This window comes from Pieris rapae, chromosome 7 (assembly GCF_905147795.1).
Source record: "Pieris rapae chromosome 7, ilPieRapa1.1, whole genome shotgun sequence".
In the NCBI taxonomy this organism is placed as follows: domain Eukaryota; kingdom Metazoa; phylum Arthropoda; class Insecta; order Lepidoptera; family Pieridae; genus Pieris; species Pieris rapae.
In genome coordinates this window covers 6,979,000-7,051,088 of record NC_059515.1, presented here as the reverse complement: position 1 = coordinate 7,051,088, position 72,089 = coordinate 6,979,000, and the positions used below count along the sequence as shown (strand labels likewise).

The window sequence follows — 72,089 nt, the reverse complement described above, 5'->3', positions numbered from 1 at the left end:
CACTTAAAATCAGGTGAGCCTCCTACCCGTTTTTATTCTAAAAAAACATTATTATGTTATATTACGCAAAATTAAAAAAAAATGCCAATCGTTTATTATAAATGTGAAGATAATTAAGGTTCAATTTTTTTTAGATTACGATTTAAGAATTCGATTCAATTACTCGTACTATATTGCTCCCACTATTTCACAATAGTAATTTAAATAACATTTAAAGTAACACGTTAACTCACTTACAATTACGTCTTTTCCGTACAAATCTTTCTACGGGTTTCAGGTTAAAGCTTGCTCAATGAGACAACTTAATGCTAACAGAACCAGAATAAATAAACATAGTTTTGTAACAATAATATTCGGTTAAATTGTCTATGGTATTAGGATTTAGTTAAATGTATTGTGTCAGATCGTGATATATTTCACAAAACAGTTCCTGTTTATTTAAATTAACTTAAACAATAACTTTGGTGCTGTTTGAATTTCGTTATAGTTTCAGATTCAGAAATGGGACTTAGCGCGATCTAATACTACCGTATGTCAAATTTGAATACGATTTGGAATTCGGAAATTGGCTTCGGAACAACCCATATTTTCAGAATATCTACCGTAATTAAATTAATATAATGTTTTGCTTGCAAGATATATTTTTTTAAAACTTAGGTTCTGCTATATATTTTAGAATATATAGATTGTAATTAAACAAATATAATAAAGAATAGAAAATGCATCTTTTTTATGTATTAGAAGGAAACGGGGAGGCGGCTCACATCGATACCATCGTCCATAGACACTCACGATGCAAGAAAGCTCAAAAGTGCGTTGCCGGCTTTTTAAGAATTAGTAAATTCTTTTCTCGACGGACCTTATGTCGTAAAATTCATCCGTGGGCTGGTTCTACATAGTGGTGATGCACAACAAAAACTTTTGTTAAAATGTCTCAGTTGTGGAAAAACGGGCATCGAGATATTCTACTCTTTATTTGATTTTATAGCATACATTAAATCTTTCCATTGCTTACGTTGCCGTATCCTATGGAAAGTGACTCAATAAGTTTATTATTAGCCCATAAGAAGTAATGAATTTCCAGTCTTAGAAGACATTACAAACTGAACGTACGATACTGAATGGGCTACAGAGACGTTCAATGACAATAATAATACTAAAGCTTATACAGTAGCAATAGAGACATAAAATTTTATAACGCGTCCGCCCCGGGCCGATGTATGATAGCCCGCTGAGCTTTGGCACAGTAGATAATAAGGCAGTAAGTTTTCTCCATTCCCTTATAAAGGACTTCATAGTAATATTTTAATTGGTCATCTGTGCTCAACACATCCCCTGTGGCATAATTTACGTGCATAGTATGTCTTACATACAAATAATACTAGTAAATAATAATTCTGCTTCCAAAATACATACGGGGCAATAGAACAATATAAACTAGATACATTTGAAATAAATAGCCAAGTGTCTTGTAGCGCGACTCTTAAACGCACGACGAGATTAAACCCCAGCTGTACCAATGTATTCGTCTATTTGTATGAATAATTAGTTTTGACATCTCGTGGAAACCCACAGCTCTAAAAGTAAGCTTCGAAGTCGAGACTTCGCGCTAAGAATGACTAGCATAAATCAAACGTATTAGATTCCGACTGGAGCAACAAACAAAAGTTGCCTTCATTCGAGCGCAATTATTTAAAGTTACATTAAGTTTAAGATGTTATTATAATACAAGTACAGGCCTCAAATTATTGTACTTGTCATTCATCGTTAAACTTGTCTAATCTTTACACGTTATCCATTTTACTTCATCTTGTCAGATACGGGGCAACAAGTAAGGATCTTTTTGACCATACTGAGCGCTAATTTTTTTTACAAACAATAAAAAATCAACAACGATGCCCGTAAACGAAAGTCATTAAGGAAACAAAAACAAATGACTGTAGCCAAGACCACAAGGTTGTAAAAACTTAACAAATAAACAGTTACAACTCTTTGTTGTGGAAAAAGCTCTATTTAACATTTGTTCAATTGCCTGGATTTATTGCTCGTTAAATTTAATATGACATTAATCGCTGTGCTTACCTGAAAACCTCTGTTGTATATCAAGTAGTTGCGTGTGGTCTATAGAGATTTAGAAGTAATATGATCACTTTACAATGTAATCGTCTAAACGACCCAGATATTATTGGCGCGAGAAACAAACAATCTAGATACAGTTTTAATCCGATTAAAACTGTTTATAATATTGATTTACACGTTGCAAGACATACAGTACAACAAAAATAATTAAATCAAAACTGGGGCGACTTATCGCTTTCAAGCGATCTTTTCCTGGCAACTGTTGAAGGAGAAAAAAATTAAATACTGGAAGCTTAAGAAGAACAAATATATGTAATATGTACAAATATTTAGGCATAAATAATGGAAAAGGAAAGCATTAAAAACATGTAGACAATAAAAATAAGGACACAAAAGTTTAGTTTTATTAGTTGTAATTTTATACATTGTTGGGATAAACGAACACGATTTGATTTAGTTAATATGACAATTTATTATTTATTTATTTTATTTTATAGAACAGGGGCAAACGGGCAGGAGGCTCACCTGATGTTAAGTGATTAAAGATAATAATTAAGACTTAGATTAAAGATGAAATAAACACACTTCTGATAAGAAAAGTTATGTACTTATAAAAAAATATTTGTTATTAATTAATTACATCGCGATAACTATCACACCAATGTAATAAATACTTTAAATTATAATTAATTATAAATAAGTAGTATAAATTCGATATGTATAAAATAACAGAAAAAAATATTGTGTATATCCGAATAGAGTATATTCATAATAATATCGTCATAATACTAACAATGTATTATGTAGGTAATAACAATAATTGAATATGAATAAATATGAATAATTCTCTATGGATGAAGTTTATCTAAAATTAATAAGAGCGTGCTTTTGGCGAAAGTTCTGAGAAGCTCATGTGCAATTGATTCGAATGTCGGAATGTGCCGGAACCCACTCACATTGGTCATTCCTGCACGCAATGCATTTCGGCCCTCAGACAGGCTGACATCGTTTTGTATTTGTGTTAAAGCAATATACAATCAATGAAATTCAGAACAATCGTCTTTATAATTTCTACATTAATTTATGAGGTGTCTGATGATCGGCATATTCGTAAAATTTTAGAATAAATTAGTATTGCTAACACTGACAAAGTAACTCTAAAGAAAACATGAACTTTGTTCATTGTCAACATTGGCTGTCAACCTTTGTTGTGACTGAGAAGCATTGTTGGACACTATTCAATTTGTTTCACTTTTCTTAAGTAATTAAAATATAATTAGGATATCGTAGACAGTTTAATATAGGTTTAAGCGATGGATAGGCGATGATATGGCGTGCCTATAATTGTCAACAAAAAAAGATTGCTATTCCGAAATCAATGGTTCAGTTTATATTATAGCACGATTCCACGACGTAAGATTTATCGATATTGAGAGTACTATATCGAAATAACAAAAACATAAAGTGTCGCAAAGATTGGAGGATATATGAATGTTTATGACGTAAATCTATTATAATCTATTGGAATACGCAAATTTAGTCGAGGTGTTTAGGAGGAATTTAATAAAGATTAGTATTAATTCTTAAATTACATACATATTTGGTTTCAAAAACTAACACAGACACAGTGCATCCTTACAACAAATCTCAGCACGGACACACACATTCGCAAAACTCATACATTCACGCATACATAAGGTTTTATACGAATTTTGTTTGATTAGATGGATTTAGAGACTATATATATTAATAATCATGCACTATGTACCCCAGAATAATTTTAATACGGTCCTTGGTGTGGGGACTAGCGTCAGCTTGATTCGTCACAACCATATTTCTCTCAGGAATTAAGTTTTATTATCATTATAATGAAGAAAAGTTTTTGTAATTATAATACAACAATAAATACAATAAATACAGATACAGACGATCAATGCTCCACTTTAAAATTGGCTGTAACACAAGTATGCGATCATTTCACTGTTATCACATATATGAACATCTGTTAGGCGTGACCTTGCTCATGGATTAGTGGTGAAGAGTAATTTGTCTTTCTCATAATAACCAATAGACGGTGTATTTATTGCAACATAATATTTCGACATCGGCAAGAGTTTTAAATAGGCCACGGCCAATATTGAGTTGGGTTAAGAGAAAATTTATTGTATGTATAAATTGTATTAGTCTTGCTTTTGGGGTTGCCAGAAAGTGATTGCTGATACATGATGTATTTGCATCTAGGCACTCTTTGAAAGCTAAAGGAAGATAGAGTTAATATAAATATGATACTAGTATACGATGACTGTCTCTAATCGGCTGTATTATTTATCTTAACTTCTATGTTACAATTCTCTTTAAGCTAAAGAGTAACAGAGTAAAGATGCTGCACCGTTTTTATATTCCTACTCCTTAAATTAGTTTTCGACAATTGTAATACTAATACTAATACTAATACTAATCCAGAGGTGGGGGCAGCGCAACAAACTCAAATTTGCGCCAAACAAAACCAAGGCAATGGTAATAACAAATCGGAAAAAGTACGACATTCCGAGACTTACCATGGCCGGCGTAGACATCGAGACTTCAAAAAGCATAAAAATTTTGGGACTCACCATGGACAACAAGCTGACCTTCAACGAGCATACAGCAGCGGTGGCAAAGAAAGCAATAAACCTGTATAAGCAGATCGCAAAAGCCGCGAGGGTCAGCTGGGGTCTAAACCCGAATATCATACGCACGATATACACAGCCGTAGTAGAACCTACAATTCTCTACGCAGCCAGCGCCTGGTCCTCCTCTGCAAGTAAACTGTATATAAGAAAAAGGCTGGATACCATCCAGCGAGGCTTTGCAGCGAAAATTTGTAAAGCACATAAAACCGCCTCGCTGAACTCAGTGAGAGTGCTCTCCGGGCTGCTGCCTCTCGACCTGAGAGTGGAAGAGGAGGCAGTACTTTTTAAGATCAAAAGAGGGCATTATAATCTGGAAGCGCTGAAAGACGCGGAGATAGAGGGCAAAACACCCTACCAAAACACCCCTCACCCTTCAAAAGTCCCAAAAATTTGCTACCGAATCTTAGCAGAAGAAGAAGACGTAACAAACGGAAACGAAATCAAAATTTACACGGACGGTAGCAAAACCAACGAAGGTGTGGGTGCAGCGGTGACATTCTGGAGGAACAACCGCGAAATTTTAAAATGTAAACTAACCCTGGCCGGCTTCTGCAGTGTTTACCAAGCTGAATTGCTAGCCTTAAATAAAGCAGTGCACTTGGCGGTGCGGCGAAAGGAGGTTGGCTTCAACATATATAGCGACTCGAGATCAGCGCTTGACGCCGTATCAAGCAGTCGCTCTCTCAATCCCCTCGTCACTGAAATCCGCGAAGTGCTCGGAGACCACCCCGGAAAGGAAATCAAACTTTTCTGGGTTAAAGCCCACGCGGGCAGGGAGGGAAATGAGAGAGCCGACGAGCTGGCGAAGGAAGCGACAAAAAGCCACAAAAACAAGCCGACCTACGATCGCTGCCCGCTGTCGCACGTAAAACGCCTCATAAGGGCGGAAACACTGCAAAAGTGGGCAACAAGATATAAAAATGAACCCACGGGTAAAATAACAAAGATGTTCCTCCCGGATGCCATCGCTGCATACAAGATCATCCGAAACTTACAATTCAGCAGCCCGTTGACACAAGTGCTCACGGGACACGGAGGCTTTTCCGCTTACTTGGCACAGATTCAAGCTGAAGGAGAGCGCAGAGTGTGTTTGTGGACATGCGGTGGAAGACGTCCCGCATGTCCTTTTCGACTGCCCTGTCCACCAGTATAAAAGAATTAAATTGGAAAAAGAGATTGATGTGGGAAAACTCGAAAGGTCGAATATAGCTTTGGAATTAGCAAAAAGAGATAAAAGAAATAATTTAGTTAAATATTTCATAGAAATAGGGAGCATAGTTATCAAAAGGAACCAGTAAAATTTAGTTGTAAATAATAAATTAAAAATAGAAATAATAATTTTTATATTGATATTCCACGGCCCGGAGATGACCTCGTCCGGGGGGTAGGCCAAGTAGGAAAAAAAAAAAAAAAAAAAAAAAAAAAAAAAAAAAAATACTAATACTAATATTGTAATAATTTGTTATAGAAAGGTTGAAAACTTGTAAAATACGAAACAACTCTTATAACCAAAACTTATTTTAACAAATTTTATCAGAATAATGTTATTTCACATTTTAAGCTTTTAACCATAGTGTTAACAATACAACTTAGTGTTAACAACCTGTTATTGTTGTTACTGTTAGATTTCACCGATACACATTGCAATACGTCGTAAATATGTAAAAAATATTCGTCTAATTGTAATTCTAAGCTATTATAATCAACTGGAACACGCAAATTTATTGCAGCTGTTTAAGAGGAATTGAATACAGATTTGTATTAACTTGTATATAGACTGGTAGGCACCAATTGCTGTCATACTTTCAAAAAATAATATTGAAAACGTTTAGTTTTAGATTTTAGATTAAGTCAGAAGTAGGAAACCAAGCAATAATCTAAAAATCAGGCCAGTAGTGTTGGTAGAGTTGTGTTTATTAGTGTATAGATTTAGGGCCAATGTCGTACCTTTGACCGCAGTTCAGAGATCGTGTATCAAGTGATTGACAGCTACGAGTATGCAATTACAGATGAATTTTTCTTTAAATAGTGCGAGTGAATGCTTAAGTCAAATACCTCTTTTAAATTTAACTATATCTGTACAAATCAAAATACATGGTTATTTTCTAATTATTACCAATAAAATATATACATATTTATATAAGTACATATACATATAATATAGAGGCTCGCACAACAAAAATTCACCCACTTTCTTCGTTTTTTTTCGAAGCCAGTTATAAATAGAGCAGTGTTGACTGTCAGTAGCTTCAGCATGCGACTCATATCCCTTATATCGTAGGTTCGAACCCCGGCTGTGCACTTATTGATTTTCTTTCCGTGTATTCACCTACTTACCTATAGATAGAGACATGCATAACTTTTACTATAAAGCAGTTTTTGGCACACAGCATCGACCTTTGAAGACTCCTTAGATAAAAAGTATGCACGCTTGCGTGAAAGAATGAAGAAAATAATTGTCCTCATTATAATAATCTCAAGGTAATATGACATTCTATAGAAAATATGAAAACGAGTCCATCAAATGACAGACGGTTGCAATACCTGTCATTACTGAGTAAGTCAATTGGCGCCTGCGCGGCGTCTACTTGTAACTCATTTACTGTGGCGAATACTAAATTAGCCTATTTAGCTAACTTAGATCTACGATCGATTTGAAAGGAATACATTATACATTTACCTTACGATAATTTAGTGACAGCTGTAATATTGTAGATATGAAACTTGGTTTAAATGGTTGGCTAACAAAAAATTGTATCACCTTATGAACCAAATACTCTATAGATAATTTTTTTGACTGCTGTTTTAGTTCAATTACTCTAATGAAATAGGGTATCATATATTTCTCAAAGTTAAAACATGTTAATAAACATAGTAAAGCTCGATACTTTGAATTGATAATATTATACCGCAATTATTAATTTATATATACTTAATACTTGTTGTTAGAATTTAATTAGGGCTAAATGAAAGCCTTATAAATGTCTCTATCGTTACCAATAGATTGCCAATCTTTTCCTCTCCACTTGTACTCTGTATATATAAATCATTTTACAGAAATAAATATGCTTCTAGCAGCTGATGTCTGGTCTGTGGTTTCATTTAAAAACAGTTGCAAGCAAGTTGTTACTATTTTGAATATTTTTTCTCCTACATGTTTCTCTGACTGTTTCTGTCGATTGTTTCATAAACGCCGGAATGGTGTGAGATGTTTTCAATCTCGTCTAAGCATGAAAAATTACGCACATATAAATTTCATTGGTACACAGCCGTGCACCGAACTGAGAACCTGGTGTTAATAGTGATTAAGCGATTTTTTAAATCTAAACAAGTGAATACATTATGCAGCCCACAATACAAACTCACTATTAAGAAATAAACAATTGTAATGTGCAAACACGTTGCAAAATAACCAGTCTACTCCTAGCTAACATATATGGAAGTATACTTATCATTAGAATAGTGCTAGTCTAGAGATTAAGATAACAATTTTTAACCTTCAGGTTCTGCGTTCGTACTTTGTCAGTGTATCAATGAATGCTTTCGTGCGAAAATAAACCTCACCAAAAATATCAGGAATCTGGCATCCGAAGCCACAAATCTACGATATGTATTTGTACAGACATAATTTAAATCAGTTCTTGATGCCATTACGGCACTTCATACTGACTATAGATTAGTTAAATCAAGACTTACGTAAGGATGAGTAAAGGTTTATCGAAGCTATTTTTAATTAACCTCTGCCTCAACCCTAAGTTATTACCTCAACCGTCTGGCTTCAGATCTGACTTATTAGATTAACTCTATCCGTTCTGCCATCTCGTCTTATTCGCAATATTTATTAGTTGCATAAGTGGCGAGGTGTTATCTACCCCAGATATGGCAGAATTTTGACCGATTGTTTTGTATCACACCCGAGTCGTTTCATCAATCTTTCATATTCGTATTGCCCAATAATGAGAGATTAAGAAATCATCAATTTTATATAACTGTTATACAAACGAAAGTAAGAGTAATCGTAATTTGTCCCTCATTTCCATACGAGTCCCACAGTGGCATTTACCGACGACTTTTAGCGGTTTGTTTTCGCTAATTACCATCTTATTTGCAATTTAGTATCCTATGTGTATCCTACGAGGTCTAGGACTGTTAAATGGTTACTTTATGGATGCTAAGTATACAACGCCTCCGCGCAATCTTAAATGTTTAATTATTCACAGTATCTATTTATGTATCCCATAGGTAACTAAATTATTTTTTTTTACCAATAACCCTTCTTTTTTCTGTACCGATTTAATATTTATCACGAATACTATATATGTAAGAGAAGTGTTTACATATCGTGTAAAGCGCATATAAACATGTTGTATACTAAATAACCAACACGTAAAAAAGCAATTTTATTAGAATATTAAAGATTATCTTAATAAAAAATGTTACTTGAAGACTCGACATCTAGTACATTTTCTGTATCCATACTTGTATTTATGAGTACTACCTAACATACAATGTACATAAATGTACTGGTGTTATCAATTTCAAATATAATGTGGTGACAGACGCGAGTGCTGGCACTTGCTCACATGTTATAATTTACATTTTATATTACCTATTTGCTATTAAGAGAAAACTGTTAATACAAGTACAGTCGGTGTGTTAACTTACTAAATTTGTAGTAGATTTAATTAAAATATTATTATTTAAATAAAAATATTCTGGTATTGATTCCCAAAGTAATATAAATTATAAAACTGACACAAAATGTCTCTGCACCATAGACTTATAGAGACTTATTCGCTATTTTTTGTAAATTAGTAGATAAAAAAACAAAAAAGAAATCTACGTATGCATCCAATATTAATATTACCGAAGTAAATATTAAATAATTTAAAATGTGCCGTATAAAAATAAGGAAAACATTACTTTGTATAACAAAGGCTCCGCAATAAGTAACGCCCTAGGAATACATTAGAATAGAACACAATATACAATAAAGCAAAATGAATATGCGAAATAATTGGTGTGCTTGAACTTGTGGTTAATGTATGAAGCATTAGTCATGCTCATCTCTTTGAGGTCAGATGGCACGGACTCGCTTTATCACTGCCAGGATCGGATGAAGTTTGATGACAATGTCAGTTGTGTTTGTCCTGTGGGCTTTGTAAACCAGCGTCTATTATAAAACCGGGTCAGTAGTACATGACTATTAAATTAATTCAAATAGTTTGGGCGTCATATGTGATATTTCTGTTCATGAAAGTATATTTAAATGTGATAATTCAGTTAAAACGACGGTTTTATTTTGTTTATTATACTGTAATTTACTTTCGTTGCCCAGTTAATTAAATTATAATCTTTTAAACTGGAGAAAATAAACCCTTTACATTTTCACACATTTACATGAAGAATTTTAACATACAAAACTGTTGTGCGACAAAGTAATAGTCTAATTTATTCAGTCAATTAGTTTAGTTGATCATCAATCATTCAACAAAATATTCTGGCGAATTTATGCTATCCCTAATAAGAAGTTTTCATGCACAGGTTCAAATATAAGTGACAGCTACCAGAAATATTCCAAATTCAAATGTGATAGTCGGTCGCACGTATATGAAAGCATCGTGTCCTGATCCACTATTTATTCCCATTTCTCGCGCTGACATGTATTGAAATCGATGAATGGCCTATTAATATCGCAAGTCAGAACATCACCTCGTAAATTTATAAACGAACTGAGTTTGTATAGTTCAAATACAATTTTTAATCGATTTTATTTATTTATCGATAATTCAATGCTTTATATAAGGTTAATAATTAAATTAATAACAATATAAAAATACTAACGTTTACTAAAACGATCGTAATATGTTACATGGGATGGATTGTATCAAATTTTATACCTATACTGAATACGTAGTCAATATTAAAATGGTACTTAGTTTTCAAGCACAAATTAATATCTGAAGTACCTACTACCAGTTCTTGTTAGTTCACCAACGCAACCACATTACAATATTTTTTTTGTTATATCTTGTTATGAACGATTAAATACAGTTTCATTTATTTATACATTCCTGCAACAGTCCCTGTCAAACTTAACTATTAACCAGTACTTATATTAACGTATTATTACCCTATATTAATATTTATTATATTAAAGATTTTGTATAATAATATGTATTAAGTAAGCTGTTAGATTACTTATAATTAAATAAATAAATAAATAAGATGATGTTTTGTGATTCGTCACATTTATACTGCATTTCAAGCCGACTAAAAAAACATTCTAACAAAAACCTATCCGTCTACATTGAAAGCGTTCTAAAAATAAGTTGTTAACCACAATAACTCCAGTAATACGTCCAGATAATGCTTACATTATTCATGATTGAATAACCGTCAACATTATATTTATAACGGCTAGGAACCGCAGCACTGCCCTTGGTATGAGGTGTACATTTCTCGAAGCGATAATTATTATATGATTTAAGATCCACGCTTGTGTGGACAAGAGGGAGGTTTCAGCTATTAATAATTGCAGGTTTTCGCATTATAATACTAACCTGCCAGTTGATATATCCTGCATATTGAATTCAAGGTTGTGAATATGAGATTGTTTTACGGTAGTAAATTAATGAAAAGATTTATGTCCGTGATTTTATTTGTTTAGTGTCGGATTTAAGAATAATTTTATAGTACCTACTTGATTCGTAAAACCGAGGACCTTTTGTATCTTATATGTTTTAATACGTATTCGATTACTCAAATAAAGTAAGATTATCCTAATTAAATAAAGTTTATTACATTATTTATGTGTTAACACGGAACCCCTGATTCATACGAAATAAATCAAATTATCATTATAATATTATGATTTTTTTGAAAAGGGAAGAGTGAAATTGAATACGGAATTACATAATAGAAACTGCATTTCCATACATAATTGTAAGGTTATTTATTTAATTATAAGGTTAAACTCTAAAACTAAATAATATATCATTAAACCCAACGTTCGATATCTTATCTCATGCTCGTCCTTATTTTAGATTCTCGGTACGATACATTCAATGTGAAACGGTACTCGCAACGATACAAAATTTATTTGTCCCACATTACATGTCCTGGATGTGTCGCTAATTTATTACGTCACGATTAAAAGCCGACACGAACACTTAAAGGTCAGTATAAAAACGAGTACGTAATTGTCTGTGATTTTCTTTACGTCAAATATTGTAGGACAATGTCTCGGAAAGTGCATTGGTGACCTTATGGAAATTATTTATTTCGTAATCTGTAGTAAAGGTTTTTTATCTGAAGTCAACTAAAGCTAGGGAGCGTTCAAGTATTACGTAACGCAATTTTGGAGATTTTTGACCCCCGCGTATTGTACCGTTCTGTACCTCTCCCCCTACAGTCAGTCGGTCACATAAGGCCCTAGTAGTTAAATATTAGGTAGTCACTAACTGATAATGTTTACCTAAATATCATATTATGTGGCGTCAAGTACCGCGTTTAAATCGCGTTAATATTATTAATAACAATGTTTCGTATGCGTAGTTGAAAACCCACGTTCCCGTTGCCTGTAAGTTGTAACGCCTCGATTGTCACTGTTATAAAGAGATAATTCATAGCACTAAATCTGCAATTTATGTATAAAGAAATTTAAAAACTTACAAATGTACCCTCAAGTTTAGTGAATTATAGTTGTAAGCGTATTTGGGTTTATATTGACTTCGGCTTATTGAGTAATAATAAATACATACATTATTTATTCTCTCACCGCTAGTTACAAACAAAATAATAAATAATTTGTAAGAAATACAATTGTTAAATATTTCTTTCTAGTTTGCTTTTTTCGTTTTGCGAGAACTAAATAAAGCTATCAATTGCTAGAGAGTCAAAATCTTACGCAAATAAAAAAAAAAAATAGAAACATATAATTAAAAATATCCATGTGGTCCCACAATAATAAATAACGAAGATTCTGTAGGTGAGATTCTATACACACATTAAATTTGAAATAAACATGTTAACGGTTAGCGCTTCTGCGCGCACGCCGGTCTCATTTCGTAGTTCACGATCACGAACTCTTTGTAAAGCGACTTGATCCTTCTTGGTTCTCACCTCTAACGGAACTGAATTGTACAATTCCTAAGAAATTGTTATCTGATCGCTTATCAAAATAAATTAAAATAGAAATCGTATTTAAGTCTTTACGGATAAATCCGATGTGATTTCATTGTATTAATAATATTATAATAGTAGACAACATGTTGAAAACTTTTTACTATTCAACATGCTTAGACCAGCATCTTCATATCTCGATATACAAATATAATATTATGTTTATATTATATATTTGCAGAGTATTAATAATTGTTATTAGTCCCTCGCAATTATCATACGCCTCGATTAAAATTTATTAGTAATTAAAATTATGAACATACAAAATGTAAAAGAGTAATTTCAATTATATTTTATTTGTTAGGTAACATTATTAGCTCAAGTTAAAAATAATCAATTGTTGAAGAAAGTGTATTTAAGAAATACTGTCTACGATGACTGACCAATAAAATTAAATCCTTCGTCATAATATTGCTTATTCATATTGGGACTATCCTATCTATATCCTATCCCCACGTAAATTGTCATTATCGTCTTATGTCAAAAGGTGGTGTGTTGTCGAAAAACTGTAACTGTCGTAACTGGGAAAAGCCAGTTCAGAAAACTTATTTAATCACGATGTATTTGTCGGAAATAATGAAGAAATGAACTATATTTCTTAACATGATGAACCTTGTTTTCAACATGACAATTTGTATGTGTATGACCATACTTAGTGTTGGTATAATCATAGTTAGTTTAGCGCCCACAGTGCAAGTTTTTCTTTATTGGTCGGTCTGTATATTGTTAAAAAATATATCACTAATACGTCAAACGTATTTTAATGTTCTTGATATTTTGTGCATGGATATTTGCATGCATAAAGGTAGGTCCACCTAAAACTTTTCACCGACATACAGCGAACACACGTGAACATTTCAAATAGTTTTCCGACTAAAACAGTTCTCATGTTCTTTATCTTTTATTTGCAACGCCTAACATTATGCATCCATCAAGTTGCCTTGTCAGAGCGCGATTAGGAACTAGAAAGGCCAGCTTCAAGTAAAAACCACGCAGGAATATAATCACCTTTGAAATCAGTATTCTGCCATTCAACCTTCTTTTTATATGTCTGCAAAGTGATTGATCTGTGCGCATTCAAGATTTACCTCTATATTATGTCTAAATGGTCCTATCTCACTGATAAACAAGATGCATTTAAATGGATCATTCCCCAAGCTAATGCAAGCCTATTGTGAGTGAAACCAATGAGACATAATCTTCTGCCAAGTCCGGATAATGCAATTTTAAATGACATTGCAAAACCAGACTAGATCCATTATTAAAGCCTGCGTTTCTGATAAATAGCCGATGACTCGCCACTATTCGACCGTATTCATTTGACAACATTATTCGATTTAACATTATGCAGCCAGCGATTATATGAATCGATAAACTAAAATCCTACTTAAGCTAACTGACCGTTACATTATGGAGAGATTTTAATTATATCGCGATATTCTGTAATTGTCTATTTCAGTATGACCATTAAGATATACCGATACAGCTTGTAAGAATGGTAATAATATTCAGCTATTATTCGTATCGTAATGGATTATAATACGCGCTTAGAGCGTGAAGATCGAAGTAAAAGATTTGCCTAAGCAATTTTCATATTTTAGAGAAAGGTACGGAAAGGATCAGATAGTTCCTTAATTCTCTGAAACTATAAGCTTAGGCTTTAGATAGCAACAGGTTTAAATGATGAAAGGATTACATTACTTTTATATCTTACAATATTCATGGAATTGCTTTTATGATCTAAATATAGATATGGTATCTTAAAAAACGTATTATTTGAACTTTGACCTTTGTCATCGGAAAACAAACGTCATATTACATCACGAATATCAACATAATGTTAAAATGCTTTTTAGCACAGATGCTACGGCCGAATGATGAAACCCGGAAGAAATGAAACTATACCATTCTGATATTGGTCGTAACAGCACTAAAGCATTAAGATATTGTATTAGAATGAGGAATTCAATAAATAAGAAAGATAAGAAATCATTTATATTCACAGAATATATTTTGTGTGAAACAAATAGACCAAAAGTATGCACGATTGTTGCTTACATGAAAAAGCTGTTTGCCGTCGATTTTAATGACATGTCTACAAAAATAGGTCGTGCAATGAAAATTACAGCGGCGCCGCAATTACTTGGCAAATCGTTGCACTGAATAACAACAATCAATGAAATATTTGCCCGCTAGCTACGCTATAAGAGATCATTAGTGCAGTAACTAGTATAAATGACAAGTTTTTAGAACTTAAAAACTAGATCAATCGATTTAAACCTATCCAGTTTTAAGAATTGCCATTTACAACCAGTTATACAGATTCTGGACCGTTATATTCAGGTAAATCTACAATAATTGTGGTTAATAATTTCTTTTGAACTTGATACGATTAATAAATGCTTCACCCAGCTTCAACCACTCGAATTGCATTCCAAGAAGCGAAGTGAAAGATAGGTTGGATTACCGCCATGATATGTATATGTTATTTTTAAAGTGAAAGGACCAAAATGTAGGAATAATAAAATTGAACCAGTACATAGAACTGGCAGTGTAATGGTATGTAAATTAAGATCCATTCAATGTTTGAAACGTTTATTGTGTTATATGGGTATTGTTAACGAATAAATGATATTTTTGATTTGAAAGTAATGTCTCTGTTTATTATTGTTCTTAGAAAGAAAAACTAACGATCTTACATATTATTTTTAATTAAAGTTGAAAGTGATTTTTACAGAGAGACATACTGCAAAAATTGGAACGGTGGAGGCTTCACGACTGTGTGAAACGGAAAAGCGGTTGATCCAAATGCTGTCGGGGCACCCATTTTGCCTACGTTTGTATGGTTGTTCCGCTACTATGATTGATAATGCCAGCAACAGAAAGAAGGATAAAGAGAGAGAGCGCAGATTAAGCACCCTATTGAGTGATGGAGAGTCCACTAGTTTATGCGGTGGTGGGCATGTGTTATCGTATACATTGGTGTATAAAAATAATAATAATCTATATATGTGTATATTAGCGTATATATTGTAAACACAATTAGTGATATGTAATTGATAAGTTAAATTAAGGTCTAATTTCTCATAAATAAATATATAAGGTTCATTGTTGATTGGACTGTCTTCATCTCATAACTGTTATCTTTGACAGTTCTGATTGCAGTTGAAATAGAGATATGCCCCTGGGCAAACCAAGCCGAAATAGAATCGCTTGATTAAAACACTCTAGACATTTTCATTTATTACCTGTCTTGATTCTACCTGTATTGCTTAAACCGCAATTTTAATTATTTTTCATTATTTGTATATATATTGTAGATTTTTGTTAATTAAGAAATAAAGGTTACTAAAGCAGTTAAACGCAGAGAGAGAGAGAGTTTGCCATAGATCTAAGAAACCTTTAACTATTGCTGTGTTACATTTTGTAGTTTAGTTGCATCGTTTAACATAAAGACATGATATTATACTATTAGAGATACAATTCGATTCCGACACTTGTATCAGTTCAAATATACTTTTGTTCTCAAAGAATTACATTCACTTAGCGATAAAATTTAGAGTAGGTTAGTTATGTACACCATACAATTTTATATGAATTAAAATTTTCGTAAAATATTTATTTTAGATAACAGACAGACGCGCTTGGTATATCAAGTACCAAAATCATGTTTTCTCACGATTCAAGAAATACAAGCATTTTCAAACAAACAAAAATAATTTATTCAAATAGGTAACATAATGTACACTTATGAACGTCAAAAAAAAAAAAGAAATATACATTAAATGATTCTAATTTTACATTTACTGCCAGTTCTCAAAACAATTTAACTGATATATCAATTATTACAATTCCAAAACTTCTTAGCATTTCAGTAACAGTAGCGGGAAATGATAAGTGATAAAAAACATTAATTTTCACTTCCGCTTAACAGTATAGAGTGAGCCAATTTCTTAGCATTGTTTGATAACAAAAGGATACCGACTTTATTCCCCAATTGTTTTTATTTAAATAATTTATTGCGGTATCTCATATTTGTGTTTATTCATTATTATTTCGGGGTTTATTCGATGCTGCAGTAATTTACCTACTTTCCTGAAATTTTCATTAAACATTTAAAACATTTTTATTACCGTGATTTGTATAAGCTTTCTGACTAAAGTTCTCGTTATTGTTTAGTTTGAGCGCTCTCTCTGAATACTCGTAGAGCGTTCTTTGCTGACAGTAGCAGAGCATAATTGTATTCCGCACTTTTAACTATTACGGACGGACGACGTGAGCCCAAATATTTATTTTACCTATTCATTATACATATGTATTTATGTGTCATTGAGTATAAACGTAAAAGTTTTTTCTTTCGTTCTAAAAATTATTAAACATTACATTTGATACGTGCATAGCATTGTTTTAGCCTTTTATTTACATATGATCTTAGCATGTTATTTTAAACTAGTGTTCTAGGAAGTTTTTTGCAAAAAAGTTAAAAGTTATAATAAAAAATTGATATGTACATATGTGCTTCAAGTGATGTTTTCGCTTCCTCATGTCATCGTTGATTCTAAATAAGATGTCCACGTTATTTACGCATTGTCCACGTAAGAGATTTACGTAGTGATGAAACGGCAAGGCGTGTCTGATAGCGTTGGATCGTGTGCGCCGGCGCCTTCGTATTTATGGCGATGCGCGCGCGCATAGCGTAATGTTTCTTGATAAACATCTATGGAAAAAGCAAATACATCCTCTACAGAAATAATTTTGCGATACCATCTGGCATCGTACTAGGATTATGAATGCACTGATGCTGGAGATATAGACGGAATATTGATAAATACTACAAATATGACGCGTATTAATATCAATAAATTCACTCAAACACTGACTGTAATTGCGTAGAAGATAGATGTCTTATTATTGCTGTACTTTTCTTCCTTTAAAAAACATCTGTGCCCTGTGGCCCATGGGGGCCGACTTGATTTTAACGCGTTGCAAAAGAGACTGCCAAAATCACAACTTAAAAAATATATGTTTATTAAAACGATAATGATTAGATTTTATTAAATGCTATTTTTGTACATATGTAGTATTTTTATTTAACAAAAATTTCATGAAAATGTCGCTGGTTATATACCTATTTTTATATCATAACCACTAATGCACGATTTGTAAACTTTAGTACGAAACGGTTGTTACATCAAATTTTGTTAAGCTTTCAACATCCATCGAAATTTAGTAAAGAATTGTACATTTTTGGCAATTTTATTTCTTGTACTGGTTGAAGAACTATATAGAATAAGTGAATTTCAAATTGGCTGATATATCTTATTGACATCTTTAGTTAATGTTGTGTTATGGCTCTATAAAACTGCGCCACTAAATAACGCTTCCCATGTGTAGAGAGCTTTTAATTCTGTAAGCTAATTTGGTTGATATGCGCAAAGTTAAATCTCGTGCGTGATATAAGCGCATTACTTTGCGATCATAATTAAGCATGCCTGTTAACTGTCAACGTGTGAAGTTTCTTTAAATAGATGCAGATTTTTATTTTATAGATTTCTTGAAGTACAAGTACTTAGCGTTATCTTAATATCAATCTATCAGTGTTAAAGATACTGATATATTTTTAAGATATATTTTAAATAATGCATCCTGAATCCCTGATCCATATAGGTATAGCAGTTCTATTTTGACATCTTACTTGATCATAATGGTTAGGAAAAATAAATTTTACTCAAAACACATCGGTCCTATTATTTTTTCGGATATTACTAAGGAACCATATCTCTGTTATTAAATTTCAGTTGTTGCCTTGCGTTAATATTGTAAGACATACCAGCTGTAAGTAGAACTGATTCGACTAAACAGCAGACCGTACCAACTCTAAAAGGTCGGCAACGGATCTTCTTACAGTTCTTCATATACGGCGGTATCACTTCGCATCTTACCCGTTTGGCCCTCCCTCTGTTCTATAGAAGCACTTAAATTAGATTTTACTTAGACTTTAACAAGAAAAACCTCTATTGTTATTACTTATAAGGTATGCCATGATTGAGCTATGACGTTGATAATAGATATTATAATAAATATTATGTCATCAATGTTTACACACGTGTAGACTGACGCATTTAAATCATGTTTTATCTTCTATAACGCATTTATTCTCAGAATGTATTTCATATTTCTACTCATCTTTGTGTTGAATTTATCTATGAATCAGGAGAGTAAAAACTATTGTTAAGAAAAAAAAATGTTTAAAAAGTATATAATGTAATAGAATGAGCCAAATCTTCAGGACAACCGGTACACAGACATATGAATGTCGCGAAACTACGAAAATATAGTTAAACAAAAGACGAAACAAAGGCACCATTCGTTTGTTTGCAATTGGTTTAACGCAGAAATGGATTGTATCCCGTGTCTTTGTGTCTTTGATTTGACAAGAGATGCTATCGAAAATACGAATCGCGTCGTAATTTCGTCTCTCATTTTAGAATTTCACCTCTCGGGTCAAGGTTTTTGAAGTAAGCATAAAATAATTTAGTACTTAAATGTTCAACTGTACATTTCAGTACAAAATTATTCTTAAAAAACATTTTAACTGTCGACGTCACGTCAGTTATAAATCCGTAAAGTGATAATCAGTGGTTGTCATGTCGAAGTTTGGTCAAAGTTTTGGTGTAATTTTCCTTAATACATAAGGCATCATATCTGCACTAAATACGTAAAGACAAAAAGCATGTAAGTTTGTTTGCTGGAATTCATCTCTGGAACTACCAGAATGTAACTATTGTAATTAATAGCTTTCCTGGACGTAATCCTTATAAAGTTGCAACATATATTCATTAACATCTCTTTCTTAACTTATCTATACAAATATCAAGTGTGTCACCATAGCAAATAAATGCAGTACATATTAATTTAATACAGCACTGGATAACGCGACGTTTGCCCACAATCCCACCTAATGTTAAGTGAGATGATTGGAGAACCTGTCTAGGAGATATCTATTTACTAAACTGTCTAAAGGACTCCTTTGCTGTTTTCCAACAACAAAGTTTCTAAAATATGAGCATTTTTACAGGGGGCGGAATCTATATATAGAAGACTGAAAGATAGGTAACTGAACGGTGATGGTCTTAAGACTTTAGATTCAAAGAGTGAATCCTAGTTAATTGATAATTCAATACCATACCATATATAATATTTGGTTGCTACATCGTTTTCACCTTTCTTAGGTATATTATTACTTGGCAGATAGATCATACTTGTTATAGCGTATCTGATGAAGATAAATGCAATCTCGGTGACCTGTTCTCGATTACAAAAAATTAGGCCACGCCAACAAACACTACTTTTAAAATACACCTTTTTTGGCCTTAATCACAATCGTTAAGTAATTAAGGAAACATGTGAAAGTTTAACACTTCTTTGAGATGCAAATTGACCACTAACCATACGTTGCACTTGTTGGGAAAGCTTTTAAATCATCGAAACTTTTGTGCTTTATTGATTGGTAAGTGGCAGGTACTTTAAAGGGTAAACTAAATACATATATTTAAACGTATGTTTTTTAAGAAATTTGCTGAAGTGATAGCCTAGGTCATTGTAGAATATGGGCTATAATAATTTATTTATTTAAGCAGACAATAATAGGTCCATATGATTGTGTTGCGTTAGTTAAAGTATTTCCCTAAATATTATATTAGTAAGTTTTAAGGTAATAAATTAAAAATAAAATATTAAATTATACCCACACACATAACAAGTGTTTGATGGACTATTATGAATTATATTTTCGCATTTTCAGGCACATTAGGCTAAATTCTCTAATCTACAGAAGTTGGTTACCATACTAGGGACTATGTATATTTAAATATTTCTAATTATTATATTTTTTTTTTCAAATCCACACATGCGTGTATCATTATTTAATAGAGATTAGAGACCATTAAAAGTGTTTATTTGAAATTTGAATCTGACTCGGATGTACTCCGTAAAATAATTAAGTGATACATGAAAAAAGTTGTTTTTGTGGTGAGGCTACCGAATTTGTAACTCGATGCCTTGTCAAATGTCACATTCACTTAGGTCCATAACTTGTTAATATAAGGCCGACTTAAAAATTACGTACATAATGCGTACAAATATAAATTCAAAGTAACATGTCGACAAAAAATGCTCTTTTTTATAGAACTATATCGGTCAGGATGCTTATCTGATGTTAAATGATACTGCCGCCCATAGACACTCTCAATGCCAGAGGGCTCGAGAGTGCGTTGCCAGCCTTTAAATTACTACGGCTCTATACGGTCAAGTTCATATTTATAATACACACATTATCTTTATATAGAGATTGTACAACTACACTACATATAATTAATGTGATCTGAATTAACGATGCTAAAAATATTGTGCCAATATATTATCTATGGAAATCTTAAACATTGAGGACCCTCATTTCTTATTTATGTGACTTATAAGACTTATAGGAAAATCTGAAATTCTATTGAAATAATTTACCCACTTTTTAAATCGATTTGAGGTTCTCATGTATCGCAAGGGCGGATGCAGTCAAATACTGGAATGAAACCGCAAAGAAGACTTACAATATCACAGGTGTCGTCTGCCCTTTTTATGACATCGTTTACGCAGGAAGTTCTACGGATTTGTGATGACAACAGTTACCTCTACTTCTATGTATTATATAAATCTGATACAGTTAAAAGTCTAACGTATAATCTGATTAATCCTCGCCATACAATGTATGTCTTACACTTAATTTGTAAGGAGTAAGTATTAATTTCTCGTAAATTCGAAAGTGAATCTCTTAGCCGCTGAATTGATTTTGACGAATTTCGGTAAATCTAATCTATCTTCCTGAAGTATTTTGAATTCACTCCAAATTATTTTTTATACATCAGTTATGTTTATACATGTTTTTATGAAATAAATGGAGCAAGTCTTAAAGTAGTTAATTTATAAGCTGTCTTTCTAAATGGTAAGTAACAGTTAGTGGTAAAGTCGTGAGTCAAAGCTAGTAAATTATAATCCGTAACTGCATTGTCGTAAAACGGAATGCGGGCACTTCACAAGAACAAATGAACGAGCATAGATAATGGTAATGCAAGTTAAATCATCCAGGTCAATGTATAATCTACATTAGTTATATACAAGGAAGTCTGCTCGGTTGAATTATATTTCTCTATTTAAAAATGGAGGTTCTTAAACTCGCTGTTTAAACTTACGAAGTCGTCTGCCATTTTTTTTTGTATCGACAAGCGAGCTAAATAGTGGCACTAACCTGCTAAAACCTCCAAGACTAACTTATGCATAACATAAATTATGACACTATATACCTGCTATATTCAATCAACAAGTCAAATGCAAAACAAAATTTTTCTTACATTTATAACGTGTTTCCTTCATTTTTACGTAGAGTTTCTTATCTTTAGAAGAAATAGGCGCCATAGTCTATCGTTTGTTTCGACAAATAATATAGACTATATGAAATTGTTTATTTTTTATGGAATTCTGACGACGAAATGGAATGTTAACAAAGAGCTTGTTAAAATTCTTATATTATCTTGAATTCTTTACATTAATGTTTTTCCACGTTTCGGAGAAAATTAATCTTGTTTAATCATTTACTTAAGATAATTTTACATACATTTTTTACATTGACTTAATGTGAATAATTTTTGTCGATAACACAATTGAGTTACACAGTAATTTTTTTTATGAAACTTAATTCAGTCTCGAATCGAATTGCGCTCTTTTAAGTAAATTCTCGTCTCTTTCTGTCCAATTAAGTGATCGATTTGGTACAGAGGGACAGATGAGTACTTAACTTACGATACACTTAATTATTTTTGTTGAAACGAGTTTTGAGACTTTGTACTTATACAAATATGGTATATAACGTATTTTGAATTAATTTGTAGGTCACTTAGCCTTTAGAAACAATAATTATTAAGAAAATAATTTTGTATGAAAATTGTTCTCACATGTAATATTTAAAATCCCTTTCATTAAAAGATACATTTTTAATTAAGTGTCAGATTGGAAGGTTTAATCCAGAAATTCTGACACCCGGAGCAAACATGAAATTAGAGCATTTTTTGCGAGTTCAAATTAAGCTCGGTTTACTTACATGGAGCGGTTCCCATGTTGAATCTGCTGCGAAAATATATTTTTTTACTTGACATAATCCCTCATCACTTGTCATGTGAATGACCTCAATGTGCCTGATATTTAGCGAATAGCAACTGTTCTATTTAACAACATTCGAATATTGGCAACTGTCAGATTAAGCACGCATTAACTGTGCTGACAAAATGTCACAAATATTTATTTGTATAACTAATTTGTATTAATTGACTTTTTGTTGGGATCAAATATGTCAAACTTATAACTGTAAATAAACATGGTCCAAGTAGATAAATTTAAATAAGGAACACAAAACTTTTAAATATAAACTGTATTCGATATTCAAAATGCCTGCGCTTGTTGATGACGCGTGATCGATGTCGATGACAGATCTAGATGCAGTAATAAACATTTCACTTCATTAGGTGATAGTGCGAGCGTGGTTTGCGCCAATTTCGTTTGACACTGCAGTCGCTCACTAGCAGGTGCGTTGTGCGCGCGTGCGACCGCAATCTTTCAATAACAGCTGATTTGACGCGAACAAGATCGCAAATCAGCGATAAAAATATTTAAATTAATATTATTACATGATATATTGACTGTTCGATAGTGTTGTGTTTGACAGATGAAAATGACTGTAAATCGAATAAGGGTCGTGGTGCTTGGGAGCGCTAGAAGTGGGAAATCTGGTAAGCTTTCAAATTTAAATATCGAATGCTTTATTTTGAATTACCCTTGTCCGGTTTTTTGTGATCCCTCGATCCAGATTAATATAACGACGCTTTGATTCTGATTAGTTTTATTTGTTTGGACCTTTCGAATACCCGAATCAATTTTTAATGGCTGGAGAGGTACGGCGTCAATCACGGGGTAATTAAATCATTTTGATATTATTCCCATTATTTTAATTACTGCGTTTGAATGTAAATTAGTACGTGATTGATTTAAATTGTTTTATTTTCATGATTTATATTAATCTTTATTAAAATTTGACGTGATATAAACATCTGAAGTTATTATTTTAATTAAAATTATGAATACAATATTTGTTTATATTAAGTATTTAGTTCTATATTTACTATAATACTTCAATTTAATTTTAGCAAGTATGAGTCAAGCAAGAACTGTAAAACCATTTTATAACGCGTTCAAAATTCTAAATTTGCAACACATTTATCTGGAGTCAGAATTCTAAACAATGAGAAAAGAATGGTGCGTAGTTTTAGACTTATATTATAATAACGGTAACATATGGAAGTTTGGATGGCACGAGTTCCTGTCATTTAGCGATCAATAAATGGTTGTTCCGTATAATTTATGTTGAAAATATAGTTATCATGGACATGACGGATTATTGAAAACCTAAACAATAATACGATTGGAATTTGCTTTATAAAAGTTTTATTTGAGGGTAGTCTCTAAATATGATTCAGGATATACCATTGTTGGAATGGGATGAACCATGTCAGCGTCGTGTTCTTATTTAAAAAAATTTTGATGTGAAACATCTATAGCCGCACGTAAAACCGATTTCCGCGCTATTTGATGGTATTATTATTACAAAATAATATAATAATATATCACAATATGTTACATTATAAAACCGCTGTGGTTTGTATTAATTGTAACCATAGGAGTCTTGTTTAGGAGCGCGACAAATGCATACAAAAGTAGTTACGTATTATATACCTATATACAGTCTATATGCAGTAGTAAATTTCACATTAAAAATATATAATGAAAATAAATTTTTATTCAATAAATAGTCATCGTTATCTGGAAAAAATTGTAATATTTTATTTTATCATTATTACGTTCCTATCACAATCTGTTCTTTTCTGCTTATTACTTTTCCAAAATAATGTCGATGTTTCACAATTGCCAGGCGTCCCGTGACGTCTCACATTTTTTTTTGTCTTATAAATAAACATTTAAGGTAAAAATCCTTAATAAAACGCATTAGGTGCGCTTTGTTTGTACTCTTATCAGTTGCATTGATAACAACTATGTCAATAGGTTGGTGGCCGATTCTGCAAATCGCATCAGCAAATAAGATAGTGTCATGTCGGGACTTTGTTTAAAACATATTTCTATCATTTGCGTCGTAAAATTGTTTATGAATTCGCACTCTCGGAAAATTTTGTTGTTTGGATAAATGATATTGCTGTATCTGGTAATTATCAGTACTGTCTGGCTAATATCGTCGACGGCAAATTAATATTATTTATTCATGTAGCCGTGTTTTGGTTAAAGGTTTAAGTCCCAGGAAAAACATTTAAATGGAAATTAGTGAAAACTGAATGTTTTGATTTTAAATTAATATGAGAACTTAATTACTTAATCTAGATCAGTTTGACCTGAAACAAAAGGATAACAATCCTTCCCTTTTAAACATTAAAGCAAAGTTTTATAAAATGTAGATACCTTAAGCCCTTATAGGTATGTATTACTACCTGACTCGACGAACTTTGTACCGTCAATGAATCTCGAGTTTTATAGCTAAACTTAATTTATGATTATATGAAAGTAATACAATGAGTACAAAATAAATAAGTTCACTTTTATTAAAAAATTGCAGTACTTAAAGCTAGATATATTTGGCTTAGTTTACATAATATATGTCTGAATATCAATTATATATAATTGTCAAATGCGTGCGGCATTTGACAATTGATATATAATTAAGTCAATCCTTTTCTATATCTAAAATACACGATCAGCCGAATGTTGTTGATTTGTAACCTTCATTTAAATCAATTCTTAAAGGGGAGATTTTACCGTTTTGATGGAATGAACAGTTACAAACATGAACATGTTGTATAGGAATTTTCGTTTCGTCTATTTTCAAAATACATCAAATCAAAAACCATGAACATCGAGACATTTTGATGAGTTTGCAAATAAACTCGACTCTGTTTTAAATATTCAGATGAAAAAAACGTAATAAACCTAATCATGCGTATCATTTTCAATGTTATTCAATTACGCAATTATATAATAACATGTCATGGAAATAAATAATCGCATATAAAGAAAAGTACATAGCTACCAGAGTATATTACGTCGAACATGGGTATGTACTTTTACATGTAGGCTTTCTTATTGCACAAAGCCTTTTACTGTACAATAGGACGATTTATTTAAATAATGCGCAAATCGACTAACAAGTGTGTTACAATTGTCTTATTTTTATATACGTACTGTCAGAGCATGCGGGCTTGAAACCAGTGTTTCTTCCAGAATAAAAGTGGCTGTAACTGAGCTTAAGTAGCAATTAAATGTATACTAGTTGCTACGAAACAATATAATAAAACGATTCAATTAAGCAGTTAAATCCTTCCTTAGCTTTTAAGTAAACCTAAATGTTAACTAAATGGATTACGCTGACGACAGCCACCCAAATTAAGCCAAGGCGCATGTGGAGGGCATTATTTAACAAATTATTATCATAAAAAAATCTTTAAGTATGTCTTCTGAACTCGTAACAGTTCTGCCACAGCTAACAAAGAATTAATAATATTAAAACACAGATCAGATTTTGAGCTAAGATATCTAGGCACGTCTGCTTTCTGATAAAAGGAGCTACGATGGCAAAGACACAGATAAACGTTACGAGCCGTAAAAACACATAAATAAGTAAAGTATTGTGTGTATATAACGAACTAATACAAGGAAACCAAACAAATTAAGTCATGTCGGCGGGCTTCATTAGCGTTGCATACGAAAGCCGGGTTCAAAGGATTATCCACGGCAATAATATTAGTTCTGTTAAGGATATCAAATACTCAAATATAAAAATAAATAGATAGACATATAAAAATAAACAAGTGCAACGCACTCGCAAGCTATTGCCAGTGTCCATGGGCAGCTAAAATTCAGGTGAGACTTGCCTGTTCGTTCTACATCTAATAGAGTCTAATTTCATCTCCCTGCAAACATTGTTAGCATATTAGAGCTAATACTATGCACCCATGTTTTTGACCTATGGCAAGAATGATATATTATATAAATGCATATTCATTGGAAAAGCACCCAAATTTTTTATGGCAATAATACGTCTAAACTACACGCGGGAAAACAGCACCATCTTTCCTTACTTCTAAATTCAAATTTATGAAATGTACATGCGTGACAATTTACTGTTGCTTGACGATAAAATGATTTTTATCTGTTATTTGTTATCAATTTGCAGGCTTCCAATATTGCAATTTTAAAACTGCGTACGTGAGTTATGACATAATTACGTACATCATTATAATTATCTCTGCGATTGTACGTAAAATTTTACTCACATTATTAATAAAATAATTGTACTCTAATGATGTAAGCTTCCACGTCACATAGACTAGGGTAACCTAATTTGTTCTCTTTTATGGAATACAAATGCTAATTAAGTAACTGACAATTCAGTTGTTGAAATATGTTATGATCCTAGAGTAGCGACGACGGCAGGATATATTTATTTAATATACTAAATAAGGTTGAAGTTGAACTCTTTTTAAATCTTTATCCTAAAATACTTATATATCTGGCTTTGATATTTATCAATGAGATCATGGTCGAAGCAGAATATGAGAGAAACAGATATGTGGTTTTAATGTAATATATACAAACAGAAATATTGTATTAGTGGTTTATGACTATTATTTGTATAATAACTTTATACAAAATAACTATATAGTCATAAATGATTGTTTTTTTTAATCAACTTCATAAAGACGTGTTTTCTAACTCTGTTCGTTCAGTAGTGGCCAAACTTTTGTTAATTGTTAAGCAACTTGTTAACGTAACAAACACGGCAGAATCTCCTATTACTTAACATGTTTTGCATTATCACATACATAAAAATCGTGATAGCTTAGTAGCTAGGCCGTGCTTTCAAACAAATAATATAGTATAGGTGTTCGTATGGCGTGGTGGCGGTATTACCTCTTTAGGTCTTGGCCTCAGATTTCTGAACCTGTTTCATGATCATTTTTAAATCTAATAGGCAAATAGGTGGTCAGCCTTTAGTGCCTGACAGACGTCATCGACTTTTTGGGTCTAAGACATGTCGGTTTCCTCACGATGTTTTCCTTCACTGTTAGAGCAAATGTTAAATGCGCACATAGAAAAAAACTCCATTGTGCATCAAGCCGGGGATCGAACCTACGATCTTAGGTATGAGAGTCGCACGCTGAAGCCACTGGGCCAACACTGCTCTATCTCTATCTATATGCGTGATGCAAAATATAATATAGGACATCAATGCTAATGTCAGCTTCAAAGTAATAATAAAAAAAATGCTTATTGTATGAGCTCTGACTACTCTTATACGTAGACAGAACTGCGGACACAAAAAATTTTTGTACAATGACGATTTTCAGATGTTCAAATTTCAGATGTATTTTAATACCCTTACAAATTGTAGGAATTTAGAAAAATCATAATCTATATTTATAAAGTACAGAGGCGTTGTTTATTTTCTCTCGACACAGATTGTTGACTCAGGGTTCAGAGTAAGCTATCGCTACACTGGGCGTATTATGCACGAGATATTTTTATCATTACGTGTGGTAGCAATTCCAGTGTTTGACGGCTATCTGTTACCATAAAAAAGTTATCGATATCGACAGAATTAATTGTTCATTGTAACAAAATATATAAAAAATTGTAAAAATCAATATGACCCATTATGTAAAGTATGCAGTATTATTGCATATTTACGTTGAATAATATTATTATATATTATATATATAATAATTATATATAAATAATTTATATTATACCATACTGCATGAAAAAAACAGAACATGAAAATGTATTAAAAGATATGATAATAAGATATAATTTTTAATATATTTATATTTCTCAAGTTAAATCATATATATTTATATATATAAAAATATATGATTTAACTTGAGAAATTATCGCTGTTGATATAAACGTAATGCATTTTAAAGTACCTCACCAAAAAGCACATACAACCTCATTTTCATCACATAAAAACGAGATTCATCAGTCTGCTCGTTAGTCTTCAATAAAAACCCGAGTAAATTATAATACTCAAAATCTGTATCGGGCATCGCATGAGTAACCGTTCGGTTAAATTTAACTAACCTTTGATTATGTATCCGATACGTCAGTATGTAATTTAAGATTTTTAATAACTTCAATCTATGGAAAGGTTTGATTACAGTTATTTAGAATTTTCTTAATCTACAAAAGTTAAAAAAAAAAACAAAGCATATTTAAAAAGTTTTTTCTCTGTCGCAGTGTACCTTTAAAGCTGGCAGCATTTCTTTATTTGTTATTTAGTCAATACACGATTATTATATATATATATATACACGATTACCGCTAAAAAAAATGAATACTTTGCCTCAGTTTTATCACCATTTTAGGTTTATAGTACAAACAACAAACGAAAATGTGTGTCTGTCGATACATAAATCACTCGATTCTCAAAATCTTTATTTGTTTATCAAAATGTAATCAATTCGTAAATATTTGTTATAAAAGATTAAAATTGTCGCAACGTTTCGTAGTGCCTACAAGGTTGAATTCATAACCTCAAATCATTAAGTCGTGATTCATACTACATAATCGTTATTTAATAAACAGCTACCATTGAAAATAAATCGTCCAGCAATAGAAAGTATAAACAATATGTTGGCGAAAGTTAACATAGGAGAAATTGATTTATCGTGACGGCAGTCGGATGTCGTTATACACTCAAACATTAACATAACAATTAAGATATATTAGGTAAGATGATGCGACGTTGTCTATATTGGGTAATATCAATCAGTTTTATTGGTGTACGGGTGTTTGATGGGTATGTTAATTAATATAGATTCTTGTTCGGTTAAAAATTGGTAGAGCCGTTTGGAAGAGTACATGTATATGTGTTTTGTGAATTGCCAAAGGAATATGGGGCAGATCTTACCGCTAGTTATTATTATTTGATTAAAGCGTTAACCACTAAGCCAAGGAGATGTTTTATGTTTTAATGATTGATAATGTATTTTATCTCGGAATCGGCTTCAACGATTTTGATGAAATTTAGTATACAGGGGATCTTATGATTTCGGGGGCGATAAATCGTTATCGCCCCCGAATATATATTTAGAAGATAGAATAGAAATAGATCGATATCTAGCTAGGAATCGTTTCTAGAAAATGTAGTTTTTTTCGTGTTTTATCAACTTAAACATAAACTTACTTTTTTTTATTGGGAGAAAAATAACATTATTTTTTTATTATTCTGTCACTTAGGTCGAAAAATATTATTCATATTTCAACAATTTATTAGTATTTAAATATAATTTCCAAAAAACACAATTTATAATGAAAAAAAACCGTGCAAAGCTCGGTCATCCAGGTACTAATATGTTTAAATAAGTGAGTCAATGATTGTTTTCTGTCTAGATACTATTTTTTTTTTTTTTTTTTTATAGAACAGGGGGCAAACGGGCAGGAGGCTCACCTGATGTTAAGTGATACCGCCGCCCATGGACACCCTCAATGCCAGAGGGCTCGCGAGTGCGTTGCCGGCCTTTTAAGAATTGGTACGCTCTTTTCTTGAAGGACCCTAAGTCGAATTGGTTCGGAAATACTTCAGTTGGCAGCTGGTTCCACAGAGTGGTGGTGCGCGGCAAAAACTGCCTGGAAAAACGCGCAGTTGTGGAACGGCGGACGTCGAGGTGATACGGGTGGAATTTCGTATTCTGCCTCGACGTTCGATGATGAAACTCAGCTGCAGGTATTAATCCGAACAACTCCTCTGAACACTCTCAATGGTAAATGCGGTAGAAGATGCAGAGAGACCCCACATCTCTACGCAACGCCAAAGGATCAAGCCGCTTGGAGAGATTTTGGTCGTCAACGATTCGAACCGCTCTTCGTTGAATACGGTCAAGTGGAAGAAGCTGGTACTGGGGAGCACCCGCCCAAAGGTGGGAACAGTACTCCACGTGGGGCCGAATTTGCGCTTTATATAGTTGCAAGCGGTGGCCCGGAGTGAAGTACCGTCTCGCCCTGCTGAGCACACCGAGCTTTTTGGAGGCTAATTTTGCCTTTCCTTCCAAGTGACCGCGAAACTGAACGTCGTTCGATATGTCAACGCCAAGTATTCCAATGCTGGCTGTGGCTTTAAGGAGAGTGTTTTCGAAAAGAGGAGTAGCGACAAAGGGTGTTTTTTTAGCGGAAAACGCGCAAACTTGTGTCTTTTTGGGGTTAAATTGGACTAGGTTTAGTCTGCCCCAGTCAGAGACTCCACGTAGTAGGGTTTCTACTTCAGACACAAGTTTGTTCCGGTACTCATCGACATCTGCCCGAGAAATACTTGCCCGGCCAGTGTAAAGAGTGCCCCCAGTGCTGTCATCCGCATAGCAGTGAATGTTGCTAAGTTGCAACATATCATTGATATGCAGAAGAAACAGGGTCGGGGATAAAACACAGCCTTGTGGGACCCCAGCGTTCACGGGTTTAAGGTCGGAACATGCTCCGTCGATGACGACCTTGATGCTCCGATCGGCCAGAAATCTGGAGATCCAATCGCATAATTTCTCGGGAAGCCCCTAGGCTGGAAGCTTCGAGAGCAGTGCTCTGTGCCACACCCGATCGAAGGCTTTCGCTATGTCCAAACTAACCGCTAGAGCCTCCCCCTTGGACTCAATTGCCTCCGCCCATCTATGCGTAAGGTATACAAGAAGGTCACCAGCCGAACGACCACGACGAAAGCCGTACTGAGAGTCACTTATCAGCTGGTGGCCCTCCAGATACTCGAGGAGCTGGCAATTAATAATAATCTTTGAATTGCTATTTCGTTAAAAATCAAGAACGTAACAACTCTCTAGGCTTGGTTTATTCAATGCGATTAGCTTAAACGGATACGATGTCCAAGTAATCATTTTAACAAATTCTCATGTACTCGATGCATCGTTTGGTTACGAGATTTCTACAAAAATCGCTGGCCATTTGATCACTACAAAGTCCAAAAACTGCATGCAATCAATCACGCCCGAAGCCAGATTATGTGATTAGTATTTAACTGGAGAACGGTTCGTGTTAGAGCCCACGGGTTTGTTTAGATAATAATGATGGATAATACCCCAACTTTAGAAGAAACAAATCACACAAAAGGCCTATAATTATTTTAATGTGATTTTGTTATCGCAAAAAATGAATGCGAGTGCATGAGAGAAAACCTTACATGAAAAGTAACTTCAACTAAACAATATAAAAAAGGAATTCATTTTAAATATATATTTCAATACATTATAAATAGCGATGCAATTCCCTTATACGGCGTTTGACATTTTAATAACGTAATCAGTGTCGGGTTTACATATATTTTTTTTAATTTTCTTATATACTTATACTGTAAATGTAGGAATTGTGTAATAGCTTTGATATAGAAAGTAAAAAGGACTAGTTCTTAAAATTACAATTAAGAATTAAAGGAAATAGGAATTAGAAATTACTTTTAAAGAAATAGCTAAGCTGCCAGCTCTGGCAGCTACCTCGGACAAATAATTAGTCTAGCTATTCAAAGGGGGAACGCTGCCAGTATCTTCGGAACCTTGACTTAAGGGACTCCTCTTAAAAAAAATTATAATATATTTTAGCATTGTCTTTTATTAACATAACCTTTACACATTTAAAGAAAACACTTTTTTAACGGACATTTAACACTTTTGTCTTCTTCACCGTAGTCACCGTGACCACGCACGCTAAAGCACGCGAAACGTCGGGAAAAGAAATAAAAATATATTAAATAATTATAAGTTTATAATAATACATAGCATTAATCCGTTAAAAAAGTGTTTTCTTATATTTTAGTTTGTATATTTCCAGGTTGCATATTAATTATATAAGTAAGTAAAACCTTCAATCTGATAAATATTGTAATACAATGTAATTTCACTTTAATAAGCGAACAATGAAAGCATTAAAACAATTGCCCTTTAACATGACAAACGTAAGATTGATTAAATGATGGCGTAAGATTTCAGTGTGAATTACCATTTGGATACTTTTATCCTTGATTGATATCAGAACCCAATTCGAATTGAGAATAAATCCACTCCTATCGCACGTTGGAAATAAGTCATGTTTTAATTGCTGCTATTCAAAATTGATACTATGATTTACATGATTGGAAACAAATTAACGGCTATTGTTCGCGGGCTAAACTTAGTTTTGACTCGAACAAATTAGTATTATAATCACGACATGAAACTTGCAGAATGTGTGTTGGTATCATAGATCGAGAACATTTAAATGCCAGCTGTAATCGTATTTATAGCACGCGTTTAGCCGCATGCCACTGAGCTGAACGAATGAGTCACTCGAGCAAACGTCTGCTGGGACACCCGTCTCACTGTTTATTCATGTTATCTGTGACTACAGCAATATTTGAGACATTCCGAAATAGCCACTTACGCGCGCAAAATGTACATTAGAACAGAGAAATTCTAGTGTTTTAACGTTGAAATTTCAACGAGTGATTGATTGAATGATTGCATATAAAAGTTTCACCTTGTTCCAGATAATAGTTATGATAATGGGCGTTTCTCTAAATTTGTACGGCCCATCATGAATGTGCATTTAGTTATCTAGACATCTAGGTCATATGTTCGATATTGTTTAGATTTTACCTGTCAAAATCCACACCGGTCAGAGAAATTCAAATTAGCATGTCTCTCGGTGCGTTTTGGTGAAAGCTAATGAAGTGTTTTTAATTGAGCAACTGGCAATAAAATTGGTCAGGTTGATTGGTGAGATAGAAAAGTTTTAAATGCTGTATGCTTCTTTAAGCTTTGTCTGCAACCGGCACTTTACAAATGATAAATGACTGTAAAGAACTTTTTATTATTCATGTTAGAAACTAGTAAATATACAATTTCTTTTACGTGTGAGGGAGGAATGCGCATATAGACAGGAAGTCTATTTAAGACGGGGATTGAATCTACGGCCTCAAGGATGAACATCGCACACTGAAGTTATAGGCCAACTCATATCTATAACGGCATTTGAACTAACCACACAATATCTGCTTAGGATGTAGGTTTTTAGTTTAAGTTTATGCGCGGCGTTTTTCCTACCCTACAAGCAAAATAAGTATAATAATTTCATTCAAGAATTAAATGTTTCAAAATTTACCATCAAGAAAAAATTGTCTTATAAATAATGTAGGGGGAAACATAACATTATCATATATGTTAAGTATCGTCAGCAAATACGTCAAATAATTTCTCCTACTTAGACGATTCAAAAATGTCATTATATAACTGTGGTATGTAAATGTAAAAATTAAATTATGCGTGGTTCGGTTTTGTAGGCCTGTATAGGCGTGTAACGTCAGTAAAATATTTGTTTTTTTGTCATCTCAGTATGCAGAGTGGTTTTCATACTATTAACATCCATAAGAGTTTTGTTGAATATCTCGTAACGATACCTTTAATACAGCCTCGTTAATTTCAAAAAGGGCTTCAATAAATTAAATTATAACAGTGAGAAATCAAGAAATTCGCACACATAAATAATGTGCTTTTGTGGGTTACCTTGAACTGGCGGTTATCGTAGTGAAAGTATTTTATTTAAATGCTCGTTATATGGGACCTTATTGGTGTAAATAGCAATACCGGTAATGTATCGATAACATTTTAACGTCCTCTTTGTACTTAATAAAAAGTAGTTCACCTAAGTGATACTTATATTTTCGAAACCCTTACGTATGTAGCAATATTTAATTACTCATATAATCTTTATGCTATGATATGTTACGACTGCCCTCACTGGGGAAACTTGTAAAAATGACGCCGGGAGATGCACTATGCAGTGGACGGGACGGGAGGCGGGGACGATGGAATACGGGATAACAGGTTCCCTTAATCCTCTTAGACTGGACGGCCTATCTCAAGTCAATAATTAGAACAGTGTCAAATATTTAAAAATAAATTTGATTTAATATTGATTGATATGGGCGTAGTAGGAAATCTTCGTAAAGGCCACGACATACAAATCTTATTTAACAATTGAAATCGAAACCGTGATGTTACTATGTTAGTTTTTATATATATTCATGTGTATCAAAGATTAAATTGAAACTCAAACTTTAAATGGTAGACACGAAGCATACATCTTTAAATGACAAGAGGTCATAGATCTATTAAATATCCCCATAAAACATTTGACGAACGGATAAGATAACCATCAGTAATGCACAAACTATTGTTTGGAGTTCAATGCTACTATTAATCAGTGCTTATATAAAATAGGTCACACGTTCAGGTCAGGTTTTAATCCATACATAGAATTCGATCTTTTATCTCCTGACTATCAATTGAGTACATCGTAAACTTCGGTACATAAATGTAACGAATAGACATGTTTATTTGTTTACAATGAATCTTAGAATAGTTTATGTTTCGTACACTACAGAGTATTACAACAAAATCCAGTACGTGTATGAATAAATAAAATTGTATTTGCTCTTCACACGTTTACAAAAAATTTATGCAGGGAATTACTGGATAAAGACAGACCCAAGCAAGACACATCTATGACTTAATGCTTAGAAGGGTTTGTATTATTGCATTTTACTCATATGTAATATTAAACTATATAAATGTATTATGTTTAAGGCTACTTAAAGACCTACTTTGTGTCGCTTTAGGTGAACGTATAAAAACAAAACCTCTAATAAATTAAGACATATCAAACGTATTTTAAAGTAACAAATATACCGAGTCTCGGTCAGTGATAAGGATTAAAGGAAACAAAGCGGTCTGCGCCTGCGCCGGCGAACGACGTGATCTAATTGAATGGTCTGCTTGAAGAATTTAATAATTATTTTATCGGCTTTTATTGCGACAACCGCACCAATGTGAATTAAATGTGGTTGACGTATTGTTATCAGTATTGAGACACGCTTTCGACTGCGTTTGAGTGGATTAAATATTTTGATACGTGCAATTTCGTGTTTTTAATTTAATGTCTTTTATTGAATTTTTAGTTTGATAATGCTTAAGATATCGTTCTGGTTTTTCAACATTTAATGCAGACCAGTTATTATAATAAGGTACATTTCGTTTGAAAGTTTAATATTAAATTCGTCACCTACAGACAGTCAGTGGCGCAAAATTGTCGCTTAGTTTGCTAATATATTTTCTAACTTTTCTAATAAACAAAAATCTTTTCATAAGAAACGTGACATCAAGTCTATGTTTCTAGTCCGCACCGCCACTTTTTGGAACCAACTGCTCACTGAAGTATTTCCGAACCAATTCGACTTAGGTTTCTCAAGAAAAGAGCGTACCAATTCTTAAAAGGCCGGCAAAGCACTCGCGAGCCCTCTGGCATTGAGTGTGTCCATGAGCGGCGGTATCACTTAAAATCAGGTGGGCCTCCTGCCCGTTTGCCCCCTGTTCTATAAAATAAATAAATAACAGACGAAAAATAAGGAACGCTAAATTAATTTAATGGTATACTATAACGGACAGTTACTAGTGCATTTCGATAAAATGTTATTGTTGTATGAATTCTAGGTCTTTGTTTGCTTTCCCACTAATTGCGCCGTGTTGTTATAAATTAACTCCAGGATATATTTAGTAACACCTCATAGCTAATTGCAGCTTTCTCTGTCTCTATCGTGAATAATAAATTATAATCGTGGCTTATCAATAGCGATATTACTTCGATTTTTAATTTATGTTTATTAAATTCACTTTTTTGCATATTTGACTTGTAAATGTTAACAAAAATATTTACTAGAAGAAATAAAAGCTTAAAAATAACGGCGATTTCAGATTGAAAGTAATTTTTAAAATATTGAAGCAAATTTTCATATTTTTGAATTTTATACCAGTGATGCTACTTTACCATATTTTATTCCACACACAACCTTTTTCTCGCGATGTTTCTGAAGCAGATGATCAGCCTTGTTTTTCTAACTCGCTTTCGTTCGTGGGTTAATATTAAGAACATAGAAGTCTATGGTGCCGGGGTTCGACAACTTACGACCTGCATCATGAGAGTCATATGCTGTAGCCTAACGCCCTCACCCACAATATCAGATTGAAAAAAATCTAACATCAGACCGTGACAGTCGATCGATCTGATATCTACATCCTTATACCAAACCCTACCAAGACAATCCATTTTTGGCGACGGATTGAATAAATGAAGAATGCAATCTCTTTGCTCTTTACACTCATATTTGATAATCAATATAAACCAAATAAAGTAAATAAAACCGTACAAATAATATTTGTTTACATATAAAATAGCTTTTAATTATTTTAAAAACTTTTGTAAGTTAAAATTTTAAAATAGGATATTGACACCGTTGAACTGTCATTTTACACACACATACAGCGATCCGACCTACCATGGATAACTTGTATAGACAGGTGGCTATAACAATCCGTCGATTGGTTATTGGCACACTTTTATTAATATAAGATGTCTATCTCAGATAGTCAAACATGGATTGAGATTGGATTGAGGTTATTGGGTTTGGGCGTAAGCTAACTCTGCGCCCACAATAGGTCAAGGAATTAATGAATTTTTCTTTTGTTACAGCTGTTGTGGTGCGATACCTAACAAAGCGATACATTGGGGAATATAGTTCAACTGGCGGTAAGTAAATTTATTTTTATGCCTAATAATAGCGACACAGTAATTTCCTTTTAATTAGATAAAAGCATTTTATTACTATATTTCATTCGCATATGCCATTGATAAAGATGATTTGTGTTCAGAGGGCTAAGACAGGCCCTTATCTGCCAAACGTTTGGTGCCAATAGTTTATTTGCGATATTGGCAAGTGAAGTGGTGATCATCAAGGCTGGCTCCGCGGCGCCGATATCACTAGGCCATTGACTTATTAACATTATTATTACTTTTATTAATTAGTAATATTTAATTTTATATTCAAAACAAATAACATAATACATAAAAATATATCTAATAACTAATCTTAAAATTAATAATTAATTAAAAAATTATTATTAAAAGGAGTCCCTTTAGGCAAGGTTCCGAAGATACTGGCACCGTTCCCCCTTTGAATAGCTAGACTAAAACTAATTACTTAACATTATTATATGATACGGCAAACATCGTTGTATTTTTAAGTCAATATATTAACGTAATTTCGGATGCGATTTTGCATTCTTACATGGGATATTTGCTGCGGTATAATAGACTCCCACAAAATACAAAAAGTGCAGGCAGCCTTTTTAAATTAAGATTAAAAGACCATCTATTAAGTCATCCCAATCTACGGAAATGAAACTTCACCCAAGTTCTATCACCACCACCACGTGATTAATTATATCTTTAGCATATAAGTGTTCCCATTTATGTGACTAGTATCTATTATTAGAATAAATATCTTTAAACCTACATTTTCCGATGTACTGAAAAATGCGTGCGAATATCAAACCAAATCAAATACACGACGCGTTTATACACATGCGCAATTAATACTTAGAAGGAAAAGAAAATGTGAAAAATCCCGCATGTCTCAAAAGTCGATGATGGATCAGAAACCTCTAAAAAAGGTAATCAGTACACTGATTCAGAAATCTGCGGCTGAGAATAATAAATCACAATGTAGTAATCCGACTCGATTTTATTATAATACTATTAACTAACTTCACACATTACGCCATTTTTTCGTAACTTTGATCAATGTTGATCATTTCGCGATGTTAATTAAGTCTCAAGGGCGAACGAGAAAATTCAAATTCAAATTCTTTAACCCAGATTTCAATTGGCAAATATTGTTGATAAACATTTAAAATTGGGCTACGAAATCTTAGAATTGATTTTGTTCTAGATTTTCTGTATCAACATCGGGCGACGTTTGACGGTGTTTCATCAGAAGTCGAAGTTTTGGATACGTGTGGATGTGCTGTGAGTTTATTTATTTAAAAAAAGTTACTTTCAATAAAGTATCATAATTTTCATTTTCTTTTTTTTATAGAACAGGGGGCAAACGGGCAGGAGGCTCACCTGATGTTAAGTGATACCGCCGCCCATGGACATTTTTTAAAACGAAAAGATCTTCTAGACCCTAATTGTCTTAGTAAGCGTGCCCGACATAACGGGCTTCTAATATAAGAATTTATTGTATGGAATGGTCTCACGGAAGACCCATGAGGCACTTTTCCGTATCATTGATATTTTTTATATGAAGTCATCATGTGAGCTAAATGTTTTGTGAAGGTTCTGGAACCTTCCATACCCACCAATAACCATAAAATATACAAGAAATATCTGAAATCTATGGAGGTTTATAAATATATATTTTTTTTTAGAAAAGGGGATGTCTAGCTGAGCACCTAAGATGGGGCGACGCATTTGCGGTCGTGTATTCAGTTTGTGACCGACGATCATTTTTGGCTGCATCTGAATTATTGGCACTATTGGAACGCACAAGACTGCCAGGATGTACCGCAGTTACTCTTCTGGGAAATAAGAGGGATTTGGAACATGCAAGGTAAGATATTTCCTTCGCTTAAAATGCGTGTTATTTTGCTTGAGTATTTACATTACGTAAGTGCGTGTTTATCTACTAATGTAAATATCTATTAGATGTGAAACATAGATTAAAAATTACTATTTTACGGTGGCGTTTATTTCTGGTACGCGAAACGTCCAAATACTTTTCTCTTTGAATTTTTTTTGTAACCCGATAAAAGTGTATGTACAGGTACGGTCGTATTACTCACATAGAAACCAATCATGAACAGCAAATAACCAAGCTCTCCAGCGTATTTGCGCTTTCATGTAGACAGAGCTATCGATTTCAAGTAGCTATAAATATCTCTTCCCCGTACTTATGGTCATAAACAAGTTTATGTCATAATAGTTTATAAGTTATCACATTACTTTTACTTGGTGCGACACGGTGGCGACACTAGTCGCGTAAGAATTGTGCCTGGCGCCAATGCCATTCTTTGGATAGCTTAACATCTCTAACACCATACATGTGACTGAGAATTTCCTATGTATACGTAAAATTTCTAAATACAATTAAATTTGAGCACTGGAGGTGAAACGTTGACGACACAGTTCGTTGATTTCATAGTTTAACGAAGTTTTTTTGAGGTGATGTATTTTTTCACTACGTACATTTTAAATAATTTTTGATTCAGTCAAAAATGAAACTAGAATAAACATTTCACGCAAAATTAAGGGATTATTAAATGTGGTCAGAAATTCATTGCAATTTGTTGTCTTAGACGCAAAATTCTAGACTAAAATTTTGTAAAGTTGTTTATTAATTTTTATAAATAAATGTAAAAAAAATGTCTGCATGTCGCCACTAGTGTGTTAATTGTTGTTGAATATGTAGAAAGTCTACACATTTTACGTGTTTGTATAATTTGCTGTAATTGTAGCACTTTTTGCCAAAAAAAAAATACAGTTATAATTATTGCCTCATTTATGCGTTTAAATGTGAAAGTGTGTGTCTGCTTATCCTGTCTACGGTTTTGAAATACTTAACACATTGTAGACGGATAATTCATACACACATAGATGCATTCTTTGTCTAGTGGAAGACATATTTTTGTTTTTGAAATTAAAAATGCGTTTGCAGAATTTACACCTTAGAAGAGACAATAATTCGTATTGCTGATTTAATTATCCAATTAAATGTACAGACATGCTTCAGAATTACTTAAAAAAATGCGTAATACACGATACTTACGTATTCAATTTTTACATTATTTTTATTTGTTTAACTATCATATTTTATATAAACTTTATTCATGACCGATATCTGCTTGTGAAAAATATTATCTGTCGGTAGTCCCCACACTAGGGAGCCCCTGTGTTGTGGCCGATTCCAATTATTCCGTGGTACATGCATGTTTAAAACATTTTCTAAAGAAGAAAAAGTCTTAGGGCCTGTTTCACAATGTATGAATAAAGTGCCAAATAGCTATGCAACACATAAATTATTGGAAACATAAAAGTTCCAAATAAGATACTTCACATTTCATGACGTATAGCGCTATCTGACAGTCGTGAAACGCAAAAATACTATTTATCCTACCAATAAGTAATAAATAGTGTTACGAGCTAGGGGATCGGATAGAAACTGCCGTCGATTTATTCAAGGGTTTATTTCAATAAAATCTACGAGGAATTCGTTTACACTAGTATCTGGAAATTACGCACAGAAAAGCACTGATAACACACACAATGAAACACTGTCACTAATCACTTAAAACACACAGTACTTTATCACTGGTTCGCACTTATTCGCACTTTTTCTCTTCGCTGTTTATCGCTTGGAATCGCATTCAAAACTGAACTGAGTGGTCGCGTTTTGGCTCGCTTATATATCCCTGGGAAGAATCTCGAACGATGTTTCCGATGTTTACGAGAACTTTCTAGGCGGGAGCGCTACTGAGTAGCGATCGCCTAATTCTAGAACGCGCGTACTTGCTATCTCTTTCGCACACTGCTACGTGCTTGTCGTACGACGTTCTAGAATTCTCGGTCTAGGTTCGAGAAGGTTCTTATTTTGCCTCTCTTTCGTGTATCAGACAGTGCTTGTCCCACACCTAGAAAATTCGTTCTAGAATATTCCTTCTTCAAAGGGGTATAACCAGGCCTGAAAACGCCTGAAAATGGGTCTGCTGAAAAGTGTACCATTCGTCTATACGTGTTCTGAAACCGACTGAAAAAATGTTTCAGCCTCCTGAAAACTACGGCAACATTACGTAAATTTCGATTTTCTAATATGTGATTGACCCTCTCCCGAAACGGTCATAAATCATATTTCAGCCTGCTGAAAAGTTCTCTAAGTAGTGGAAAAATCTAAAAACATTGCAGTTGACCCGTCTTCGTAACACTACCCTCTCCTTAGACATGCTCGTCCCGAGCATCATCACTTTCTTTCATCATTATCCTTTTCCATCGCGACCGAGTCTGCGAATCCTTATCGCCTGCACAAGCTTTACATTTCTTGATCCAGTCTTCTACATCTTCACGATAATTAATCCAGTAAAATATTTCTTTAACCTTCCTAAGAGTCCCTTTTACTCCTAAATGTCCACTAGATAACTCAATATGACACATTTCTAGTATGTCGCGAACCTTGGATCTTGGCACCACTAGCTGCAAATGATCGCCTTGAGCATTTTTCAATTTGCGACATAACACTCCATTTTGTAGAACTAAACTGTCCCATTCAGCCCAGTAACTCTTAGTAGTGTTACTTGTAGATGCAACTTCACTCCATTGTGGCTTGACAGCTGAAGATTTCATCCAGTCCAGAATTGGTTTAATGTCACAATCCTCTTGCTGTGCTATCTGCATCAATCTACCACCGAAATCTGAACGAATGGTATCTGTTCTAAGCATCCTCACGTGACCATCCCTTCCGTTCTGTTTGGTGACTTTTTCACTTGGCCTTTGAGACGCATCATCTGAACTCCTTATTAGCTCTCTTTCATGGATCGATAACATATCAGAAAATTTCTTTAATTGTTCCTCTGCCTTTGATAGGTGTATTGACAAGGCTTCCTCATAGTTATCCGGAAATGTTCGAACTGCGTTCCACTCTTGTTGCTTACTGGCCTGTCCGTCCACATCGATTACTCTACAGACGTCATAACCACCATTTGAAGAGTTGCCTTTTAAGGAGACTTCCTGTTCTCCGCACTTGAAGATCCCTTTTTTCAGATCTATCTTACATTTGTAAAACTTCATAAAGTCTAACCCGATTATACAGTCATCTACTATGTCGGCAAGAACAACCTTGTGTCTGTAATAACGTTCACCAATCTTGAAGGTCGCGATACCTTCTCCGCGATCGGCTATGCGTTGACCCGTAGCTGTTACAAGCTGTGCAATTCCTCTAGAAGGGTTTCTAGAAAATGTCTTCAGAAGTTGGTGTCTGATTACTGTTCGTGAAGCTCCAGTATCAAGTGTCACATTACACTTAGTTCCATTGACTTCTCCGTCGATGACTAAGGTATTTCCACGTCTGACCTTTACATCCCCTCGGAAGTCTTTCTTAGGACACGAAAACCTCATGTGCCCTACTTCCCCACAGATGTAACAGGTTGGCCCACGTTGACCAGTAGCTCTTTCCGTGACAGCCCTAATGCGGTAAGGTCGAGGATCTTTCTGAATCGCCTCTACCTCCAACGCATGGGCTAGAGCGTCCTTCAGGTTCTTGTGGTGACCAAGGTTCACTCTCAGCCTGACTTCACGATCTCTTATTCCATCTATGAAGGTTTGCACTAATATCTTGTCTGCTACATCTGGTAAGGATGCGTAAGCTTTCCTTACCAGCTTCTCTATTTCCAGACCCCATTCTTGCAAGCTCTCACTTGGTCGCTGCATTCTCTCCCGTAATTGAGCCCTGTAGACTGGCTCTAAATGTGAGTCTCCATAACGTGACTCCAAGGCATCCAGCAGTCGCGTCAGCGTCACATCTCCTTTCATAACTTCCAACACGTCCAGGGCTTCACCTCGCAGTCCCAACATAAGGGCAGCCACAGCCTGATTATCTTTCCAACCGTTTATCTTGCATAAAGCCTCAAACTGTACCTTGTAGGCGTCCCAAGAAGAAGAACCATTAAAAGTAGGTGCTTCCAGCGTTCCAGATGATTCCACAAATCCAGACATCTTAAGGCACTGAACCTCCTTTTCTAACTCAAGCAAGCGTTTCTCCTGTTCGGAAAACCTACTGTCCAGGTTTTCAAACTTTGATATTAGAGTCTCCGTTTTCTTTGTCTGCATCTCCGCATCTGCTGCAGACACTGTCACGAACTCCTCTTGATTCTCCCTTGGAGTAATTGGCATTTTTCTATCCCCAATTCTGACACCAAAATGTTACGAGCTAGGGGATCGGATAGAAACTGCCGTCGATTTATTCAAGGGTTTATTTCAATAAAATCTACGAGGAATTCGTTTACACTAGTATCTGGAAATTACGCACAGAAAAGCACTGATAACACACACAATGAAACACTGTCACTAATCACTTAAAACACACAGTACTTTATCACTGGTTCGCACTTATTCGCACTTTTTCTCTTCGCTGTTTATCGCTTGGAATCGCATTCAAAACTGAACTGAGTGGTCGCGTTTTGGCTCGCTTATATATCCCTGGGAAGAATCTCGAACGATGTTTCCGATGTTTACGAGAACTTTCTAGGCGGGAGCGCTACTGAGTAGCGATCGCCTAATTCTAGAACGCGCGTACTTGCTATCTCTTTCGCACACTGCTACGTGCTTGTCGTACGACGTTCTAGAATTCTCGGTCTAGGTTCGAGAAGGTTCTTATTTTGCCTCTCTTTCGTGTATCAGACAGTGCTTGTCCCACACCTAGAAAATTCGTTCTAGAATATTCCTTCTTCAAAGGGGTATAACCAGGCCTGAAAACGCCTGAAAACGGGTCTGCTGAAAAGTGTACCATTCGTCTATACGTGTTCTGAAACCGACTGAAAAAATGTTTCAGCCTCCTGAAAACTACGGCAACATTACGTAAATTTCGATTTTCTAATATGTGATTGACCCTCTCCCGAAACGGTCATAAATCATATTTCAGCCTGCTGAAAAGTTCTCTAAGTAGTGGAAAAATCTAAAAACATTGCAGTTGACCCGTCTTCGTAACAATAGCTTATTTGGAACTTATCTGGACATTGTGAAACAGGCCCTTAGTGTTCCATCTAATAAAACCGAAGTTGTAAGACCTTAAATATTCGTGAAAGTATATGTATATGATGAGTGTGTGTGCGTATTTGAGACTTCTTATACGCGTGTGCTGTGTCTGAATTAGTTTTTGGAACCTGAGAGTCATGCCAAAATACGTAGCAAAATCTCTGTAGAATTTAAATCCAATTCGTAATTTTTATGTTTATAATTTATATCTGGATGGCAAAAAGGTCACTATAAATACATGTCTATTTTTTATAGGGCTGTCAAAACTGAAGAAGGCCAGGAGTTATCTCTTCGTTTCCGATGCCAGTTTTACGAAGTGTCTGCAGCCGAATCGTCAGCTGGTGCGGCCCTCGCCTTCCAAGCTTTACTTCGTGAGGCACGTTCAATCGCCTTATTGCTACCAACCCCAAGACGAAAACTTGCTGCCTATTCTGTTTCTAAGGTACATTAGCTATGCCATGTTATTAAGGCGGTGTAAAAAAGGCGGGAGTTCAGACACGTCTCACTCGAAATTTTCTCGAATACAATTGAATATATTCAGAGGTTTTAATATATTCGGTAGTAGGCACCGCATTAGTTACTTAACTATTAACTTATGATTCTTGCTTCTTTTTGTGTATTTTTTTATATTATCACTCCCTCATGGGCAGGTAGAGACGGATCTCGGCATATATGACATATCTTTTATGACATACAGACATACATCAAACATGCTCGTCGGTTATGTACAAAGTACCCTTGTCTAGTACGTCCTGGATTTGGTCCAGAAGATTCATAGTAGTAGTAGATAAAAGGCCTAAATAACCCCAATTCGCCATCCACGGTTGCCCAGTATATCCTACTTGTCAACCGCTCATTACCACATGGCCAAACCACCAAAGCATTCCCTTGCGTATCCTTGTCATCATATGTCTCTTTCAACCCAGTGTGGGCTCACGCATTATCACTTATGCTATAACGCAACGCGTTATTCTATTCTCTCATTTCTAAAGCATTTATTATACGTTCATTATTTCTTTGCCACACCCAACATTATATTTTGAACGAATTTTTTGTTCACTGTCTTTTATTTTAATAATTAGACTGCAATTAACACTATGTAACAATTATTATATTAGAATTACTATATAACAATTATTATATTAGATTACTATTAGATCATATAGTGTGTGTGTCATATGTGAGTTTAGGCTATCTCTAATGGAACTTTAAGCTGCTTAGATAGACAGAACTTCCGAAATGTAACGAAAAGTAGTTTTAAATATATTTCGTTGTTACTAATTAATGATTCTTATTTCACAGGTAATCGGCACAATTCTGGGGCTCAGCAACAAGAGTGTGAGAAAGAAACGTCCGTCACTTAGTATATGATCTAGCTGTACAAAAGGCTGGTTTTTGTTTACTCCAAGAAGGAGTTTTTTGCTCTGTGGGCTAAAAGCCTAGAGTTCTTTCAGATAAAGCTTTGATATCCGGCCGAGGCGGATGAAGAAAGATGGAAAGTGTTAATTGATGCAGGGTTTATTGATAATGTTCGAAATTCGAATTTTGTTCTACAAAAATTGTGGATGTTAATTGTTAAGTAATAACTATCATTAATGTTCTTAGAGATGTGTTTAAACTTTTATTTGTAGGTTATATTATTTTTTGCAATAACCGCCGATTTCCCGAATATAAAAATATTTATCTCTTATACTTTGTAGATTTCTTGTGCAGTATAAACACAAATAGATACTAAGATTTTTAAAAGATAATTTTGTTTTATATAAATATAGCATTACCCACCTTTGTATAAATAAGACTGCTTAAATGATTAGAAGTGGACCATTTGGATATATTATGCCTCTAAATATACGTATACCTTTTGTACTGTACCTATATCTATTTAATAAAACATGTTTGTTGAAAAAACATTTTTATTTGTCCTTTATTAACTACTTCAATCCCAGCTTCACACGGTTAGATAGTTATTGAAATATATAATAGTTAGACATATGATATCATACTCTTTTTTGTACATACTGACGTCTTCTATAAAACTGGTACATCGTCTTGCTCTATTGTAAATATTTTCCACAGCGTAAGGGGTCGTTCAATTACGTAACCACTATATGGGGGACTAGATACCTGGAATATTTTTTTAAATCGATCTTGTAATTTTGGAGCCTATTATATGCAAAGGGCAGCAAATAAATATCATTATAATATTAGGTATTTCAGTGTGAAAGCAAAACTTTCCAATATTAGGATATAATACAATCGTTGTCCTTGTGTCCGAAAGATTTCAAATCTATAAAGGAAATAAGAGCAATGACGAAATTGCAAGAATAATCATACTTTATCCCAATAAAAGTGGTCAATTGCTCAATATACAGTTATCATAACTGCAGAACAAGGTAATATTACATCGGACTCTTGTACCAGAACAGGAGTACACTTTTACTCAAGAACCGCATTGTGAAAACATATTCGAATTAAATGGCGCCAACAAGACGATAATCACGTCGTGGCTTATACTAGTATCGGTTTCCAGGCAATGATGCTTCAGTTTCGAAGGGGTAACAATAGTAAAAATACATGAGAATAGACCCACCATTATTGTTCTTTCCATTATTCATTTGTTTTAAAATCAATATGCATTTGTTTTTAATAAATATCATTGAACGTAAATAAACGTATGAAAGATATACACAGAGACTTCGCGTGAAGTATGAAGCCATTTTTATAAACACGGTAGTTAATTCTAGCGCTATTTCACTCCGGTTTCTCTAATCCTATATGTTTTTGATATACGGATAACTGATTTAGTGAAGTCGTACTGACGATACAAGAGACTTTTGAGTGCGATCAATTTATGCTTATTTTTTTTACACATGATAAAATACCTAAGAAAGATGATTTTAATACACATACAATACAAAGGACAACACTAAACTATTTAAAAATATTTTATAAAAAATAAGTAACTAAAATATATAAAAACATTCACTTCAAGCAAATTTTAAGTAAAGTACTTACGGAAATGTATTTGCACGCGCAGTTATGATTTTTTAAGTTTTCTAGTTCCGGTTCAAAGACATGAAAGGGAAAACAGAAATCCACTGGTTTTAATAAATACTCATTTACTTGCAAATTTACAGTGCATGTACCCACGCGAGTTTCATTAAGGCTTAGCCTAGGTATTTCTGTTTCCGACAACTTCGTAATTGTATTATGAATCGATAACTTGTACTCATTAAAGTCGATGTTCCATTTGAAAGTTTTACATTATAATTAATTAATGACCGCAACTCAGATTATATATGGGTGCCTCAGAATGCATCTATTTTATTGTTTTTTTTTTATATCAAAGACAAGTAGATCATCAACCTTATGTCGCCAGACTAAAATGGGCAAATCAATACAATATAGCTTGTTCAATAAATTAAAAAAATCCTGCAATAAACTAATACAATCAAAATTATACATGAATTTACCTTACCAATGAATTACCTTATAAAAGTCCAAATTTTTAAAATTAAATATTAAGAAAATTACAATTGGCAATTGTAAGCTTTAGACACATTTAGATTATACACAAAAAGATATCATTATTTAACAGGTCCAAATAATACAGAATGAGACAAAGGAGAAAGATTAATTTCTAGATGCTGAAGAAAACCACAAAGAGTATAATTTATGAACAACTAAATAATAAGGAAGGCAAGAAATTAATACGGCATGTCACTCAGTTAAAAGTCTAAGTTCATATTTTACATTTTTTATAAAAAAAAATGTTACTTTCGTTTCCATTATGTAAAACCCCATTCAAAACTTTAAGCTTCAGTACATGGCATAAACACGAGTAGCAAGACCATCTACACCTTTCACCGATAAATACAGTCCCACTTCTACACGGATTAAGCCAAAACATGTGAAACAAGATAGGAAAAATAGCACCAGCTTAGTATGGATACGGATGCAATGATTGGTCATATTGAGAACTCAGTACACTTAATAGGCTTCTTGTTAATGCAGCGTGTGTCATAAATTACATTAAACGCTTATAACTGTAATGAATACAATCGGATAAATCATTTGCAATTTATGTATGTACTCACTTTTGACCCTGCTCAACTGTACATCTTATTATGCAGTTGCTTTCTTCATGGCGCTATGAAGTAATGAAGTTTGGAAATATAGTTGTATTTATTATATTTATATGTTAATATTTATAATGTAGCTAACGGTTATAAATGTTAAATTAGACATTTTGTTTAATTATAGTTTCATTGGATCTTTACTGTTGGGATTCTCATATTAATGTCTACAATAATAAACTTTTTAAATTTTATTTTGGTTCGTTGTTTTATACATTGTATACACATGGAATGTATGTTGTTAATATACTAACTAATATTGAAAACACACAAAGAAAATCTGTAAAACATGACTAGCATCGATAAAAAGCGCTGTTTTTTTTTTAATTAAGAAATTTTAAAGCGTCTAGTGGCTACAAGGTTTATAAAAACTCAATATAAAACTTCCATAAATGAACTATAATTTACGGAGTTCGCATGGGATTATTACGAAACATTACGCCACTTTGTTCACTAGTTCCTAGTGCTAGATTGATGTAACACCCACCAGAACTCAACAAGAGAGATTTAAATTACTGTCTATTCATCCAAGTTGCTTTCAATGAACTGCGCATGTGATAAATGCCTTCCTTCAAGAGCCTGCCAGGAATAGACATGAAGGAACAGGCCAGTAATTACACCGTGCGAATGTTTAGAAAATATTACTGGGGTTTTACAGCTCTGAGGTATAATGATTAGTATTGACTTTCCTGAAAGCGTTAAATTCTAAAATCATTGTTGTTGACAATTGTTAAGTAATATAGCCACATAAACCCTCTTATTTACAAGCTTATAAGGTTCAGTGACTTAGAATCATTTTTGTTTATTCTTTGCTTAATTTCAATTTACAACATTTGGGTACAACGTAAGAAAATCTACAAAACATTGACTAAAACACGTAGTTAATATAGCTTTATAATACTATATTTGTTAAATGTTATACCATTATTTATGTAGTATAATACTAAACTATATTTGTTTTATTATATCTGTTATTATAAATGATGAACCCAATTGAAACACCAGTTGATTTTTAAAATAGGAAAATTACATAATTATTTAATAAACACAATATTACAGTTTGAATATTAGGCTTAACGTTTTTTATTAGAGACAGTGGTAAGCCTTATTTAAGTCACGGCGATTTCGAAAAACATAACCAAAGTGCGGTCTTAGTAACGCAATTAATTTCTCTTCCTGACTTTTATAGCTTATTTACCCCTTATATTTCAGCCAGCATCACGATCAGTTATAAATTACCATTATGAAGTCAAGTGTCCTAATAATGTGAAGTAATGGTTGAAAATAGCGATTGTTATATAAACAGCAACTACTGCCTGAATTTTAGCGTAATAAATAAAAGGTAATAGTGATAACAGTTGAAATAGTGACTATAAATGTTTGGATAAGTTTAATGCTTAGTAAAATTGGAAATTTCGCAACAAAGAGAAACTTCACTTTTGAAAAATTACGCATAGTTTCAGAATTTATCGTAATTGACACATTCTTACATATTTCAATAGTTTAGTTAATATTTCAACTCTGAGGTTGCGAACTGTTATCCCGGGTGTGGATTAATGATTTATTCTATCTATGTACCAAACTAATACTTTATCATACCGTAAAGGAAAAAAAAAGGTATGGGTTACAGCCAAATATCGACGCGTGCAAGATATGAAACTAGTTGCTTATAAATAAAAATTATCAATTAAATAAATACAGAAATTTGAGCCCAGGCGGTTTAATCGTAGTGTATATAATTATATATAATATAATTGTACTGAATGTGTGAAACTGCGTATGTCACTGAAACGGCTGTACCGATTTGAATTATTTGTATGCGTTTGGGTAGCTCTGGATGGCTTAGATTCACAAATCAGCCCGGCAGATGGCGCTGTCAGTATCTAGGTTATTCTTTACAGCAAATAAACACCTGGTATATAACTGTTCTGTATATGTGTTCGTTATGAAACTCATAAACGGCTGTACTTAAAGATTTTGATGAAATTTTTCTGTGTTCAAATGGAGTCGAGTTTGATGATTTTCAGATTTTTTCACTAAACCCTTGCACTCGCACTAATCAAAGTGAATACAGGTCTTAATAAAGGCAGTATGCGATATTAAAACGCTTATAAAGAGGAATGAAGAGTCATGTTGAAAGTATGCAAGCTTTTATTCTTCACCTGTTAAATTACATCCGACTAAGTCTTATGGAATTTCAAATATTCCAGCCACGAATTCTCTGCACAAATGCCCTACAGGTACGATCAAGAACACATACTGAACAGGAAAATATAAATACTTAAGATTTGGGCGCTAATGTAACATTTTTTAATACTAAAATTGTTAACTTAGATATTACTTTAAACTAACTTTTAATTAACTTTAATTTCAAATAAAACAAATGAATTGTTTTGTAATTTTTATTTAGTTACAAATTGAGTCTAATAGTGTTAACAAACAAGATTTACAAGATTAAAATTTTTATTTTGGCCACAAATCTGTTTTTATAATATGCAAGTAGATGATCAGACAATTGTGCCGACAAACGCCGCCGATTATTAGGCATGCCGGTTACCTTACCTTACCATGGGTTCCTGTACCGTTTGAGCTAGTGTGAAATGCACGCAGACGAAAATTTTTATTGGTGCACAGCCGGGATTCGAATCTTTGAACCCGAGCTGTTCTAGAATGAGACACACAGCCACTAAGTTAGCCTACTGCTACTGTTCTTGTTAATTTAGTAAATCTTTTTTTCTCACTAAAGCTCACAAGAGTGCTGCATGAATTACAATAATTATGCCTAATAATTAATATAGTTTAAATAAAGGTTAATTAACTGTCTTAGTGTTCTATAATGTTTTAATACTATGTTCATATGTACGAAATACCGCACTTATACTTACATATTATATTATAGTTAGAAAATCGAGAAAGATTAGTTCTCTTTTTGCGTTCCTATTATATCAAGAAGTTGGATTGCCTCAACATTCAAGGTTATAATATAATATTTAAAAACACATTTTAAAATTCACATAACTAGGCAGTTAAGTAAAATGTAATAAATTATATTGTTTGATTAAGCTTCGTGTATAAATGACTTGAAACGCAATAAAATCTCCATAAAAATCAATCCACTACCCACACTGTGGTATTAGTGATTTAATCCGAAAAAGTTTTATAGTCAACTTATTCAGATAAGCTTATACAAATTACGCTTTACCTAATCCATAATCAATTTTAATATTAAAATTTCCCTTACAAATTATTAGATGTATGGGATGGGAATTTGTAACTTCCGGGATTCGTTATGATTACATACAACTATACATAACGTTTCAAAAATACAAATGCAGTATATATGCAATACCTTAAGATAATAATAAATATTATTTAAAATTTTAAAAATTTTGTCCATGCGGCAGTATATCTTTTTAGGTGGAATTTCCTCGCTGTATTGCTTGTATGACATATTTCAATATATAAACCATGTATTCAAAATGTATATGTTACATATATATTTGTATACGAAACAATATTTTTTAAATTCATTAATATTTTTTTGTTCTTAAAGAAATAACATGTTTAAACTAATACATGTAGAAGAAACGACACAATAGTTATAATTTGTTATTAGATTGCTATAGTGGGGGGCGATTCATTTATCTCGATGAAGATATAATTTGATAAAAGGAATAAAGAAGCCATTGCTGTGTATAAAATATTGTAAGGCGCCGGCGCATGCCTGCCTCGGCTTTCATTGCTCACAGTAATAGCACATTATCATAACTCAACAAGGAATGTTGTCTATTACTTCATATGGAAAATGAGTTTCGATTTGCTATAGGTACTTACTTTAGAAGTCTCCTATTTCAGTTTTTGCACATTTAAAACTTGATTAGTATTATTTTATATACCTACCTATTGAGACTACATAATGTACGAAGTTAACACATTAAGTGCTCTTTTCTCGGATCCGAGTATTCGACACTCGACAGGCCGTACCATGCCACTCGAATCCGAAAAATATTTTTCTTTAATAAAAATGTACTTACATTTATATATATTTTTAAACATTCATAATCAAAATCATTTTTAATCAAAATTCGCCTTTAAAAGTTTTGGTTTCCGGCTTTGAATCCTTGGTTTAGGCATTCCAAAAAAAAACGTTAAAAAAGTGTTTTTTTTTTATTGACTACTTATTATTTGAGCCGTCACAATACCTATGCTGGCAAATACGAAACATAAAAAAAAAGTTATAGCTTTTTTAAATGTTGTTATATAAAATCTTACCAGCTAACGTCTTGATTTTCATTATATTAATTCAAATATTTTGTTAGTTAATTAAATAACACACGTTATTAAAGGTTTCCTGTAATTCGTCATCATTTGTACAGCAATAAAGTCATAATAAACTTTAAACAACCTTTATAATCTATAACAACTAATCGTCCAAATAATTCTGTCAAATTGTTGTCTATTCTTGATATTGTGAACGTAATTATAAGGCATATTGCATGTTTTGGCACAAGCGAAGCGAAGTGAATTGAGACTCATTTATTCTTGTCACTCAGGATGTTATGATTTGCTCTCATAAATCATGTAGAAGTGGAACGCACTTGCTAACATAAGGTCAACAATATGGGAGTAGATTTAACATTGCGTTGTTAGTATTTCTCTCATAAATCTTAGGGGTCCTGTGTAATTAGTTTCGGTTATCATGAACTGCATCACAAACAAAGGTCGTAGAAAACTTATTAAAAAAGATTAAACATATTCTTATAAAGGGAATAAATTTTATGACTCTTTGCTTGAATTTCGTACAAATATACATATATCATAAGATTATATTATAAATCAAGAGAATTATTTTATTAACATTATGGTGCAAAGAGGCCGTTTAAGTATGTCATATCAGCGTGCCAATTCCTAAAAAGCCGGCAACGCCACTGCGAGCAATGACAAACACAATGTGAATGTCTACATCTATCACTTAACATCAGATAAGCCTTCCGCCAGTTTCCGCCCTGTTCTATAAAAAAATCTACTCATTAAAAAGTAACTTATAAATAAAAATTAATTTTGATTTATAAAAATAGAATCGGATCGAATTTAATATGGTTTTCATTATGAGAAATGGACTTTTTAGCTTAGACATCATCAAAAAGATATCATTTCCACATCACATGCTAATGGAGTTTAAAGCTATAAAAAACCCATTATATATCTAAATCATCATAATTTAAATGTAGCGTTGAATAAATTTGATGAAATGATCCTAAATGGCTAATGTTGTAATCAATTGCCTGCTAGCTTATATTGAGTCCATGCACGCTGTCAATAAAACGACTAGCGAGCGATCATAACGTAAACAATGCGTAAAATTTTCAACGATTAATAACTATAGATGGAAATATGAGAAAAAGCACTGTCGGCGTTGAATAGAATTCGTTCCATTATTGAATCCGCTATCGACTCGTTCGAGCTGTCAAAAACTGACATCATATTGACTATTTAATAGATATTTGGAACCAGCTGCCCAGTGAAGGATTTCCTAACATGGTCGACTAAGGGTCCTTCGAAAAAAAAGGACTCCTGCCAGTATGCTCAATGTTCTATTAAAAGAAATCACAAAACTTCGACTATATTACAGAAACTAGTTTCTCACTAACTTCATAAAATGTAATATAAATTTAATATGTCTAATAGAAAGAAAAGATTTCTATTTTAATTTATATGTTAACCAAATGGTGTTAATACTAGGTCATCGAATTAAATAATTTTATAATTAAAAAAAGTCGTTTCTAATTTATAATTTTATTTGATTGCAAGTTGATTGACAAGAGATGAGGAATTAGCCTGGATGAGGTAATGAAGGTGTGAAACTTTATGTTAATAAATACCAAGTGACTCACATTTGTAGCGCCCGTGGCGAAATGCAGTCATTTATTTCTAGACTAGGCCGGGTTAGATTCTAATAAATAAAGCTAATGTCGACCGCGACTATAATCGAACGATATTATCATCTGTTCGATTGGTCCTTCATAATGTTCGATATTTGGCTACTAATGTATCGAAGATAAGAAATTCGAAATAAAAGAGAAAACAATGAATTACTGTTGATAGATTAAACTATTAATAGAGAAACTTAAAAAAAGTGGTCTACCAAAATATAAACATTGTGTTTTGTTTTACAAACCATATAGATCGATAATGTATGAACAGCACTGTTATACATTGTAAGATGCCTGTTTAGTTAACGTCAATTTAATAGGAAGTAATTAATAACATCTTATCATATTTCTGTCGCAGCAGGTGACTTACAGCTTCTTGGAAAACATCGTGCATCATTTCGGTGAATAGTGGGCGAACGCAAAGGTAGGCATTTTGGGAACGCAATTCTAATGCAAGTTTAATGCTTGCATTTGTGATTAATATAAAAAAATAGCATTACAACCTTTTTAGGTTGGGCCCTTGGACTTTAGTAACTGTTATATGATCATTTTTTTATTAGGCAAGTTGGGGATCAGCCATCTGTGCCTGACGCACGCCCTCAACTTTTTTGGGTTTAAGACAAGCCGATTTTCTCACGATGTTTTCCTTCGCCGTTTGAGCGAATGTTAAATACGCACACTGGTAGAAGTTCCATTGGTGCACAGCCGGGGATCGAACCTACGACCTCAGAGATGGGAGTCGCACGCTAAAGTCACCAGGTCATCAGGTTCATTAATAAATTTTAAGTATTGTCATTAAAATCCGCGTATTAAAAGTGTTTTATCGCACAGCCCATATCACGTCATATAGCTTATATACTCCTGGTTATAAATATTATATCAAGTTTCAAAAACAGTACGTGGAAACTATCTAAAGCATCTGTTCATCACATTCTGTCATCTCTCCAGGCAAAGCCACCTTTGACAATCATATTAACCCACCAATAGTAAACAGTTTTCAAAAAAAATCAGGAGGAAAACAGTCAGTAGAATTAATTACCTGATGGTAACTGACACCGCCCTTGGACCAGAGTGTAAGAACCGCTAGAAGACTCGCGATTTAACCTTTTAAGAATCGATACTCTCTTTTCTCTACAATATTTATATAATTATCTGATGGATTACACTCTACAACCATATCTGGGTGTGCTTGGCCTGTGATTGCTTCTATTTATAAGTTATTTTTTATAACAACACCGCCAGCTCTAAACTGTACATATTTTGCAGATTTTTAGATCTTAGCTATGCCGGTTTCCCAACTAAATTAACTGCACAGGGAGTTGACCAATGACATGCACACAGGCAGGCTTAAAAACGCTCAAGCGACTACCAATACAACTTGGTTTGGGTACATAAAAAATGCCTGTCCTATAAATGACAAAGACGCGACTATATAACCTAATTCTGAGAAGAAATTATTCAGGTACGTGATGTTTGCATAATAGACTAGAGCAGCTGGAATCTATAATTACTGCATGACTGTATGTGTTACATTCTTTACTAACTAGAATAACTACTACTACTTTACGAACGAAATTATTGAATAGTTTATATGCTGATTTAGTTAGTGTGATAGTGCGACATGTAGAAGACGCCAATGTCGGGTTTTAGTGTAGTCATACACAGCTCAGAGGCTAGCTCTACCTTCCAGTAGCTTCTCGCAGCAGGCGATACTCACAGATCCCTTAGCACATGTTCTGAATATCTTAATATATATATTTCTTGTGTGCGTGTGTATGTGACAGAACTCCTCCTAAACGACTGGACCAATTTTGATGAAATTTTTTGTGTGTGTTCGTGGAGATTCGAGAATGGTTTAGATTCACAATTTTGTCCGCTGGACAATGTTTTTTTTAATTAATTAGTATTTGTTGATTTTGGAATGTTTTACATTTGATCCGACAGACGGCGCTACCATCGCACTGTCAAATTTTAAATAATATTCGAATTTTAATTTTAGTCTGTCCCGACAGTTAGCGCTGCGATCAAATTAAAAAAAAGTTTTGTTATCATTGTGTTATTGTAGACCATGTGCTGGATCGTTAGATATTGTCATAACATTTGAATAATAGTTTTCATCAAAATGGTCCAGAATGTTTTAGCTTATTAAAAAAAGTTTGAAATTTTCAAATTAAAGACGTATAGACAGGACAACGTCTGTCGGATCCGCTAGTTAAAGTATAAAAGGTATATTATTATCCTTTATCCTAAATATATTAGGAAGTACCTGGGAACTTCGTTCCGACTAACAGTCTAATAATATATATTATATAACTTTAGTTAAACTTAATTTAGGACTTCAATAATTTCGTGAATAACATTAATACATCGTTTATTTGCAAATACAGATATGTTTGAAATTGGACATTTATAAAAAAATGTTGGTAATTATTGTATTTTAGCTAATCACGATATGGCATAAATTATCTATACAATGAAACCATTGTTATCGCATCTTATTTATCCCTCTACTAAAGTGAGCCGAACGAGAGGCGATGAAGTCAGCGAAAGCGTTTTGAACTACTTCTCCAATTTTTTCCCACATACAAATTTTTGTTAGTTTGGAATAAAGTTAAAACCTGTAAGGTTAAGTGCAGGTGAGTGAGGTGGGTGAGATATATGGCCAATATATATTTTAACAGTAATCCGTGCAAGGATTTTTAAATAATTCATAGTTTCAAATATTTAAGAAGGACGTCGTAATTAGTATATATGGAAAGTTTTACAAGGGATTTCATCGAAAAAAAGTCACGATAATCACACTTATTCCAAAGTAACGATCGAAAACATAATTCCTTGTTAACCGTTAATGCTGCTACTGTTTGCGATCAACGAGATAAGCTTACACAATTTTATATGTTTCTTAGAACTTTGCTATACACAAAATAAACCTCGTTCTGTATCTGCAGTTATGTGACCTAGAAATATTTTATAATATTTATTGTGGCTGTCTGTCTCAACATATGCATTACTATAAAGAATACTCTTTGAAATGTTGTCTACAATTTAGTATGAGATAAAGCAGTTTTATTGATTATGTTTAAAAAATATTTATTTTTAAAGAGTGACAATAAACGGGGTTTTTATCCAGTGAGTGATGACTCTGTATTCACTTTTAATTAAACTAACAAATTAAAAAAATATCAAAATACTCCTTTTTTGCTACTTCTACTTGATTTATTATTCTATTAGTCCTATATCGGACTTTAGGCCTATAACCACTGCTTTTTTTATATATTATTTTATTGAAAATATCATCAATTAGTTCAGGCAATCAAAACTGCACAAAAAACTTATTAACATAACAAAATAGTTTTTACTAGAAATTCCGTGCATGCATCGCATCTGTTAATTAATCTGGTTCAATGACGATGGATACACCCCGGACATTCAAAAGACCACCCACCGCATAGAAAAAAAACATGTCCTGTCACATAATACGTCCTACTTTCTTAATATTTTGTCTGATAGTCTATGGCAATTTTATGCAATTACAATACAACTCCAGGAAAGACTAATTGGCTGGGAACAGGATACAGCAAGAATTCTAAATTTGAATTCGTTAAACGAGACGGATGAGGCGTCCTAAATAGGGCACGCCTTATCGACATCGGTAGAAATATCGTTTAATAGGCTCCATATTCTAGGTCCGAGCTCGTATGCCCTATCCTATCGTATTATATCGCATACCATCACGGTTAGTGCCCTACTGAAGATCTCAGATTTCCGCTACTTTTGTGACTGTTATATTAATTACTATAAAATCGGGAAAAACAAAAGGTAGTACGGAGCGTCTATGATCGTCCATTTATAGGTTATGACGTTATAAAACATAACAAAGAAAGCGTGATGAAACAAAGTTTGGCAAATAAAGCTCCACGTGTTACACGTGAAAATCACGTAAAACTTCGCAGTTGTTAGTTCATTGACTCCTATATATTATTCGTTACAGTAACGTTACACGCATACTGAATTTAATAGGTTAAGTAGACGGATGCAAGTCTGACAAGTGTAGTACGGTCGTAGATATCCCTTTAAAGGCAACAAGTAGAATGCTGTAATACTGTTGCTTCTAGACTAAGGGATTGTCATGATAAAACTCACTCCGCTGTCTATGAGTCTTGGCGTCTGAAACGAGAAAATTTATAAAGAAAGAACTTTATTCTGTACGAACTTATTTCTAAATGCTCTGTATTTGAGTAGAACAGAGAAGCGTGAAAATGACTGTTACTTCAAGATATTTAATAGCCGCTCTGTTTAGATGTAAGAAGACCCAAAAGAACTGGTAAGATTACGTACTATTTTGAAAATGCAGTCCTCAATTTAAGTAGGACAGATGAAAGCGTGAAAATGAAAGACTCGCTTCAAGCAATTGTCCGTGCAATTTTTAAGAATCGTTAACGGCGTGAATATAATTATGTTTAAGCTGTCATTGTAACAAATGGATGTATTGATGCGACCCACTTTTGACAGGAAGATCGGAAGTCACATTAAACTTGACCTCATGTTGATGGTGAAAGTGTAGGAGCTTTTTGACCGACTTTATTTTACAGAATTTAATAACCCTTGAAGATGAATCATCATTAATCATCAATGTTTACCTTGCAGTCAAAATATTTTGGTAAATATGTAAATGTAATTACCATGTATAAATATTCAGCAGTGCTCCGATACATCTCCTTAAAAGAGGACGATCATTTATGGATTTAATATTAAAAAAGACACTACTTTTATTTGTATATTTTCCAGTTTTCGTTACTAAATTTGCTATTTGCTTACGAGACTACAATGTAATTTAATCAAACAAAATACAAAATTGTAATTTTTTATTTTTTCTCAAAAAGACATGTTATATAAAAAAAAGCTTGCCATTTTACTAAGTAATAATTTAATAACGAATTTATTCCGTTCTTGAGCATAATGTAACTGCAATTATAATCTGACAATGTATACAAATTACTATCGAAGTAATTGCTTTAAAATTAATATCAGAATGTTCAATGACAACAGGTATTTTTGTCTTCAATTGCCCGAGATACCATCATCAAAATACACGTTGTATTGAAAATAGCAAGGTAAGACCATCAATTTATGCCTCGATAGTATTATACGAGTATATCAATTTTTAAATAATCATTTAAAAAGATAATGTCATCAGTCTAATAAGTGGTTTTTTATATATTATATATTAAAATATTTATTTACATACAATTCAAAACAAATAACATAATACATAAAAATATATCTAATAACTAACCTTAAAATTTAATTATTAAAAAATATTATTAAAAGGAGTCCCTTTAGGCAAGGTTCCGAAGATACTAGCAGCGTTCCCCCTTTGAATAGCTAGACTAATTCTTTGTGCGAGGTAGCTGCCAGCTCTTCGTTCTCCTGTGATGAATATATACATATGTTACTTAATATAAGTTAGAATGTACATTATTATTATATATTAATTTTTTTATCTACATACACTTAATTACCTCTTGAACGATGTAGGAAAAAATCTACGAACTGTTTGTCCGGGATTAAATCTAGAATTAATCATATTAATGAAAGTATACACTTACATTCAAAGTTGAAGTATTTAAGATATCAAAATCAATCAATATCGGTTTATCGAATACCGTAACAAATAATACTTTCGCTTATTAATATTGAGCAGTGACGATAACGAATGTGATACGGATCTTCGTAATCAAAATATTGCCATTCACATAAACTGGTAATTGATATATTGGAAATTCATATACAATGCAATTGAACTTGTGTTTATTTTACTGCTTGCTTTATTAAAACTTGAACTAAATCACGAGACATGTCTGGCATTGTGGGTGTCATTTTTATGGTACTATAAGGATCCATTCAGAAGGCACTTTACATACAAAGAAGGATACTTAAAATTTCAGTTATATTCCGTTTTTTTCGGGTTGCATTACCTATTGTCATTTTATAATTGTGTCTATGACTTAATAATAGCCTTAATGTTAATATGCCAGAATGTAACACTGTATATATATATATGTAAAGGAATCCTGAGGCTTTAGAAGATATATTACCACGTGAATTTCTGTAAAAAGAAATATAGAAGTATATACTCTTGCTTAAGTCAAGCCTGACGTTTCTCTACCTACTAATTCAAAACCTAGCGTAATACAGTATCAAACCGACCCACTATTCGTGGCTCTGGTATAGTAAAATTCATTTTATGAGTCATTCATGTTTCCAAAGCCATTATTAATAGAATATGAATGAGACGCGAGAGCGACTTTGTGGCACTGAGAATAACTACAACTTAATAATGCAAATGTATGCACCAGAATCTGTGCACCGTTGGGACAAGCCGCGTTCCATACTGTGTAGGCGTTAAATGCAATCTGATTTACTGAAGGACGCCACAAAGTAATATATATTTTTTGTGTATTGTAAACTTATTAGTTCGCAAATGTCACAGACAAGCTAAGAACCACCTAAAATACTCTCGCTGCACCTTCGTCGCATATCATGGGGACTGAAGAACTTTTCGGATTAATACGAGCTGGTAAATTTCATTGGATATCCCGACTGAATTCGAAATTCCAACCTGGACGTCATTCTTTCCGCGTACCACGATTTTGGAACTGATGCTATTCCAGGTCTTGTCGAACCGTTACAACTTTGAGGGGTTCAATAGAAGAGTGTATCACATACACCTTAAAAGCTGGAACGCACTTGCAATCATCCACGGGCAGCGGTAAACGCTTACCATTAATTGATCCACCTGCTCGTTTGCCTTCTGTCCCATACAAATAAAAAGAAACTTGGGAATTTTTCGATGATGCTTAAAATATATTAAATTTCTTTCAACTTGGTGAGGTAGTCTCATTTGCTTAACTTTTCCTGCCATGTTTACGAATATCCGAGCAACTCATACATATAAGTACCATTTGAGATGTGATTTAAAATTTATTTACTTTGTCACTTCGTTTTTAACTTGTGACAGCATTCCACTCAGTTTTCTTTCGATATCATCCCTTAATAAATAATGCAGCTAAAACCGGGTCTATCAATGAAATAACCAACCTATTATTATAGATTAGGCCATTGATCAAGATCCGATAAGTGCTTATAGCCGCTATCAGCTAACTGATAGTCAATTAGCATCCTGACAGGAACCGGATTATCGACATTCCTTCCATATCCGCTCAAACATCGCGAAAGAAAACTGCGATGGCCAAGATTATTTAGATACTGATTCCTATATTTAACTTATCGTTAAACTAAGGTTGGACTGGAATCTTTTTAGACGTTTATTGTACTGGAATCTTTTTAGACATTTCGTTGCATCTTTAATGGAAGGTCAGGTGCGATCTAAGTCACGTGTATATTTTGTAACTGTCTATGAAGTATGAACTTTTTACAATATAATTTAACTTGCTTTGAAAAAAATTTTGCTTGCTTTGAAAATTCGTTTCACTATTAAATTTGTTCTGATCCCTTTTTGCTATTAGTTTTTTTAATAATTTTACGTCTTAAATAGTTTTGCACTTGCGTTCACTTCACCTAATTTATTTATTTTTTCTAACAGTAGTTGCCTGGAAGAGATCACTAGAAAGCGAAAGGGCATTGCCTTTTTATTAAATTATTTTAATTTTACTGTACGATTAGCCATCTTGAAAAAAATACGCAGTTCGCAGTTTATAAATGATTATTTATAAAGCAAGCCACGCTAGGAGAATTGAATAATATCAGATGAAACTGATAGTAACCAGTAGTTAAAACAATAACCATTTGTAGTGGCATATTCTCCCGACATGCAGACCATAAAATTAATTTTTCATCATTTATTCATTCATAAAATACGTGCTATTCTTACAGGTTCCGCCAATATGATGTAAAAATACAGAAACACAGAAACATCTGAAAAATTAAATAATTTTTAAAATTAATAATAAAAATAAAACTATAAATGTATTATGTTGTTTTTTTAATACACATATATTTTAGGTGGCGTTACTTTGAACCGTCAAAATAAAGTTACCTAAAATGCAAGTAGTTACTAAACTACTAATATTTCATTCATTGAAACTAGCTTGGAATTGGTTTTGTCTGAGACATCTTACTTATCGGAATCTACATACTGTTCCAATCAGAATAAATCATAAGAATTGATACTAAAGTTACAGATTAGCCTTGTTTTAAATTTGGGGCCAATATTTCAATGATGCAATGTTTCACAAGTGGCAGGTTGCGAAAACACAGCAAATTTCTTCTCGTTGGCGAAAGTGAGAACGTGGTGACAACAATGCTAGTGAAAGTTTGATGGTGATGGATTCGATAGAATAGGTAATCATTCGTAATAGCTTTGTTTATCTATTGGCTATTATTTTGTCGAATGTGTTAAGTTACGTGTAAGATCTATACGACCACGATACAAGTTTTGTTGGACGTTTTTGATAGCGCAGTTTCTATTCATGCAATGATCATGTCAGTTTTTCAATTTTACATTTTTGACAATTATTACTATATAGATTGCTTGTTGTTGATTATTTCTAGCCCTCTACGACTATACATATTCTAAAATAATGTTTTTACTTAGGGAATATGTAACATTCAAATTGTAAGGCAATTTTGGAAATCGCTCCAGAACCAGTATACAAAAATATAAATATTTTGTGTAGAAAATACTAGTAAAGAGTTTTCTTTGTTATCCTAGGGCTTATTACAATTGAACGTACAAAAAATGATCATTTTTTTCAACATATCAAAAAGAAAAGTCGCAAAAAGTTGTTAGATGCATTTTTTCTGATCACCCAAAAATCTATTTATATTTACAAATTTAATACCAAATAATTACGATCGGGTGTAAACCTACCAAAACTGCGGGTGTGTTGTGTGTGTGTAAACAAGTTCGCGAACGTGAACGTGAACAAAATCATTTATATTTAACTAAGTTTAACTACAAACAATTATGTATAGCATACCTTAAACACAAATACACCACTTTCCAAACAGTAAGTTAACAGCTTTTAAAACTTATTCTAAGTTTAATTTCCATTTTATAAATATTGTAACGTATTTGTATTTACTTTGCCTCGTTAAACTACGCGCCATAAGTCTGAGCACGTTCATTCAACAAAACCAATACGGAACATTAAAAATTTCCTTTTACGTATAAATTATGTGAATTATATTCATATTATCATTAAACTGACACAAGATGTATGGAGTATCGGTTTAAGACTTTGTTGTTATCCTATAAAATAATGATAACATTTATCAAAATGATGTATAAGCGTAGAAGATACGGGACAATATTTCAAGATATTGTGAGAATGCAGTAAATTGACTAATGAACAAAAAGATTAATTTTTAATTAATTAATTAATCTCGAGAAAACTACTAATAATGTTCGAAAGTAAATCCGAATCTGATTTATTACTATCGCTGCTTATAATTATGTATATTGCATATTTTGAATGTTGATATGAAACCATTTTTGTTAAAGTGTAACTGTAGAAAACATTTTCAACTATTCGACTGATATAAGTTATTTATAAAAGTTTGCCAGCGCTCGGCACACTGATAAATTGGTACAACAAAAATAAAATACAATATTTAATGTGACAAGCATGTATGGGCAAACCTAAAAAAACATGAATACTAAAGGAAAATTGATTTCACAGTGTGACGGTGGATATACAGACCTAGTCGTTTTTTAGAATGTTCAATCTGTACACGGTGAGTTTTGGCCAAAACGGGTTGTTGTGAATGGAGAGAGAAATGGTATGATGGGATGCCTAGGGTATCTCAACATACCACACCATACCGAATGGGGGAGAGTACACAAAGTTTAACTATTTTGTGTGCACCAATTTTGTGTAAAATTTCGTGTATTAAGCAAACAATTTCAATACGTAGTATTGTATTTTATTAACATAGCTTTTACACATTTAGAGAAAACACTTTTTTACCGGATTGAAGCTATGTATTATTGTAAACTTATAATAAAAATAATTTTAAATTTATCCGACGTTTCGCGTAAACGGGCACGAGACTGCCTTGAAAAACGCGCAGTTGAGGAACGGCGGACGTCGAGGTGAAACTTTTTAGTTTTTAGTGTGTCTCAGTATTTTTTTTATATATCATTTGGTTATGCACTTGTTGCACCTTAATCATTTTATTTCTTTTTTAGGTTTTCCCTGACTAGGGTTGCCTGGAAGAGATGGCTTGATAGCGATAAGGCCACCTGTTGCATCCTTTTTAATTTTGATGGATTGTGTTATTTGTATTGATTAATTTATTCTTTCAGGCTTTGCCTTCAAAGTAGAACTTATTTATTAAATACAATTAGATCAGAACTTCAGACCCTATTGTGATTAACTGACTCGCGGGGGCGGTTATGGACATACGGTAGATAGTACACACGATAACTCTAGTATAATGTTACAAAACCAATTGTGTCCATAAATATCCACACAATATTTAAAACCTTATCCGCGGCAAGTTTTTATCAAGTTATCGTATTTTAAAGCATGTAGCTTTGATAAAAACGATATTAATGTATGTTTTAAGACCAAGTTATTTTTCTCACGATTGCTTATGGTAAATTATACGTACGTTTAATGACGTTATAATAATATTCGTTTAAATATATTTTTGCATTCATTAGTATTTTTTTATTATTATTATTTACTGTACTCCCCTGCCATCGGAACTTTTTCTATTTCACAAAATTATACATTCCTTTGCTTTCAATACACTATTTCACGAATGACGTGCTACGCGTCGGGAAATACGCCCCGGCTGCAACGGTAATATATATATTTTTTATTTACAATATTCATGGGCGAGCTTGGCAGAGACCCGCTCTTTCGGTCTTGTATGCCGATATTACAATAGTTAATATGTGTGCGACTTTACATTCATAATTCTAGGATAAAGTTGTCTTATGTTTTCCATAAAATTCAAGACAAAATTGTTACTCAATTCAATTGCCATTTTTCAACTATAGATTCACATTAACATGGATATATAGGATAAGGTTAAAAGCCTTTATACGAAAACAAATCAAGAACAAATGCCAACAAACAAAAGAAGAACGTTATTGGAACGTCATCACCGCCTTTTTATGTAAATTGCATAACGTTCAACGTCTCGTGATTCCATCTGTCCGATAGCATCGATCCCGTCGAGTATCGGAATTTTGTATTGACAGGACATGAAAGCGAAAACAATTAGGAATTTGATGTATGGCCATTATAATAACTTTCTCTCGGGTCCTTTCATGACAGTAATGAGGAATCCCTTCTTAACCTTCCATAAAGGGGACTTAATGAATATTCTTTGACAGGTAATTTGTACATCGATTTGTTACATCGGTACAAAAGTATTTTATGAAGGGAAAACTCTCGTCTTTGCTTTGCAGGAAGACATTTCTAGACAAAAAAAAAACAATCTGAAAAGTTATACTAAATAGAATAAATAAAATAAAATAAATTTATTTGAGACCAATTAGTAAGTCCACATATTGTTGGTATAGTAAAGCTTATAACTATGTTAGTAGCATTATAAAAAAAAACATTGTTGTCTTACTCTTCCCATTTAGGTTTAACAAGCCAGCATAATTTTTTAATTCAATTAAAATAAAAAAAATGTAATTTTTATTCAACTCAACTCATATACAATAAAAATTATTACATTCATGCAAAACAGGTAAAAAACTTATAAATGTCATTACGACTTCGAATAAAGCTCGTAAAAGCATGATTTACTTAACTACCGTGAACTGATAAATTTGTTTTCATATTGATGCGTTGGTAATAAATTTCAATCAATTAGCTTTCAAAACAAGAATTCACACAAAAGCTGTAAATAATGTCGCTGCATTAATTAAACGCGAATAATCAAGTATTTCTGTGACGGCAAAATAAAAGGCGCTCATAGTAAATCTGGAGCCGCATGAATAGATCTATAAATAACCAACAGTAAATAACCACGCACTTCAAAGCAATTGCTGCAAATATCGATCAAATCCCCCGGGGAAAACATCTCATTATAGTAGCGAGACTGAGCATTGCAAATAGGTGCAAAATTACACGCACAACACAATTTATCAGTGCATTCAGATATCAAACGTCCTTTTGTATAGTATTTTTAATTTACATACTTGATATTTAACAAATATAATATCGAATTTGTATTTTCGTCGTTATTTTGTCTTTGTATTTTAATTGTTTCAAGTTTTCTTTGTTTATTAATTTTTATATAAGAAATGAAGAAATGTAAGCTGGGTCTGATTTCATACATTTGGTAGAATACATAATGGGTTTTAGTAACAAACTCGCTGACTTAGCGATTTTAAATTAACATAACATATTGTGGTAGGTACTAATTTAATAAACATTATATATTTTAGAGTATTTATATATTTTTTTATTAATAATAACTAAATCGCTCTATTGCCGTTTTAAACTAAAGTATTATGTCAAATTGTGTTGACGCCAGTTTGAACACTGACATATTACACTGATTCATTTTATATTAATAATGGCGAACATATATAGTGAAAGGTCATTGAGGTATTTCTACTAAAAATACAATTCACGAGGTTTAACAATTTCGTTTAACATCCTCACTCCCTTGGTTCACGTTCACCAAACATACATACTAGTAAATCAATGTTTAAACGTGGTAAACACTCAAAGTAATTTATGAAGAGCCCGAAACAGTTTTGTTTATAAAGTAAAAATCGAGTGCTCTCACTTTGTAATTGCATTTAAAGCCGTCCTTAGGGCGTTGCATTCAATTTGATAGGTATTTATTCAATTTAAGCTTCACAGAGTTGCCTAGATTTTATCTCGTCACGCCTGTGCTCATTGTGCACTCAACTATTAACTGGCTTAAGTTTTTATTGCAAAAAACGTTGAAGCTCTTAAAGGGTTATATATAGTGAAGATCAGTATGATGAAGACGTCTTTCAATTATCAGTTTAAATGGATTTAGTAATTCATTGCTAAGATGATAGGATTAAATGAAGATTTAATTATTGATATTTTAAGCCGAACGGCGAAGAGTGTGTTGCTAACCGAACTGATGTATATAGGATGGCATATGCTAAGAATAATTGTATTACAAGTTTTCTGTAGATAACATGTTAGATACTTTATTAAGTTTCTATATAAACTTTTGTGTTATTAGTAGTAATCTGGGGATAATAATAATACATCAAAATCTATTATAACGACATTGTAGGGACTACTCATATTTGGTCGTAATAACCGATAGTCGTAACATCTGATGACGTTGTTATTAAGTACCTTATACAATAGAATTCAGCCGGGACCTTTGATTTTGGTCAATGTAACCGGTATCTGCCTATATGTTATTCTAAATGTTGTCGTCTTAAACAGTTTTGACTGTAGTAATTAAACCTTATTTATTCCTTAAAATATTCGGCACTTTTACAAAGGAAATACACACTTTTTTTATAAAATACACACAATTTTATAAAAAAACTAGCTGGACCGGCAAACGTTAGAGGGAGGATAGAGGGATCTTAGGGATTGTATGTTGTATCATAAAAAAATGAAAACAAATACATTGTCTTGGAAATAAAAACATTTTTTTTGGGATGGAAACCCCTTATCACTTAGGGGTTTGTAAGTAATCTTAAGTAACCAGTTCTCAGACTTATTGAATATGCATAAAAAAATCATTTCTTAGGAGTATGGGAACGAACATTGTGACACGAGAATTTTATATATAATATATAGAGATAATGATAGTTTTTTTTTCAATGACCTATTATAGCGTTCCCTCCAACATCATCTCTTTCTATCTTGAGCATTTCTTTCCCTCTTTCTTATGCTGTCTAGTACTTTGATGTTTTAGTACAGTTTTGAAAGCATTATTCATTAATAATAAAACGCATTTTAAAACAAAAGAATCGTGACAAGTACGAAAACGTTTAACACAATTTAAATATAAAAATACATTTGCATTGTCTTACAAACATCATTCTTGGTACCTTTTTAATCTAGTAAAAAAGTATTAAGTCAACATTAATTTTGGACAAAATCCAGCTATTTTTATAGAAATTATAAAATGTATCGGAGTCGATAAATATTATATTTAATGAAATAATAAGCATACACGTAAAATATTATGCAAAATGAAAGTACTCTGAATAGTCGGATGCAATGTGTGGCATTTTCACGGCCCTGTCAGTTTGGCAATCGGAAGCCTGTCAAAACGTTTTGACAGATACCTAACATCCATATCCTACATCACCTTTGCGTTATGTAGCCAAATTATACAATATGGTTACGAATGTTTGTGCACTGACACGGTCGTACGCCTGGTCTTATTAAGGTCTAGCTGTCGGCAGGTGTGTTTTGAATGTTTCTTTTTATTGAATTTGACAGTGTGTAATAGAATTCAATGTGATACATAACATGTCGAAAGGTTAACTTATCTACAAACTTGGGTATACTTATTGAGCGATTTCAAAGTATACAATTTGACGTTTAATTTGTATACTTGAGTAGACTTTTTTTATTAGCTTTATATCTTTGTATAGGCCGGTACTGTTTCGACTATCGGGACTTTAAAGGTATTTTGCGTTTAAGCTTTAGTCTGAATCATATTGATATGAAAATGTATTTAAAAGTAGACTGCGACAGGGACCAAACCTTTAAAAAATTGTTTTATCTTTTTTAGCATATTATGTACAGAATATTGTTAATATATTTGAGTGGGAAATTAATTTTATAAATATTAAGGACAAATCTTTGTTTTTTAATTTATTTTATTAATATTAATTACTTAGATGTCATGTGGAACATGGTGTAATGGTTGCAGCTCCTTACAAACGTTGTGTAAAACAAAAAACTTGGCGACTAAAAAGAGTGGCGAAGAGTTTATTTGCCAGTTCTTCTCTTGCGTTTCTTCCCTTGATTTGAGAACTGGCGGAAATTGTAAAATCAGAATCATTTCATACATAATTCTTTTTTGACGTTCATAAGTGTACATTGTGTTACCTATATGAATTATTGAATTTGAATTTAACCTTGCTTCATTAAATCCTTGTATAATTTCATATAAATATAAAGAAAACACTTTTTACGGATTATAGTTATGTATTATAGTTATTATATTTAAATATGATATAAAATAATTTTAAGTTTAAATACAATAATACATAACTATAATCCGTAAAAAAGTGTTTTCTTTAAATGTGTAAAAGTTATGTTAAAAAAGACAATACTATGTTCATATAAATATACAAAACACGAGATTTAGGACCGCTGACAACAGCTATGCACCCAAAAGCTTATCTCCTCAATGTCATCTCATGTCAATACAATTAATTTAATTAAGTTTCACACTGTCGATATTACAACGTATTAGTCAATCACAAGTACCTTTCTTAAGCCCAACAAGGTCAGGTATCAATAGTTTAAAATTGTAAAGTTAAATTGAAAAGAGTTATCGTGCTAACATTCGTCAGGGTCACAATTTAATAAGTTCTTGCCATTTTAGAGACCTTTAATGGAACAAAGGAAAGAGTTGCATAATTTATTTATAAAGTTTTCCTCGGAGAATGTACGCTGTTGTAAATGGTAATGAATTGTCGTAACTAAAGTTAGATAGTGTGTACATGGAGGCTTCGTTTATTCAGGAAGTAATGTAAATAATTAACGTGCTGGATAAAGTTATTAAATAGATTCAAAATTTTAGTGCCCTTATTTTATTAAATGTTAGTAGGATTGCTTGACATAAGATTATGGAAAAGAATAAGGTCAATCAACTGTTTAGAACAGTTAAAATTAATGTTGTAATTTGTGGATTTATGTTATCTTTTTGAGAAATGATTATTTATCCTACAATAATTGCACTACGAATACTCATTGGATCCGAGAATCATTTTCCGATTGATATTGATTTATAACCACCGATTAATCTGTTTTGTAAATATGAAAAAAATATGAGATTTAAACTTTTTTTAAATATATTTTTTACTTATTTTAAAAGAATATAACTCAAAAATACTTCACTTGCTAACTAAACCTTACCTAACGGGAATTCGTTAAATTACCTGTACCCCTATATAGACACAGACATATCGTGACAGAGATAGTATTAGTAACGAAGAATAAAAATCATTTCCAGTATCACATGTCTCTTAATAAAAATGATAGTTGTTCTCGCGCTAAACGTTTTCTCAATCCGTTGACATGTAGAAATCATTGCGCAGGCACTGATCAGATCAACACGGCTTAATGTTACTTAATTCAAAATGCTAATATTGTCTAATTACCGATTTATAATATTCCAGAGACATCGATCACGAAATGTGACCCGTCCATTGCATAAGTAGCTGGTAATTGATCGTTTTTAACAACTGGTAAAAGTCGTTTTGTGTTGCAAAGAATTCGTTTAATTAATCACATACGTTTAAGAAGATCTTGAGATATGGCATTATTTAAACAGTGAAGAAATAAAGATATATATATAAATATTATACTAAATATAATTCAAGTGTTTTTACCAATGGTTCGGAGAGTTGGTTTGATAGCTCAATATATTATAGTACGTAAGTATTATTTCAGAGTTACACCAGTGGGACTAAAAAAATGCTGTATAGCGGAACTAATATTCTGAAGATCAATCAACTGTTGAGTGATGACTATTATTCATTTATTGAAATTAAAATGATTCAAGTTTTTTAAATTTAACACTCAACATGATCTCTTAAGCAATTGCAAAAACAATATTTACTACTTGCCTCGCAAATAAAAAACTACTTAGTTATTATAACGATATCAATGCATGATTGATTTGCGTAATAATAATTAAATGTACATTTGTTGATCTTCATTGCTTCACTTATTAAGGCTGGTTTTATTTAAATTATGTATTTGATTACATTTTTCGGTTAGTAGGTAGATTTTAAAGTTAATACATAGTTATATTATTATTTTGATACACAAATTATTGTCTCTTCAATACCATGTAAAATAATGAAAATTCATAAATATATACAACCCTTATTTATGAGTTAATAGGTAATCAATCAGAATAATTCGAATTAAAACTAAGTGATAAAGATACTCGACCCATTCATTAGAATATATTACGGTAATATGTGAAAAACTTTGCCTTAACATATTGCATAGCAGAGTTGTCACTTTCTCTGACGCAGACAGCACCGCTCTGATGCTCTCTGATTATATCCATTA

At 32.9% G+C, this 72,089-nt stretch overlaps 1 protein-coding gene across 1 annotated transcript; it reads left to right on the top strand.

Annotated features, from left to right (window-relative positions):
* The first annotated feature begins 23,518 nt into the window (after positions 1 to 23,518).
* On the top strand, positions 23,519 to 46,661 carry LOC110996960 (ras-related and estrogen-regulated growth inhibitor-like protein). The gene is made up of 6 exons (XM_022264874.2): positions 23,519 to 23,767; positions 37,650 to 37,706; positions 38,908 to 38,984; positions 39,389 to 39,570; positions 45,015 to 45,201; positions 46,062 to 46,661. The coding sequence occupies exons 1-6, from the start codon at positions 23,704 to 23,706 to the stop codon at positions 46,128 to 46,130; spliced, it is 636 nt and encodes a 211-aa protein (XP_022120566.1). The 5' UTR covers positions 23,519 to 23,703; the 3' UTR covers positions 46,131 to 46,661.
* Positions 46,662 to 72,089: the final 25,428 nt, after the last annotated feature.

Coding starts and splice junctions, on each gene's coding strand:
- LOC110996960 (XM_022264874.2), top strand. CDS start 23,704: ATGAAAATGACTGTAAATCGAATAAGGGTCGTGGTGCTTGGGAGCGCT. Junction 38,985..39,388: donor TGGATACGTGTGGATGTGCT/GTGAGTTTATTT, acceptor ATTTTTTTTTAG/AAAAGGGGATGTCTAGCTGA. Junction 39,571..45,014: donor AGGGATTTGGAACATGCAAG/GTAAGATATTTC, acceptor TATTTTTTATAG/GGCTGTCAAAACTGAAGAAG.